The following is a 72,089-nucleotide window of genomic DNA, read 5'->3' as shown; positions in this document are numbered from 1 at the left end:
AAACACACACACATACACACACATATACATTTGAAATACCTGAGGTTACCTTCTGAGGCAGGAAAAACCATTTGTTTAACACATTAAATGGGTTGATTTAGTTCTGCTTCACACACAGAACAGTCTGATCAAAGCATAGCTAACATGTTTCTGTGACACACACTGTGTTTATGGACACACATACAGCACATGCACAGTATTGTGTGCTGTTATTAGAAAGATGCTGTGTTGTCAGCGGGGTTTTGTTTCAGACGGCAGACTGGAAGAATGCATGAAAGAGAATTAAACAAAGTAATGCTGGCTCTTCTGGAATGGATGTTGTGGTTGTGTATTACAGGTGAGGCAGGGATGCTATAGTGCAAACATTAAGAATGCATCAAAGCAGTGGTTCCCAACCACTTGGGACCGCCAGGAGTCTTTGAGGTCCCCAGAAAAATGTGGAATAGTTTATTTTCACTATTTCCTTCAATGCAGAAGTGAGCCCCATGCGAGTAAAAGTCATAAGAGGTTTCACTTCCTCCACAGTCATCTCCTCAACTGTAGTTGACAACTCCAAGATTTTGGTCTTAATCATAAATAACAACCAAAATATTTTCAGATGGAGCTCCCTAAAGTAAAGTCTTATGAAATGGGGGTGCATGACCTATTTTGTTTTAATTTTTTGGGAAAGATTGAGAACCACTGGATTAAAGACCCACAGGTGAAGATGGTGATTTTGGCCAGTGGGTCATTCGGACGCAGAATATTTTGTTTCTGTTATAAAGAAACATCTTGAAAAACACAGTCCCTATTTTTAAAATCGGGAAAAATGTTCACCAGAGACATGCTGCATCTTATCAACAATAGCTAACCATCATTCATATTTGACACGGATGAACATTTATTTATTTATCGAAATCAGTGTTTTATTCAGAAGACTAGTGAAGCCTTAGCAATTCAATCACCTTAAAATATGACTTTCTTTTTAATGTTCATGGGTTTGCCAGCAGGTATCTGCTTCCTTTGAACAAGATATTAATATTATTATATTATTGTATATTTTACCATGGCATTTAAAAGTCTTGGCGGGGAAAAAATAATTGCTTCGGAAACAAGCGTAAAATCTTAAGATCTAAAAAGAAAGAAAGAAATTTCCTGCAAAAATTGTTTTAATAAAAGACATTTTTGTGACTGGATTCAGTGATTTAAAGTCTGTTTTAATCCATTTTCTTCTGTTCATCTTTGATATTTTCCACATGACATCGCAACACATAATTAGTTACAGTTTGTGAAAAATCTTGCCAGAAATAGTCAGTTTTCAATTATGTACAATATTCTTTGCCAATTGAGACACGTCTGCCTCCTTTCAGACTAAAAAACATCTTCACCAAACCCTTAGAAAGCTGTGTACTGTGTATGTTGACATGTATGGGTGTTAGAGAGAGAGAGAGAGAGAGAGAGAGAGGCGCACTAAACACTTGGCAGCCAGACCCAGTTTCCTCTGGGTCACCACAGCTCTGATTTATGGCCCTGCTCCACCTGCTCCCAACCCTTACTGTCACCCCTGGGCAAACGCTTCTTCAATCCAATTTCTTTTTTTATCTTATTATTTCAGAAAAGTATCTCAATTACAAGTCATTGGAACATTTATTTGCTTGGGTAGCAGGGAGCGATGTATCACTGTCGCTCTCCTCCTCAGCCATTACAGTGCATGGTGACCATTTTTGTCCTTCCTTGTAAAGTGTCAGTTCAGCTCCTCTGAGGATGCAAACTGTGCATGAATGGAGTTGTAAGCTGCTCAAATGCTGGATGTCAATGAAGCAGGACAGAACTTTTGGCTGATCTGCAATTACATTGACCTGGGGTCTGCAGTGTACCACTGCAACTCATTGACAGGATCCTCCAAATGTCACTCTTATTATCACCCAAACACACACACATACACACACACACACACACACACACACACTCATTACTCATTTCAGTAAAGGTTAAGCTACCCCATGAGTATGAACAGTCACATCGTTCATCACTCATCTCTGGGTGTGTGTGTGTCTGTGTGTGTGTACGTGTGTGTGTGCACATATTTGTAGCCAATATGCCACATGTGACATGTTCTGGATTGTTGCTAAGAGACAAACATGCCGAAGGGCATGTTGGAGGAGACTGCATGTTGCCACCCGCTTTTAGAACACACAAACATGAACATGCACATGCACATGCACATGCAAAGAAGCCTTTTAAAGTTGGAGTGACACTGATTTAAAGGGATAGTTCGGGTTTTTGGACATGAAGTTGTGTGAAACGCTGACCATCTGTAGCTCTGATGTGACGGTGTCACTACTGTCAACAAGCCTCCTGCTCTGAGAAATGGCCCGTAGCTTACCAGAGAAAAAGTAGTTCTTAAGATATAAGGGAGACACGTAACCAAAAGGTTTTAAGCTACAAAAAAGTATGCATGTGTTTTGTTAGACTATTTCAATAATTTAAAAACATCCCCGCATTACGTCAGACCTTGCTATCAATTGGGACTATTTTCTGGCCAGTATCACTCCACCTACTACTACAGCGCAAACACTGGCTCAGGCTCACGACACACCCTCGTCAGCTGCTGTAGGTAAACAGAGGAATACCAAAATGGTGCGAACTTGTGATTTCCTCAGCTGTGGGAATAAAAACATCGCCGGCTCTCAATTCCATCGGTTTCCTGTTACAGATGTAACCCATAGGCAACTTTGGCTAACCCACCACCAGAACAAAGCAGACTACTAACAGATGGTCCGCATTTCACACAACTTCATGTCCAAAGACCCGAACTATCCCTTTAAGACACTCGGTCAAAATATAAACCCTATTGAATTTTGGATAATTTTAGCGCTGGAGTCACAATTTTGATAATAAATAAGTCATTTAATAAGCAAAAATTCCGAATTCAATACATAAGACAACCAATGTTTTGGGAGATTATAATGCTTTAAATTGAATTGGCATTTTATTGTGATTGGTTGAGGTGGAGCCAATTTAAGTCTTTTACTTTATATACTGGTAGTTAAATCTCTTAAAACCCGGTTTTATGTTTAACTTAAAATAAATATGATCTTAATATGTAAAATCTAAAAGTGGAAACACACAACTTATCGACTTTTCCCACCTAGTGCTTCCAAGTGGTTTTATTGTCGGTGCTGCTGTTTTTATCGCTGTTTATATTCCTCAGAGCCTAGCACCGACCAACAGCACAGGACACGCTACATTTTGTTTTTCACAGCTATTATGGTTGTTCCATCGTCCACCATTTCTACTACTGGGGATAGTAACTGCAAAGAAGTTATGCTGATAGTCTTTGACCAGCAAGGATAGCTACAGAGGAAAACAAAAGCACAATAATCCTCCTGTTTTGGTTGTTCAGTGGTTAACACACGTATGTGTGTACAGGCTGTGGTAACAAATCTCCTCTACAGAGGACTATGAACTATTAAACCATCCATCCATCCATCCATCCATCCATCCATCCAACCATCCAACCTTCCTTCCTTTGTGCTGTAGATCAAGCCTTCATTTTCCAGGGAGATCGTACCTTGTGGCAGACAGAATTGCATAGTGAAAGCAGGGGGTTATAGGGAACCAATCTGAACACAAACAGAGTCATTATATTTACTCCATAATGATAAAGCAAAAAAAGCTGTGTTTATTGTTATGCGGCAACAGAGGAAGTCAACTGACATATTATTAGTATAAAAAGCGAGAAAGTCGGTGAAGGGAGGCTGATCAGAGTGGGAGATAGGTGGAACACAGGACTTTCACCCAGGAGAACATGGTTTGTGTCCTGTGTGAAACCAAAAGGCAATGTTGACTTTGTTTTAAAAATGAGACGCATGTCATGTCATGTCATGTAAGTCACGTGACATGTGAATTATGTCACATGACTTACACTACATAACGTACCTATTTGAAGTCAAATCATGATGTTTTTCTAAACTTAACCACATAGTCTTCGTGACAATGTGGTTAAGTGAAAGTTAAACCTAATGGCACAGGCACTTATGCTGATAACCACAATGTGAGCATGCTAGTCAGTGTAGCAGGACCCTTCTAACTGGTATCTAAGACACTGATAATCACTAACGCCCACTTAATGGAGTGATTACATTCAAAATGGATGCATTTTTTCATCTAAACCTGCTGCCTGTATGAGCAAAAGAGGGTCCGTTTTGGCATAATTCCATTCTCAACAGCAAAAGTCAGATATTGTGACAGATATTTTGTTAAAACTGAAACGAAATGAATTTATCCTAGTACACTTGTTATGGTGCAAAAGCAATAAAAATATGATGCAGTTGTGTTCCCCAAACAGGTTCACGCCAGATGTGACACAAGGTTTTCAATTGTGATGGGAACAGATGTGCACAAAACAGACCACACACACACACACACACACACACACACACACACACAAACACACATTTGCACAACCATGAGCCCAGGGTCCCATATTGCTCCATGCAGCTATTTGTCAAGAGAGCACACAATAAAGGACAGATTCCTAATTGGTAAACATTCTGCTGGGAGTAAATCATCCAAATCATCAACACAGACAGTCAAAAACAAAAACACATCATGTGTCTCTCACACAGATATTTTGTTTGTGTCTGTGTTTTGATACTCTAACGTTTTGTGTGTTCATGCTTATGTTTGTGTGTGTGTGTTTATATGGGAGTTTTCCCGCTTTCTTCATGTCTGTATTGTTATGAGATATAATATTTGTGTGAGAGTGTGAACATTAACAACTCATCTCATTCCTCAGCGACTCAAAGAGGCTCTTTGTCTATTGTACTGCAGGACAATGTGCATTGTGAGAGACAGAATCAGATTTCTGCCCAAGCAGGTGTGTGTGTGTGTGTGTGTGTGTGTGTGTGTGTGTGTGTGTGTGCGCGCCAGGATAGGATAGAGCATGTTGTGACTGAATTTTTTTTTTGTGACAGAGCAGGTGAGTATGAGATGTCTCTGGCTGATACGTGTGTGTGTGCTTGTGTGTGTTAGTGTGCGTGTGTGCACGTGTGCATACGTGAGAGCGTGTGTGTGTGTGTCTGTGTCTATGTGTATGTATGTGTATGCGAGCCTGCGTGCGTGCCTTTAGCTGCCGGCACATTTTGTCTCCCTCCTGTCCTAATCCACTCATTTACCTGAGTTCCTCCCATGAGGCCATGAGGTGCTGGAGTACTGCCAACACACACACACGCCTACATGCATATGAAAGCATTACAGCAGCTGGCAAAGTCCGGCCGTATACCCATTAAGTGAAGCAACATTTCACACATCTGTGTGTGTGGGTGTTTATGTGTGTAAGGTAACAGTATTCACATTTGTGCAAAGATGCGGGTGGGTGTGGTGGAGCCCATAAATCTTCCAGGTCTAAACAACAACAAAAACACCCATAAATAATGCAAGATTTTGTGCAATCATGAGACTAAAAACAGAACCAGAAATGACTTCCACAAATCTTGACTTAATTTATGGACTTATTTATTTATGGAGATATTTTTAAAACTAGAGTTTTCAGAATGATTGCAAAGGCTTGAACTTGTTTGGGTTCATTTATTTGATCTTTTCAGACACTTGAAGTCAGTCAAATGAAGCCTTGCGGCTGGGAAAACTAGATTAATGAAGTACAGTGTCTCCTATGTTTGAGATTATTATCATGTAATATAATACATACCATATTTTGGATACTAGATCTTTATTTGTAGAGCACTCGGAGATGAGCACCAAAAATAAAAACAAATGGAAAATGTAGATACATTTTGCTGGATCAGATTAAAAATGAAAATTAAAAAGCTAAAAAGTCAGATAAGCAAAATAAGGAGAAGTCAAGCAAAATTAGATTTAAAAAGGGAGTATAAGGATATGTACTACTATGTGATGCTGTTCTTCACATAACCAATTACTACCAGCTATCTTGACCTCACTGCACAGGACACACTCCTTGTTAATCTGAGTCAGTTGTACGTTAACACCACCTGCTGTGATTTAGAGTGTGTGAAAACTAGTTAGTGAGTGAGCAGAAAAGTTGAAATCAATAGTTATTAATAAATAAATGGCGGCTGTGGTAGCAACATGAATGCAAACTTCATCAAACCTTCAGTTAAAAATCAGTTGAAATGAACATATTTGGAACAGGACAGGTGGTGCTGATAATCAGGGACTTCATATGTGATGGGGCTGTTGGTTGTAGAACCACAGCTATACCGTGAAGCCCTATAAATTATACTGTATCATATTTTTGCTTCTGTGTTTCTCAGACGATGAGACAGGTGATACATCCAGCGGCCGTAGTCCAGCAACAAAGGACATGGCTCCTCCTCCGCCTCGTCGCCCTGTACCTCCTCATCACCTCTCACCTCCACAGGTAGGTCACGGCCGTTCCTCCCTTCACATCCATCGTCTCCCTCCTTTATTCATAACATGTTGCATCTTATCGCACATTCTCTGTCAGGTTGCCGTTCGAGGCTCGGCCCACGCGTTGTCTGTTGAACCTTTGACACTGGCGGCCCTCCTGCTCCTACTGCTGTCATCATGGGAACACCGCTGATCACCGAGAGACGGGCTGACGGAGACAAAAAGACTGAGAGACAACCACACCTGTTTTGTGGTGTGGTTGAGTATTTGGAGTTTCTGTAAGCACAGGTCAACCACTCTGATTGTTTCTGTTTTGGGTGGGACGAGCTGTCAGTTCATCACTGCTGCAGGTGCACAGTATGCATTTTTATGTTACCTGTACTGACCTCTACATGTGTTTGTTTATGTGTATTTAACTCTGATAGGATAGATTGCACAACACTACTGACCTTTTTTTGAAGAGAGATGTAAATACAAATATATATATATTATATATTTATATAAAGAATTTCTATAGATAACAATGGCTTGATGTGTAAATAGAGATTAACATAGAGCAGAGCACATTGACTTGGACGTGAAGGGATGTTTTGTTTGATTTGACCTTTACATTATGTATCCCCCACGGAGATTACGATCCATTGCAGCTATAGTTCAAGCTGAAAGCATTCACAGTAGCAGCAGGGTGCCCAAAGCGAAGGCATGTTGAAGAGAACTCAGCACTCGATAGGCAAAACAACTAATTATGTGATACTTCAGACTATTACAGATGGCCATGCAGCATAATGAAGAATTTGATGGTTTGGCCTGTTAGTCTGCGCAGACTGAAGCCCATCCGGCACTTTCCTTTTTCACACAAACATGCTCTTTTGTTCATGCAAGCTGGGTGAATTTTTTATTTTTATTTTTTGTTTATTTCTGCAGCGAGTATGCTGACAGTTTAAGTGTGTAACACTTGCTCACATATAATTCCTTCGAAAATGACTCTTTTTTTAAAAGCAGAGATCTCCCAAGAAACTGTGTCCTGTGGTAGCTGTCATTTCCACATATATTATACCTTTTATAGAGTCGTAGCTGTGGGGAAAATGAGTTAAGACTGTTTTTCTTCTCAAGCTGTACAGTGTTCCGAGTTGTAAAAGCACTACAGGGAGGGATGTAACGGCTTCCATTTCAACTTCAATTTTACTTGTAAGCTGCCACAGACATCCTCGACACAAGGCTCAGTTAAAAATAAGAACATCCTAAACAATAAAAAGCACCTTACAAAAGAGAAGACTAAATATGGCCTGCATGTACGAGCAGGAAGACAAAACCGTCTGCCTGAACAATGAATAATCAGACATCCCCTTGTCATATGCAAACACTGAACTGTCACAGTGTTTTCAAATGCTGGCTTGTCCCCAAATGTATTCATTAAAATTACAATAATGATATTATATTGAATACAACAAACAAAATGCTTTATATCAGGGACTTTTCTGATGCATGTGTTATCAGCCTGTCTCTGTATCCAGAGTGATCAGAGTACAGCTGCGCCCAGATCCAAACATGTGAATTAAATTTAATTCATGTTAATTAGGACCATCAAGTCTCTCTCTCAATCCCCCAAACTGCACACAACAGCAGGACAGACAACTGGAATACTCATTAATACATTCAAATGGAGCTAATGATCCAGCTGAAGGACACTGTGTGCATTTGTGTCAGTTTATGACCGACTTTCTTCTCATCATTTTGTCCCATATAGCCTTTTGAAAGTAGCAGAATTCCCATATAATTGTGTCTGCTGGCATCACCTGAGACGTTTATTCATGAAGGACTGTGACTGACAGCTGAGACACCTTAAGAAATACCATTAAGAGCCTACGTATGTGAGTTATCTGGGCAGCGAGCCCAAATACCGTGTTAGCTAGCGGGATGCTTTTACAGCATAATCTGTCAAACAAGTGTTATTATTTGATTAGAGTTTAAACGTTATACCCAAATGAGATAAGATTTTGGATTGGAGCCAACTCCTCCATCTTTCACAGCTCTTGCTAGGCGACCTACATGAACAAAACACCAACACACACCAATGCACATGCAGGTAAGTGGATATATAAAATGGATGGATACACACTGATTGTTTCTCAACACGGAATGAGACCAGGATGGGCTAACATTTTTTGGGGTAATAATTAAAATGATATTGTCTGGAAAATGAAGGTAAGGCATCACTCTGGGGATGCTCACCTTCATGTGAGAGCTACAAACTGCTGTCTTTGGATCGCAACTTTAATGTTGAGAAATCTTTGCAGTGAAGTGTGAATTTTGTTAGTGCATATGTGTATATGAGACCAAGTGACGTTTTTCATATCAAACGTAGAAGCTGTTCTGTTGCTCCTCTAGTGCTGTGTTGTCTCAGCATGTGTGTTGAGACACACTGGTGTGCCATGGAGGGAGCTGTGCTGTGTGTCGTTGTCAAAAAAATCATTAAATGTACTTTATCAAGGTTTAACAGCTCTTTTTTTTTAGAAATTCTAATGTTGTAGCAGTATGCAGGAACACACACAGTAGCCAACATCAACCAGTTAGTGACAGTAGTTTGGTTTCTCTCCCCACTCTTTAAAAACCACTGTGCTAATTTAATGAACTAAACCAGTGACTCTCATGTGAAACTTAAATAAGCCTACTGTAAGACAGTGTGTCCATTGTGTAACCCCCAGCGTAATATCTTCAGTAATAAAGTGTTTTCAAATACATATTGTACGTTGTCTTTTATATATTGTGTAACAGTCCCAATATAAGACGCAGGTAGGAGCCTGAACAGGACTAAAACAAGGTGAAAAAGAAAATGATTTGTAAATAATAATGGTGGTTTGATTGAAAAATATTTATGATAGAAAATAAAATATGACAGTAGTGCTCCTTTTTTTGCACATGGCTTTGCACAAGGCAGGATGACTGCCAAGCTGCAGCCATGAAAACTGGTTGTTATATAGGGAGACATTGGCAGCATTTTCAGACATGATGGTGGCATCAACAGCAGGTGGCTTTTTGGGACACATCTGTGGCATTTCCAGCCGCAACTGTGGCACTAAGACCAGTTGCTTTATAGTGAGACATTGGAGGCATTTCCAGCTGTGATTTTGAACTCAAACTGGATGTTTTAAGCCCAAACAACATCTCTTCCTAATGATGACCATGAATTAAGTTTTTTTATTCTTTTTTTGTGCTAAACATAACCACACCTTAACGACAACATTGTTGAAAAGTGAGGTTTTACCATATCTACTACATAATAACAAATGTTACATATCCACGGTTTGCAGAAACATACAGTGCTAATCTTTATTCTGAGGACTGGGTTGTTGTAATTGTAGCTAAGCACTTCCATTGTTGTGGAATTGCTGCCTTTTAACTATATATACAATAAAGCCTTCATTTAGAAACATATTTGGCTGGTTTAGTGCGTTTTACAGCATTCACCATTTTTGGGTTTTTAAAATGGCTTTTGAACAGATAGCAGTCTGGTGCCATCAGAGCCCTACGTGTACATATATATGGGAACGCAGCTGCAGCTCTTTGGCCTCTGGCCCTTTGAGAGATTACTGTGATTGGATTGGCATGGTCAGGAAGTTGGCACAGATCGCTGGGTTGGCACAGGAAACTGCCAGGGGATGATGGGAAATAAAGACATCATTGAATGCAAATTGCCACAGAGAGGAAGACACAGAGAGAGAGCACGGTGGAGAAAGACTGTGAGAAGGTGGGGTGTTGCCATTACTCATCCTGATGTTGGCACGTTCCTGTCCCACCCATACACTCTGTTTCAGAGCAAGAATTTTGTTTCACGATATCTTTGAATGTCATATTTTGCTCCCTTTTTATTTATCGTTGTCGGTTTATCATTTGCTTTTTATTCATGAGAAAGGTATGTTGTCCTGGACGATGCAGTGTGCTGCTCTGATTAATTGCCTGGAAGCTTCTGATGTACTTCATCCCGAGACGGCACAGGGCCAGTATACTCTGCACATCCCTGAACATGCAGTAAGAACAGAGAGACAGAGAAGTCAGCAGCAGGCAGGATGAGAGGTGAACAAGGTGAAACTGGGATGAATCACAGTTCATGACAGAGAGAAGGAGTGAGAGGGGAGATCTGCAGGATGTTGTTTCAACAAGCTGGTGAGGTCGCTCTGCTGAATAATATCCTTCCTCTGTGCCAGCACTAATGAAATCAGACCTCTGATTATTTTAACCCTGTCCAAGGGTTATAATTGAGGTTTGCGCTATTTAAATCATATTTATGTTCCTTTCCCCGCCAGTGTTTGCAGCCTTGGAGACACACATTATATCAGATTACTCACTGTGTACATGTTGCAGCTCCACATGGTTTTATAACAATTTTAGCTATAAAAACAGGACCAGAGGCTTTCTAGCTATGAGAGGCATGTTGGTGATCACCCAGGAATCACACCTGCCTGTCTAATTGGCACAAAAGTGATGATCTGAATTAATTATTAGGCCGTGACACAACTGTAAAGGTCAAATTAGGACATTTATGACCTGCACAGGCCAACGTTTATTTGTAAATCTGGTCATGTCGATAGGTCTACTTCTGAAGAACTGTAACCCAAGATTGAAGAACAAGCCCTTTTTCCTTTCAGCATCCATCCAGAAAAAGCTGAAGTGACAAACAATGGATCTTTAGCCCCTCTTATCCCTCAGGTGTTCAAATTTTCAGTTACTCTGATTGTGAATGTAACAAGTCTATTGTTTTCTAATGCTTTTGGGTGTAAAAAAGAACCTTGAATATCAATGACTGCAGATGGAATCTGTGTGGCGGTGGTGTGACATTCGTCTAAATTTGGATTGGGTTTTGAGGACTCATTTAACCCTGAAAGCTGATCAACTTCACAGTGGTTGGCAGCCTCGTTATCCACAGTCTGTGCCAACACAGAGAAGCTCTGCTGGAGCAATCAGAGATTAAGTGTCTTGCTGATAGGCACTTTAACATCAGTTAGTTTCTGTGTGAAAGGACAGCTCTGAATCATCGAACTCACTTTAACACACCCATATCATCCCAATCATCCCTTCAAGGCTCTAAACCACTAATTGTGTCTAGTAAATCTGCACCTTGCCCTTTTTTCCCTTTGCCCCATGGGGGCAGCTGAAACAAGCTACATAAACTGTTTTTATTATTGCCTTTTTTTGTAAGTCAGCAAACAGTTTCCTCTTTACACATCCAGCATATACAAAGCAACATTAATTGAAGTCGTGTTTCTGTGTACTTAGTGAGTGGAAGTCCAGCATTTGCTTTCCTTTTAGCTCTGCTTTTGGTCTCCACCAAGTCCTGAGGCAAATATCTGTGTTTGTAGCTGCTAAGTGCTCCACTGTGTTCACAGGCTAGTCTAATCTAGTCTAACTTTGTCTGTTCAGTGTTTCGGTTCTGAGAATTTAGTGTACAGTGGGTTTTCCGATGAAAATAGTTGCCTTATGCAATAAGCAAAAAGAGTGAACTAACACAGTAAAGCCAGAAAATCAAAACTGTGTTCTGAAAGACAAAATAAAACTGGAGAAAACTGGTTCATCACTACAAGTGTCCCCTTTCACATTGTAGTCATTTCAGCCACTTTTAAAAAAAACAACAACTATAAATTATAGCCAGTTTAAGTACAGATGGCGTACCAACAACACTAACAGTTTATAGTCAATGGCACAGAACAGCCCAGCAGTGCTTTGAGCTGTATGCTAACAGCTTGCTAGCATGCTCCCCAGTGACGATGCTACCATGTTGATGTTTAGCAGGTATAATTTTCACCATGTTCACTGTCTTAGTTCAGTGTGTAAGCATGCTAATATTTATTAATTAGCACTAAACTATGGATGTATAGAGAGAACTGGATACAGTGTTGGAGGCAGAGACCCACTCATTGCCATGAAAACTGCTTAGTGATGCACAAAGCCAAAAATGTTGAACTTACGCAGATGATAGACACTGCTTCTGCACTATATGGCCTATAGAGCAGGCACACTCCAGACTTCAACCCACCAAGGTGGCTATTTCCAATTTAGTGTTCCACTAACTTGAAATGAGATAAAATGATGAATTTGCGTGGCTCTTCTAGACTTTCCAAATGTTATCTGACTGAATGGATCAAATTCTTACAGTGAAATGGATCATTTTGTAGGGGTTGTAACACTCAAAAAATGTATCCATTGATTTACAAATGTCTTTTTCTAAATTTAAGTCTATAGGAAAAACAATTTTTGGGCCACATGGCATTACGCATTCTCGGAACCCATTGGCTGTATTCGGCGTCTGACTTCCGGCAGACGGCGATACAGCCTCTGGAGGCAGACCCCAATTTTTTGGCATTCCGGTTTGAGGAGGCGAATTTCCGTTTCCGACTTCCGTTTATATATAAGCAAATATGCTGAACCATTGCGATGGATTCAGAGTTTGCAGTGATGCCAATTATGTTCCGCCTCGTTAGTTCACCGCACGGAGCGTTTAACCTGGCAACAACTGCAGCCGGCTAAAACGTGATTGATCAATGTCACGTGGACTACAAACAGCCTAGCACCGAAAAACCAGGGCTTTTCCACTCTTCTTCCGGAGGCAAGATCTCCGGGGTTTGCCTACAGACTCTATATTCACTGAATGTAGAGTCTGTATATAGAGACTAGGTATTACGTGACAGATGTAACTCCAGTGTTTGGTCTTTATGAAAATTGGCTTCAAAAACCGAAGCACCTCCTGGGAAACTGCACTGAACGCAAAGTACAGCTGAGGATTATGGGAATGTCATTAGTTTTGCAGGCATTTAGTTGTAAAGCAAAGTATTGGACAAAGTCAATCTAGGACTTGATGAAAACGTAATATGGAGAGTCAAGGAATCACCAACTTATCATGATTTATTCTGAGGGTGACAAATGTGCAATCTATAAAAGCACAAAGCATCTGCTTGAAAATAAAAAAACATATCTGCTCTGGTTTTCTGAATTCAAGAGATAATATTGTTAATTCAGAAAAACAGGGCAAAGTTTTTTTTGTCTTTGTCTTTTCTCTCTGAAGTGAATGCATAAGGTTGCACCTCCATTGAAATCCATTCAATAGTTGTAGACATTTCATTTAAAACCACAAATGTCTGTGTCATAGTGGTACGATAGAGAAGAAGTCACTGGACTGCTAAAGTCTGAAGGATTTATCACACAAGTGGAAATGTTAAATCACTTTGCTGATTCGAATAATTTTGCATTTCAAAGAGTTACTGAGTTCAGTTCTATTCTTAGCACAACAGTAAGTGAATGTATTACTGTTATACTTCTGCAATACTGCTGTCTTCAGATCAGTACTATATTTGGTCTGTTGCTGTTTAGTACATTACAAAGCTAGCCTTTACAAGCACTGTTTAAAGGGTTGACAGCTCATCAGCCACATAACGTATTTACAACAGTTATGACATTATGACTGTTTCTATGTTTCTGTTGCTGTTACTGTAAACATATAGATGAGCTGTCAGTCACTTGTAAGTGAAGCTACAATGCGAAAAGCCACTGTTTTCTTTAGTGATGATGGTTATTCAGTATAGTCATTCCAGCTGGAAGATTCTGTGTTAAATATTTGTTACATGCAACTGAGATATTTCAGTTTTGAACTGATCAATGTACAGCCAGGTCACTGGCTTAGCGTAGAGGTCCCACTCTTCTGTTCTCTCACTAACTGACTTTGGCCTTCAGCATTAACTTCACGCTGTTTTCAGGTTGAAGCAGGCTCATATTGACCTGGACGCCAGCCAGTCATTCACTCCCATGCCATTATATCGGTGTTTATTGGCTACGGCTCAGAGATCTTATCTTAAATGACAGATAGTTTGGATCTAGTGTGGCAGGTAAGCTGTTAAAGTTTCATCATCTATGATTTATTGTTTGTAGGTGTGTGTGTACTTTATGTAAGGTGTGTTACTGTGTAGGTATGCTTTGTGATAGATGCATAAAGTGCATGTTGTGTCTCTAACAGTGTTTCTCTGATGTTTATTATCTCATGGTTTAGTCTTGCTACTGTAGATGCTACCAAGAATGACTGACATGTGAGTCAAGAGTGCCAATGGTTTAAAATCTGCTGAGAAGGAAGTATCTGTCATTCTGACTTACAGGCTTGAAGGGAGACAGAACAGAAAGATACTACACTAACGCACTACAGGTTGTAGCAGGCTATAAGCTGCCTTGTCTATTCATTATTTTTCTCCCTGACATCGTCATGCTCTGATGCATCTCAGAAATGCACTTGGAAATCCAGAGCCCTAAGATGTATCTGCATGATAATGAAAGACTAAGTATGTGTGTAGAGAGAAATAGCAAAGGATGGCGACCAGGGAATAGATTGTAAAAAGGTGAGTCTTAAAGTATTACAGCTTTATACTCTACAGTGTGTGGGCTTGGCTGAGGAAATATAAAATAGGGCAGGATGTTCAGATGAAAAGAAAACTGACAAAAAGCAAGACCAACATTAAGTTTAAAGGAATACTTCACCCTCCAAATGGTCAATGGTATATAAATTACTCACCCTGTGTTATGTTGAATTTGTGAAGAAAACTTTGTTTTTCTTGCATACCTCCACAGTGAACAAGAATCCAAAAACTGAGAAATTTTTTAATGCATTGAAGTTATTGGGGTCCATGTTTAAAAACAGCAAAATGTATCCAGCCACCCATTTACAAACTCACACACAATTCATGTAGTATAATCCAAGTCTTATTTATACAGCCGTATGCTCAGTACTTCCCAAACAGACAGCCCTTTCCAACAAGGAATTGGAATTAAAGTGAAACTTATCAATGCTCACTTCAAAGCCAGACTCCATTGATGGAATCAATAATTTTATCTTGCTGGACATAGGAGCTGCTGGTCTACCACTGCCTCGATCAGTTGGGTAGTGTGTATCATTAGCCCCTTTTACACTGCCAGATTTTCAGCGAATGTTGGGCCGTTTTGCCGGCAAGCTGCGAGCGTTTAGACACACAGAGCTGGATTGGCGAGTTGATCCAAGGTGCCCAATTTTTCACAACATAGGGGTAAACACATTGGCAGAACCTTTTTGGTTTAAAAAGAACAAGGTGCCCTTCCGCCACGGGAGGGGCTGGTGATGACTTGTGGGAGGAGCTGTTGATGACGCTGCATGTGCGACCCACTGGCGGAGGACTAACAGGAAACAGCTGATAGCAAGAATGAGCAGCTAGTAGCAAGAGGGAAACGCAAACCTGAAAGACACTGTAAAGATGAGCAACTGGGGAGACAAGGAATTGCATGCCCTCCCTGCCCTCGCAAACGAAGAGGCCATTAACCGTCAAATGACGGGGACGTTGAAGGACGGGCCAACTTATGAGAGAATCGCCGAAGGACTGACCAGTCACGGCTTCCCTCGGAGTATGTCACTGTTAACATCACATGCTGAGCATTTTTTTCCTTGCTCACGCCCCCCATTACCACGATAAAAGCACATTCTGTATAAACAAAAGTAGGCAGGTGGCATTTCGCTGCACTCACTGTCTGTTTGGAAAATATTAAGCATACCACTGGATAAATGAGACTTGGATTTCACTGCATGAGTTGTGTGCGAGTTTGTAAATTGATGTTTTGATATAGCTTTGCTGTTGTTAAGTGTCATTGCCTATGACTTGAATTTACCAAGAATTTTGTCTGTTTTTGGATTCTTTGTTCACAAGCGTGCAAGAAAAAAAAAGTTTTCTTCAAGAATTAAACGTAACATGGGGTGAGTAACTGATGTGGGGGGGTGAAGTATTTATATTTTAAAAGAAATTAAGAACTTGGCTAAACTAATGAAACATATTCAGTTCGGTGGTTATTTTCAGATGTGTGTGTCTGGCCTGGCTTGACTAGCCCCATATTATGTTTTCAGCAAAGATCTCAGAGGTTCAACACATGATAGAGACTTAATTAGGAGGGAATGTTCTTGCTAGGTCTGAGTACAACAGGATTATAGTTTGCTATTTGTGCAAAGAAGACCGGTTACCTAACTGACAACATGTAGACATTGTTGGCTTGGCGGCCTGTGCCGACACTGAAATCCTGCCTAAACGTGGTGCCAGAAAGAAAGTTGAGACAACACTTGTACTCATCCACAGACAGTATCCACATTGTTGCATGAAATAACGACCTGAATATTTGTCTGATATCAGTTCAAACAAGTTCCCACTGGTGATTTAATGTGACACCTTCAATTTTTGTTGATATGGAGCTTATTTACTTTTTCTTCAAATTAATTTCGGATTATATTGGTGTTTTATTTTACATGGTGAACACAGTTTTAACAAAGATCAAAAAATCTGGCTGCTTCAATCAATTTCCAAAAAGGCAGTAATTGATATGTTACTCATCACTTTTCTCTGTGAACTGATATAAAACGTCTCTGCCTGAGGGCTGAAGTGGCTGGTATGTGCCAATCTCTTCTAACACATTAATCCTAATGGCACTAAGCCAGCCAAGGCGATAAATCATTGGCTGGATTAACACTTGCCCTGACATTGCACTATGTAGGTGTGTATGGAGCTGAGAATGTGTGGGATTGTGTGAAAGTGGAGCTCTAATTTCTCTTCTTTGAATGAGCTAGCCCATGAAGGTGTGTCCCTCGGCTGACCTGAAGGTGTGTCTGGACCTGTTGTTCTAAAATTAGACGTTCCAGCCAAAAACAAATGGTGTCTTTGACCTGGAAGGTGTCCTCAAACAGCCAGCAAAGTGCTTGTTAGCTGGGGTAAACTCCATGATAACCAATTTTATTGTATAAGTTGTGGCATTTAATGTAAATTCAAGATATACAACTGTGCAAAAAAAGTGTTAGGGTAGTGTTAAAAAACGAAAGATCTGTGCTTCACGTTCAGGCTGCTGATGAGAACAAACCTGGCTTAATTTCAACACCTTGTAGTGCGGTTTTCCTTTGTTAAGGACACTGATTAATGACCACCAGGTTCATACAGAGTGGTCACATGATAATTCCTGATTTAACGAGCGGATGAAAAACAACTGACTGCACCATAGGCCTTTTTTCACACGTCATAATGGGGGAAGCACAAAAATAATAAAATCAATGATATTTTAATTCTTTGTAGCTACCTCTATTTCAGGATCCTGGTATTTTGCATGCTGGCTTACTGTCACATCCAACAGAGCCATTGCTAATGTTATCAGTAACACCTGTTAACAAAGTCTTATTGACCACTGTGCAGGGAATTTCAGGATTTAAGGACAACATTTGACGCACTGTCCTTTCAAGGACAGGACTGCAGCAATTTCTGTCCATGTTTTTTCCTTCATCACTCTATCATGGTATATGAGAAAACATGTAACAGAAACACTCTTGCTCACGTCACGTCACTCCTGTTCATGTCACAACACCAATTTCTCCTCCTTTTCCCACAGTCTAAGACGCCAGAGACTTGCTAACTAGTGATGTGCGAAACCACTGATTTTCATTCCGAAATACTGAAGTATCGATCTGCACAACACTATTGCTCATGTTCTTGCACCTCCTTGGAGTCCCCTCCATGTTTACTGTCTACTTGGTTTGCTTATTTCCTGTTTGGCGCTGGAGAGAGCGCACCTAGTGGTTGTTGACAATGTTCACGTCGTTGAACTTCACTATTTGCTCGAGCCAAGACTAAAAACTTACGTATGATGATATTAAAACATGTTTAAATTCACTGTAATGTAAAGACCAGAAAAAAACTGCCATAACACAGCTCAGACTGAGTTTCATGACCACCATACGCCAAACAATCGGGAACACAACTCCACAACTGCCACTACTCTAGAAAAACTCTCATGGTTTTATTCTGACATTGGAACTTTTTCTGAATAATGAAATCTGAAATCTACAAAGTGGTTTGGTGTAAGGCCAGCTGTGTCCTGACTATACCACAAGGGTTCTGCAGCTCTTGCCTAATTTATTTGCTTTATTTCATCTAATCAAAGTATGTTGATACCCTAACATTTTGGGGGTGGATTTTTCTAGCTTTATTTTCATGTCAACAGTAGTGAGATGACAAGAAATTAGGGAAGAAATAGATAGGATGCCACAGAGGGCAGGTATCAAAGCGGATCTTAACATTATACCCATTTGTGCTCTTTAAACCAGTGATGTTAATACTCTGCTGTAATGTCCTCCACTCCTCTGGCAAAACTGTAATGATCTGCTCCCCTTCAGCCAAAAGCATTATGTGCAACACTGATTTTGGCTGATAGGGGTTGACATGCATTCCAGTCCCTTCCAAGGTGTTGGATGGGGTTGAGGTCAGGGCTCTGTGCAGACCTGTCTTTCACTCTAAAGTGGAAAAAAACATTTCTTTATGGACCTGGCATTGTGCACGGGGGCAGTGTCATGCTGAAACACAAAAGGAGCTTCCCCAAACTGTTGCCACAAAGTTGGAAGCACACTGTTGTCCATGTGATGCAACCTGTGTGTCAAAGTTTCTGTTGAGAGTATTATGAAAGAATACAGACAGAGGCCCAGAACACCGTGTTCTGTTAATGTACGACATGTATTATTATTAATTAACTCTGAGCCTGACCTGTGCAGCATTAACAGTACTCACACAGTGTTACCTTCACGCTCCTCTGCCACATCCAATTTAAAAGTAATTAGAGCGCATTTAAACCCTTTGTGGATTTAATTTCACCTGCAATTTGATTTAATTTCAGCTGCATTTCTGAGTCACGGCTGCCAGTGACCTTTCCCGGCCATCCTTTGGACCCAGCACTGCTGCCGGGGAGGATGTAGGATGTAGAAAGATTGGAGAGCGTCTGACAGCTCATCGGTCATGTCCACCAACCCTGCCAAACTGAGCCAGAGGAAGGCACTGAATCCCTACCAGCCCGCTGACCTCCCTGCAAGGATACATAGCGTATCTCCGTGTGTGTGTGTGTGTGTGTGTGTGTGTGTGTGTGTGAATCAAGTTTGTTTTCTTTCATTCTAATTACATATATTTACTTGCAGAAGAACATTTACCCTTGAACCTTAAATCCTGACCTCGATATCATTGTTTAAGCGCCTGTGGTGAAAGATTTGACTGATGTTCCACCACTGTGGTGGAGGAATAATGAAGTCAGGTCCCTTTAGCTTTTAAATTCCATCCCTGACGATCTGAGCCTTGCAGAATCAGTAACATCATTTAAATTACTTCTCAGAACACATCTTAAAAACACAACTTTCATTAATGTTACTCCAGCAGCACATTATCTGTTGTGTTTATTTCATGCATTTCATATTTCATTCTATAACATACTCTCAGCTTATATTGATTACTGATGTACCATGTAAAGCACTGCGTAAATGTGTTGTCTTTTTATCATAATTGACCGAAGATGTATTTTGAGTAGCATAATATAAGAGAATAGACACACAACATGCTGTATTTTTTTAAATTTAAATGTGTTTAACGGACACAAGTCATTAAAAAGGAGTTTTTTTTATTTCCTGCTAAAATTACTTGAATTTGCGCATAAAGTTTGGGCTGAATACAAGTTTTTCATGCAAAGAATACCAAAGATATTTAGGAGTCAAAGCATGGACCTCCATATGATTTTAACTTTTCCCTTATTTGTGATTTATTATAATTTTAAGCCTTCATTTTGAGGATTGTGTGTAGGAATAATGAAACCAATGTGTGCACTGTCATTTTCAGTTAATGAGAATAAATATTATACATTTTTAATGGGGAATCCCTGGAATATCACTCTTCTACACTCCCCTCGTAATATGAGGACCTACAGGTGGCGCTGTTTAGCCCACCTGGTCCTTGCAGCAGTAGACACTCACTCTTATCCTCACACACACAAAGAGGGAGAGAAAGAGAGCATCAACACTCTGCTGCACACTCCCTCTAACACTCATTTCATTGTCCCAAAGCCTGGAAAGAGGGATTTACCGGATACTTCTTCTCCTCTCTGAAACCTCATTTAGAATAACGGATTTGCTCTTTTGTTGCCTTTAAACCGGCTGATTATCATAATCATGAACCGGTAGTCTGCGCGTGGATCTGCACCGGCTTTGACTGAGCGACACCTGCTCTCTCTCTCTCTCTCACACACACACATACACACACACTCTCCCCTTTCCTCTGTCTTTTGTCTCTGACATCTCTGCAGCCCACAGCCAGCAGCGCTGAGGAGGAGGAAGAGGAGAAGGAGGAGGAGGAGCGGGGTGTACCTGACACCTACAGCCGCGCGTCGCAGATCCATTCTCCCGCAGAAACACCCAGGACTCGCCCGCCGCGGGTGCCTCCGTCTCTGGCGCGTTACTTCACGGGAGCTCTGTGCAGTTTGACCGGGGGAAACACTGCTTCTGCTGACACGCTGAAAACTCCTGAAAATCAAAAGATAGCAACAAAAAACTGAAGACAGGGATCTTCCAAGAACTCTTGCTTGATTCACTCGGATCAGAAATCTTTAGGATTTTCTGACAGACTGTGAGAGGAAAAAGAGGACTACACTTCAGAAGATGCGTCTCCCGGTGCTTCTCTGTGTGTTGGCGTGTCTCTCTGCAGCACCGGGCCCGGTGGCCGGGGCGGACAGGAGCTGCACCGACCTGCGGCAGTTCTACACCGGCAAAGGGTTCACTCTGGCAGGGGTGCCCCAGACTGAGATCTCCGGTGAGTTTTTAGAGAAATTTTACAGAAAAAAAATGCACTTCACAGCACTTACTGAGTCAGTTTTCTATAGTAGTTATGATTAAAAACATAGAAAGCTGCTTTGCTCAAATATATCCTAACAGGATGGGGTTTTCAATAGTGTGTTTTCTCACCTTATTCTAATATTTTCTTACCTCCTATGGCAACAGGGACTTACAGTGTGTCTGTAGTATTTCTGTTTCAATATTCCTAGAAACTGCATGATGCTTCTAGGTATTAGGCTATTTGTCTCATAAGGATGACATGCTTTGTAAATAAACCTGTTCCTGAAGCTTGTTCAGCCCACTTGTTAACTTGTTTTATTGTTCCAAAAGGCAAGTGTGCTTGCATTAGTCTACATCTCAGTTTAAGGGTGTTATTGTGATATTCTCCAGCCTCTTTGCACACTCTTATTACTGAGCAATGCACCCATCCTGACTGAGGTGTTTCCCAGTCTATAGACTCTTCCTGCACATCTCTATTACAGCCCTTTCTGGGGCATTTTCATTGTCTGCTGAAGGCAGAATTGCAGGTGGGTGTCAGCTATGTGTCTTATGGAGCTATTATTGTCTGTGCGGGGCATTTATGGTTGTTTGCTGATGTTGGTGCTGCAGATGTAAACAGCTTTTAACAAAAACTACAGAGGAGAGAATAGATTTGCTTTCTGCTCGTGGCTGCTGTAACTCCATGTTGCATAGCAGTAGTGTGTTCTGGGGCATTTTTCATTGTCTGCTCTGCTCTGGACTGCAGGTGTGGTGTATGTGTGTATGTGTGTGTGTGTGTGTGTGTGTGTGTGGGTGTGTGTGTGTGTGGGACTCAATAGATGCTGAAATGGCCTGTTTTGCCATTTGCATAAACTAATAATTTAGGCTAGCCCAGGGCAATATCGAATAACAAGTGCAGCTCAGCAGGCTTGCAGCACAACCTGCTGTAACAAAAGTTGGAGAGAGTAAGATTTGGGATATGATTCTGTCCTTTTGTTTTATCCTGGTACCCTCTCTTGTCAGTCAGCCAGCCATCCAACCATTCAAGCAATCATGCATTTAATCAATCAGTCAATTACCCAGCCAGTCAATTAATCAATCAGCTTGACACTCAGTCAGTCAGCCAGTCAGTCAGAACAGACATCCCACATCAAAGTCTGTGTATCTCATCTCTCTGGTCGACCACCCTTCACACATACTGATTAAACTGTCCTGGCCTTGAGGAAAGCGCAATATGGGAATTGTGGAAATTGAGTTGTTTTGGCCTTTAAGGCAATCATCCGACTCTCTGTCTCTTCCAGTATTTCACCTAAAGATGTAGTGGAGGAGGAGATGAGAAGAGAGAGGGGAGATTGAGGTGTGTGTATGTGTTCAGCGTGTATGATGTGAAGGTCATTTCATGTTGTGTCAATGAAAATAGTCTTGTATGGGCGGGTGGGTTATTAATATTGGATGTGTGCGTGGGTGTGTGGGTGAAATAGAGACCAACAAACAACACAGGAGTGAACCAAAGAAAGGTGGAGACAGAAACAGACAGAAAAAAAAGAGAGACAGACAGTGAGGTGGGTTGAAAGAGACAGAGCAAGTGAGTCACTCAAGGTCTCTGTTAGACCCGACACGACTCTCTCCCTCCCTTTCCATTAAAAACTCATCTTTTATTGACAGATGAAAAACACAATGCTTCAGTCACTTGGACCTTGATCTGCTCTAGTTATTTGAGCAAGAGTTCTTCCTTTCCAGACCCCATTAATACTGACAACCAGATAGGAACAGAAAGATGGCGACCGGCAGCAGAATTCCCCAGAACGGGGGCTCTTCAATCTTTCTCATCTCAGAAACACAAGGTTGGTAAATTTAGCTTTTCCGCTCAGGGAGCAGCAGACTCCCCTGCACTCCTGTGTCAGTGTCACTCTGGAGGGTGTTAGTGTTGCCCAGGCTGAGGGTTCCTCATCTAAACTCTATTTTGGTGCAGCTGGCTGAGGTGGTCGTGTTTACACCTGGAAAGACCTAAGTGAAGCTGATTCATTCATTTGGTTGCCTTTTCTGCACCTTTATGGCCATTAGGAGGAATAATAACTGTTATTATTTTTGCAAGCATGTATGCATACAAATAAGTAATCAAAAGTACTACCTTCTGTTTACAACTTTTTAAACATAGATCTTTTCGTTGACAGCCTTATTTCCTTTCTGTCACTGTCTCTAAAGGTTCAAACCGACCTGATTATAAAAACATTGAGGTTTGATGCCTCTGTTGCCTGTCAGAACTTATAAAAGGTCTTATAAAACTGACCGACAGAGCTGGATGAATTTATGAAGATTTTATCATAAGTGCTCTGTCGTAGGCAACTGGACTTGCTTGCAGTAGCCTACGACATAGCATTTATGATAACCATGACCTGGATGACTGAGAATCTTCACTGACATGAAGATTTTAAGGATAAAGGCACTTTCTGTCTCTCTTTTAATAAAACAGCTGTGTTTAATTAAAAAATCATCATTAAACTAATTTGATTTTTTTTTATGTGTATGGCTGTGTGAATTAGTCTCGCCTGTATTGATGCTGATAGACAGCTCTCCTGGGGGGCAGGGGGCTTACCTCATTATAAAGATATTAGAAAGTTGTATATTAAGATTAACGTGTTTTACGACAGGGAAATTAGAGTCAAACCAGCAAAACATCCTCATCAGAAACACAAATAGTTGAGTGAAGGGTCTAGTGTGTAGGAATTAGGCAGCTGGGAGAAATTTCCCTCTAGGGTTTTCTACCAGAAAGAGTTCTCCTGGTTAAGGCTGAGTTGGTGACGTTTGGGAGCTTGGTTTGGGTTAAAATGAATAGATTTCTGTCAGAAAGGGCTTTCTTGGAGAAAGCCCACAAGGAAAACTTCTCCTGTGTGCAGAAATTAATGGCATCTAGCAGTGAGGTTGCAGAACTGAAACTTGTGCCATGTGCCAAGCATTTATGTGAGAACTACAGTGGCTAATGCATAAACACGGAACCGTGAAAGGTCCTATCTGTAGTGTATTATGTAATGATTTAGGACAAGACCCAGCTGCTGCCAGTCATCATTAGTTTTTGCTTAGCCTGATCTTTCAGAGTTTTCTGACACCACTGGTGTACAAATCCCTTAATAATTATAATGATAGTCCTTCTGGTTAGGAATGGCTAGTGTCTGGAATTTTCTGATTCCAGTACCTGTATTTCAGCACCAAAACAAAACCTCTTTCACTGCCGTACTTTGAGAAAAATAATGATGTCTACAAAATCCTTTTATAAATTTAAAAAAGGCAAAAGTCAGTGTGTTAGAAGACAATGTTGAAAGACTAAGCATTCGATCTTTAGTTTTGATTTTCTGCCGCAGACACATTTTGTCAAACAGTATTGAGCTTTCAGACATAGTCATTTACTCTCTATTAGTACTTCTGAGGTCTGATAGACATCTATGACACAGTCTTTCAAACAATCCCATGAATAAGTGATACAGTGTCAGCGCAAAAGTGCATTTAAAATGAGTAAAAACTACAAAATTGTACGCAGGAATGTTGTTGTTGTGAGTACATTTTTTACTCATTTAAACACTCATTTTACCTCTGGCAGCTGTTTCTACTATAGTCGAACATCATTAACATGCAATTAGCTGTTGCATGGAGAAAAGAAAGCAAAATTGTCCATTTGTCTCTCCTGTTTTTCCGAACCAATACAGATGATTGACTTAAAAATGTGCGTGCAAATTCAAAAAGTAAGTGTATGATATGAATATATAGTACAGCAAATATGCAAGGGGAAGAATGGTAACAGAATATGATGCCAGGTGTTTATCAGATTTAGAGGATATGAAATACATGTTGTCGGGTGTAAACGGTGTGAGATCTGTATTTACCAGTGTATATGATAAATATCACAATTCTTAAGTAAACAGTGTGTAATTTGATAAGCATATGCTCTTAATTCCTGCAGAGTTTAAAAAAAGCCCCCATTCTTCTCACACCTATTGTCCTATAGGTTTAAACCCATGTGAATGGAAGTTGTCTTTCCTGCTGTCTGCCTGTCTGTCTTTGTGCCTGCGAGCGTTTTTAACTCACTCACATTGTACCTGGTCAATAGTTAAAGAACTAGCTCGTCCTATAGTGTGTGTGTGTGTGTGTGTGTGTGTGTGTGTGTGTGTGTGAGAGTGAGTGAATGTGTGTTTAAAACTCAGTGAAAGCCAACACCTTCCCCAGGGAAGACACTTAGTTTCATTCACACATGCATTGTCCATGCAGAGCAGCACACACCCATGTGATCGTATGACACACAGAAACAGAGAGGGACTATATATCGTGTACGCTTCATATTCTGTATCGGAAGGTATTGAGTTTTGACACCCGTGTGTGTTATGTAGCCTACATATTGAGTGTTTGTCACGTTGTTGACTGTTTGAAAGAACATGGAGGAGATGCAGGGAGGTTTAACATGATACACTGTGTTTTTAGGTTGGGTTACCTGTAGATTATGATACATGACAGGTTTGGTTACCAGTCAATAACTCCTTAACAATGCTGAGTCAACGACGGAGCCTCCATTCATTTACATTGTTAACTGTCCCTGGGGCTGAAGAATGATTCGATATTATCATTCATTTGTCAAGTTTCCATTCAAATTTCCAGAAAACTTGCAACAGAAAATGTACATTTCCTATGAATGAAGAATGTTGAGTTCAAGTGCTCAGACAGTTTCACACATAGGGAAAACTGTGAGGTCAAAACCAGTCTGTGCTTTAATCAAATGTTGCTTTGTCTAACAGCACCTGTTAAGTTTAAGTTACAGTAATGCAACACTACAAAGCAACAGAAAAATATCCGTGTGACTTTAAACCAGCATCAATATTTTACCTGCTGCAACATCTGGCGATGTCTGCTCATATCTGTCCACAGTGTCCGGGTGTGTGCGAGTGTTGACGTATGCGTGTGTGAGAGAGGAAATTGATACTGTCCGTCATCTGTCACACATCACATGCTCACTCAGGCGCTCACAGCACACGCCACCATGTGGAACGCCGAATACCCAGTCCACACACACATACAAACATACACAATTTTCTTTATACTCTTCTGTAAGTTTTGCACCTGTCCCTCTCCCTTTCCCTTGTTGTCTGTCTATTTCCTGCTTCCATCTCTGCATTGTTTTTCTAGACAGGCTCAGATCCAGGGGTGGAGGGTTGCCTGAGTTTGTGTGAGTAAGATAGTGAGGGGGGGTTTGCAAGATCTGTTAAAAGCAGAGCTGTGAATCTTTCATGATGTCTGATGCAGCGACATGAGAGAGACAGAGTTAGAAGTGAGTAGGAAGAGAGAGGAGAGGATGTGAGGAGAGGAGATCAGAAGGAAGAAGGGAGGAGGCTCTGTCCTGTCATCTCTCCTTCATTGACATGGGCTGGATGTTGCTACCACAGGTTTGGTACTGATCCTAGCTCCTGTAGGCCCTACTCCCTATTTGATCATTTTCAGATGCTATTTATTGAATACTTAAAAATGTAGAGTTGTGCAGGCAACAGGAAACAGTGTGGTAGAATTGACCATTTTCTGATTAACCTCCCTACTTAACAGCAATTTTCCAGTCAAAGCTTAATATGTGTCAAGCTTTAGATTTATAAGCATGCTGAAGTGGCATGCATTGGGCTGGAAAGAGCAACATTGAAAGTGTTTTTAGCCTTTTCTGAACCAAAAACACAAGAGCAAATGCGTAAACAAACTGATTAAGTGTGTTTACCTGTCCTAATGTAAGTTCCAAATATTAGCTTGCCCATCTCTTACAGTGGTAACCAAGCCAAAGATGCTCAATAACAAAAGATGAAGCATTACAAGCTGCGCTAATGGTATGAACACACTTCCTGTCTCCTAAATAGGTGTGGCCTGGGTCCCAGGAATTGCATTTTAAAGTCAGTTTTTGAAGTTTCGAAACAGTGGAAGTACGTATGTAACATGATGCCATGTGGCTTGGATATACTTCTTCCTGTAGACCCTTTTTTGGTGGGCGCGGCTTAGCTGGAGGCAAAACAATTCTCTACAGACATTAGTTAACGCAAGCTAGCAAGTTCTGTTGGCTTGTTTTAGACAATGGAGGAAGATGATACTGGTGTTTTCTGAAATATTCATTCCAATTGCCGGAGTGCACTCTGGCACAAACTGGACCGTTAGTAAATTCGGAGCGCTGTCTTAAAGTGATAGTTCAGGTTTTTGGACATGAAGTTGTGTGAAATGCTGACCATCTGTTGCTCTGATGTGACGGTGTCACTACTCTCAACGAGCCTCCTGCTCTGAGAAATCGCCCGTAGCTTACCGGAGAAAAAGTAGTTCTGAAGATGTACAGGGGACACGTAACCAAAAGGTTTTAAGCTACAAAAAAGTATGCGTGTGTTTTGTTAGACTATTTCAATCATTTTAAAACATCCCCGCATTACGTCAGACCTTGCTATCAATTGGGACTATTTTCTGGCCAGTATCACTCCGCCGTGCAGGCCCGCAAGACAGCACGCCAACAGAAATCAATAAGACAGTTCATCACCACGCCGTGCAGGTCAAAAAATGTCCAAAAACCTGAACTATAACTTTAATGTACCATTCGGTTATCCAGAGCACCACAATCTCAGAGTGGCAAAGTTCACTCTGGGCACTCTGTCTGGGGAGACGGAGCAGCAGAGTACAGAGCGGAGTGAATGTGTGATACCTTAACCATTCTTTAATTCATGTAGAAATATAACACTGACCAATGGGACCAGACCGGCCAACCTGTATGCTCTCACTCAGTGGATAGATGATGTGACAGGATTGCTGAAGGTGGGATGGCCAGCTTTGTGTTTGAGTACTATGCCAATCTTACAAAGGAGGACGACAGTTCAATGGTTTCCTCCGTTTTGTTTTGCTATCGAAGCTAATGTTAGCTTATGTGCTAAAAGTTAGCGTTTTGGAGAAATCCAATATTCCTTTTAACACCTCTCCAAATTCTGATTATTTGGACATGATAACCCTCAGTACACACGATGTTATGGTATGGTATGTGATAAAATGTATGTTTTGAGCCATGACTCCTTCTATTCTGGCTTCCAATAACATAACAAGACTCCTATGTAGCCTACGGCCTTGTGGTGGCTGAGTTGTGTTTTGCCTCCAGCTAACAAACTGACATCATTGTGATATTGGCTCTAAAAGGGTCTATAGACTTACATTGCGCTGTATCTAATTCTCTTTATATATCCATGGCATGGATATATTTAAAGTGTTAAATGGTGTGTGGATGGATGAAAAATTAATTCGAAACAATACAACACTATGAAGAGTACAAATTTGTTTGTTTGGTTTGGTCTTTATTTTGCCACAAAAATATGTCTATAGTTGCTAAATCTTGCAAGAGGACTCAATAGCTGAACACTGGAATACAGGATGCTTTTATTTTTTGCCTGTAGCTTTGGCCTCTAGTCTATTAGTACAATACCATGTATGTTGCCATGAAGGGTGTATTCAAGACCTCTTATAAGGTTCAGCTAACATTAGCTTATTCAGCTTGCTTCCTAGGGCTGTTGAGATGGAAAACAGTTTTCATTTTAGATGTCAAAATCAAATGTTGCTGCCTAGAAATGCTGTTGTTTACCTCCTTCTGAAACCAAGGACCAGTTGTTTAAAAGTGATATTTTCTGACTTTTCTTTGTAAATTGCATATATGGCGTGCAAAAACAGAAAGCTTTACGATGGTAACTAAGGGCGGTTGGCCAATTAGCATAGATACCTTTCATGAAACACCAGTAAACTTGCAAAAGAAAAAAGAACTTTCATAGCAAGAATCCTTTTTTATAGTCATGGGTCTTGTTGATATATGTAATGCAGCCACATTTATAATACACATTTGCATTCCACATATGAACCCATAGCTATTATCCAGACTGACTGTGGGTAAAAGCCTAATACATTAAATTCCTCCATTGCCAATTTATTAACAAGTAAAAGTGATGAATGCAAGGGTCAGAGTTATACAGCCTTCCTGCACACCTATGACGATCACGTACACTAGGAGTGGTAGGTGGGGGAAAAAAGAAGCAAAAGCACAAACCGTTCAATGCCTTAACATCAATCTTTGGACCTAAAATCAATGTGGTACAAACCAGCATCGTTTCTCGATAACCTCTGTCTTTCTTTCCCTCTGCTTGTCTCTCCCCTCGCTCTAGTTCACACCTCTCCTCCTTGTTCTTTCTCCTCCCTTTAATATTTACTTCCTCCTTCTTATCAGCCGCTATTTTTACTTTCTCCTCCTCCTCCTCCTCCTCCTCCTCCTCCTCCTCCTCCTCCTCCTCCTCCTCCTCCTCCTCCCAGCCCTCCTCTTTCTCTCATCATTCTCCCCCTCTCTGGGAATCGAGCGTCCATCTGTTTTCCAAATGAAAAGATGTGCTGTTTGTCTGATGTGGTGGACGCGGTGGTTGCTTGGTTGCTTTATGAGTCAACGCTCTTCATCCATATGCTCCTCGGAGCCCTATACACTGTGTGTGTGTCTGTCTCTATGTGTGTATATGAACTGAAGGGAAGGAGATTTATTGGTTTAACAGGTTTTTACATAGTGAAATGAACTGGTGCAGAACTGGTTAGACTGGTGGTTTCTGAGCTGTTTCTTCAGTTACAGTAAGAGACCCCTGAACAATGTAGTCAAACAGCTCATCTCAATAGGAGCTGAAACAATTAGTTGATTAACTGATTAGTAATTTCAACTTGGTTAAAGTATAAAATATGAATAATTTACTGGTTCCAGCTTCCAAGATATTTGCTGGTTTTCGTCAGCCCTCAAAGGCGAGGTGATTTTTTTTTTTTTGTTTGCAATTTTGGACAAAGCAGTATCTTCAATGATAGTAATAAGAATATTTTGGGCTTTGCAACAAGCTATTTTACTGTCAACTTGGGTTTAGAAAATTGTAATTACTATAGAAAAATTAAGAGGAAAAAAAATCAGCTGAATATTTTATAATGAAAATAGAAAGTCGCATGCAGGCTTACATTCATCTGTTACTGATTAATCACTCAGTAGTTAAAACACATTCTTCCCGTGCATTTTAATTAACACATTCATTGTCTTCATCTGATAAAGAATAATGAACTGAGTTTCATTAAAGAGAAAGTTCAGATTTTTGAAGTGGGGTTGTACGACGTACTCATCCAAAGTCAGATTATTACATACAGTAGATGTCAGTCGGCATGCCCTCAGTTTGGAGAAGCAGGCAGGAGTACCGCCACTTAAGTTAAACACTGTACTGCTGATGAGGGTAGCAGCAAAACATATTTTAGCCGCCTTCAAAAATCTATGTCAGTGTAAGTGCACACTATATTGAGAATATTTTCATCACTTTACTTTGCCATCAGACAGCGACTTCAAACGGGGAACTGAAGCCATTTAAGTGGTCTCTTCAAAAGCAGACTCCATGGAGAAAAACAGTATTTTAGCATAGCAGAACTGCCTTGATTGAAAGTTTGTGTTATTGAGTGACTTTGGCAATTAAAACATTTAAAATGGTTAGTTTGGATTAATCAAAGTCACACAATAACACAAAAAAAAATACATACAGCAGTAGAGGCAGCAGGAGATCAGCACCTTCTGTGTTAAGTGAGCTAAAATGGCTGATTTTGTCAATGGAGTCTGGTGGCTTTGATAAGAGCATAAATGGAGAACTGAAAGGCCCATCAGAAAGGCCATCTGCGCCAAGGTAAAGTGGTGAAAATGTTCTAAAAATAGCACACACTTAAACTGACTTTTAGGTGGGACCTTTTTGGGTGGCTTAAATACATTTTATTGTGCTTGGCATCTGTGCTGGTACACCTGTCAACTTCTCCAAACTGGGGGCATGCTGACCGACATTTCCTGTAGGTAATACACTGACTATGGATAAATACCTCATACAACCCCACTTTAAGTAATCCAGACTATTCCTGTAAGTCATATACTACGACACCACATACATGTATAGTATCTCCCATGCTCTCAGGAGCCTTTACTTGCACTTGAAGTGAAGTTGAAGCATTTTTAATAACTTCTTATGGCAGTGGATAGAGACGACAGGAGTGGATGAGATGTGTCGGCTTAGTGCGTTCACTCTGCGTTTCAGCTCACAGCTCGCGGCTCTGCATATTAACTGTCATGCATTGTGGTTTGTAATTTCAGGGAAGGACACGAGTGCAGTCTCCTCAGCGGGTTATCAACAGACAGACGCATTAGACAATGTACAGTGAAGCTTTACAAGGCCTCTGATTTCTATTAATTGGTTATTACAAGGATTGATGGGATTGTTGTAATTCAAGTATTTTACTGCAAAATAAACACCGACCAGACATAAGCAAGGTCAGTCCAGTTCTGCATGACTTGGATTTATCATTGTGAGTTGAATATAATATACACTGAGTTGCCAGATTATTAGGTACACCCAGCTAAAACTAATGCTATCTAATGCATGTGATAAATCCTACTTTCATGAAGGAGGATTTATTGCAGGACACGGAGAGCCATTTATGTTATTTAGCCTACCCTGATTGATATAAATGGGGTGGACAAAATAATAGAAACACCTGCTAGTGTAATGCAGCACCACCACAAACTGCAGCCACCAGAAACGTTGTTGCGTGCAGATGAATCAACACCTCTCAAAAACAGTTTCAACAAAACAGGATTAATTGCAGGGGTATTAGACTGCATTAGTTTTAGCATGATGTACCTAATAAACTGACAACTAGGTGTATATCTTATATCATGTTGTTGGGTGAAAAATAGGTTTATGAATTAGCTTCCAGATCAGCAGAGCAAAAGTAGTTCATGAAGAATGCAAATTATGTTGATAACTTATGCTGATACATGACATGCATTCTCACACTGATGAGTTAAGCGTCAGTGCTTTGAAGTTCCTCATAGAAACATCAAGCTGCTGCTCACAGTACAGACACTAAGTTGAAAGTAAACCATAAGGACTGAGACTTCTGGTGGGCCACGTGAGAGCAATAAAATAAAATTGCAATTTGTCAAAATCGCCAAAAAACATACAGTACAGTAACGTATTCACCTGAGAATTTGTATTCAGTTTGCAGCCATGAATATTTAACTGCCAAATTAGACTCAGCATGTAGAATGAGTACATTTGTTCAGTGTACTGTGCAGCCACCAGGGGAGATATTACATTATTACAGCTAATCATATAGTTTGTAAGTATTTTCCTCAAACCCCAGCAGGGTTTTTATCCATTTTATAGCTTGAATAGTCTCTGTTGAAAAAAATATGAAGAAACTCAGTAGTGTGTTGTTTTGATAGTGTAAAAGCCACTCTGTGTCCTAACTGAGAGGTCATAACTACACAGGCATGAGCATTGATAGGATCACCGCCCGTTGGAGAGTATTATCAGAGATCTCATTTAAAGTGACTGTGACAGGTGTATCTGTCACAGCTCTACGAGGTAAAACAAACAGACTTGGTACCAGTTTCCAATAGCAACCGAGGGCAATGATCATGTTTGATACATTACATGTTAGTGGAGTGAAACGATGATTGATTTTAATGTCGAGGAGTGTATTTCAAAGGCTAGATTGATTAGGGATCATGCTGTAGCTTTCACCTGAATCCATGTGCGAGCTCTTTTGCTGCTCGTCACCTGCTGTTTGTCCTCTCTACGGGATATAATGAGAGGTGTGGTTAGTTAATGGAGAATGTGCGTCCAAATGCTACATCTGAAGAAGGAATCACAGCGTGTTAGCGTGTTTTCATGTGTGTACATGTGAGGCTCAGATAGAGGCCTATAATTAGACATGTTTCTGTGAAAATCCAAACTCCATGCACGCCTGCTGTGTTTGTGTATCTGTGAGCCTTAGAGTGCTCCGTACAGCCAGTCTCCCTCGTACTTTTTATCATTTTAACCTCCCGAGTGTCAGCTCAGAGGCCATTTCATGTTATTTTTTATTGTTATTTTTATGGCGTTTCGGCTTTATTACATAGTTTGCCATCGGGAGTGACAGAGAAGTTTATTTGATAGAGGTGGTGAACTGCATAAAAACGGCTCCTTAGCTCATAACATTTGAAGACACATTGTGCAACATATCCTGACAATACACCAGGGTGTCCGTATGAGTTTTTGGAAATGCACCACACTTTGTGCAGCAGCTTTAGCACAGTGCTTACAGAGCCTTGCCCAAAGGCACCATGGGAAACATGATAATGAATCCTTCCAAGCAGAAGAAGTGCTCCTTATAAAATATGAATAGTCGATTTTCCTAACTTTTCTCTTGAACCTTGTTAGACATTGTCAGTCATGTAATAGAGCAGTTTAACAAATATTGCTGAACGTATCAGTGGAACATTGTATTGACAAAACCCCATTTTTTGTGATAAATTGGTTTGATTTTTAAAGCAGATTGGTGATGTGTTTGTAGAACAGAGGTTAGTCAGTCTCACTTAAAATGGCTTGATATTCAGAGCTCCTAACCACTAATGAAACAGGATGTTTGTTGTTCATTAGCGTAACAATAGTATAATTTATAAAGTGATGCACTCATTTATTGGTGGTGTTGCTGGCCCTGTGTATCAGAGATCCAGCATAGTATCCCCCCCGTATTGGATGTGTCTTCACCTCATGATTTCCATCAGCACCATAACACAAACACGCGAGCCCCCCTTCACAGATAACTCCAAATGGGCCGCTTTCCTGCAACACAGAGCAGGCAAATATCAGCGACTTTAATGACGAGGATACTTATCATTTCAAATCTACAACCAAATTTAATAGACCACTTTAGAGTACTGGACAGGGATTATGGAGTTTATTTTATTCACTTACTGTTGAAGGTTTTAAACATTACAGACTATAAAGTGTCACGACCGCTGTCAACCACCTGACACTGAAGCTACAGGATTCAAGGTGGTCTTTCTTTCATCTGGTGCTTAAACCACTGTTTAAGCTACCATCTGTAAAGTACTCTTCCTGTCAATCACTGTCTTTACTGTCAGGTGGGCCTGTCTCATCCTCATGGACCTCGCTATTAACCTGAAAATCTTCCTGACTTGCTCTGACATATATCAAACAAAGAAAACTATGGACCAGCAAGAAGGCTTTTAAAAATTTTGTTTTTGTTTTTACTCTAATATTGGCAATGAAAATGCAGACAGCAGCAGGATGTGCACCCTATGTCATAATAGTGTAAAATACAAATATTGGACTGCACTTATATAGCGCCTTTCTGTTTGTCTGACCACTCTAAGCGCCTTTCACATTACGGCCTCTAGTTTCACTGACCGGCCGAGGCGGAGGCGCAGCGCACCTGCGCTTCGCCAACTGGGTGTGGCCAGGCGGATTTGGCACACCGTGCGCGCTGACGCAGCTACTCCTCTTTCCCACCTCAGTCCCTCCTACCTGCGCAGGTCGGAAAGAGGGAGGAGAGAAGGCTTGTGGAGTGGGTTTTACACACATCACACCAATCAAATGAGCCCCTCTCTTCGCCCTTAAATGCGCCGTGCGAAGGCGTAATGAGAGTTTACTCAATTCGCCATGGCAGAAGAGAGCAGCAGCGTCAGACGGCCAAACTTCTCTCAGGAGGAAACTGATGTTTTGGTCCGGGAGGTCCAAGCTCGCAGTCTCCGAATATACGGAACTGCGAGCAGACCTCCACGGGCTGATGATGCAAACTGGGGTGCACATCAGAGGCCATGATGTGTGTCACCACTTGGACCACCTCACGGGATAGATGTAATTTGTTCCTGTGTAATGAAAAAGAGTACGACATGAAATGACAATTACACTGGATACGGCGGTATTCCAGTTATTCGTGTGTCCTTTGACGGTACACCCTCTCTGCGTAAGTCCTCCTCCTCCTCCTCGCAATAATGTACTCCATCTTTGTGAATCACGTTAATCAAGAACATTTTAACATTTGTATAGGCAATCACATGAAGCATGTAAACCCTTAAGACACCGAACATAACTTGCAATTTGTTGACAGCGTTTCTCTCGTGCGCGCGCGCTCTCTCTTTCTCTCTCTCAGTCTCACTCTGTTTCTTTTCTTTTGACTTTTCTAAGNAACTTCGACTTACACCGGCTGCGCTCCGCCTGCGCTGACAGTAGACCTGATTTCAGCTGGCGAGCTTTTAGCACACCTTCGGCGAAGGTACCAAACTGAGCGCGCCTCAGGTTGCGATGCTTGAAACTAGCTCTGCACGGGGTTCACCACCCTGCGCCACCCTACGCCGCGCCGGGAAACTAGAGGCCTACATGTCACATTCACACACATGTTAACACACTCCTGGCTGAGGCTACTGTACAAGGTGCCACCTGCTACTCAATAACCATTCACATGCTCTCTCACACCAATGGAACAACTGTTGGGAGCAATTTGGGGTTCAGTATTTTGCCCAAGGATACTTTGACCTGTGAACCGCCAATCTTCCGATTGGTGGACCATCCTCTGAGCCACAGCCATAGTAGTTGTTGGTAGGCAGGTGTGCTAGGCTGCCAGGGTATGCTTTACAGGCCAGATTTACATCCAGTGCCAACATTACCAATGCATTAAGTCGTGCTCTCAATACATATCAAGGTGGAGATTAAGAGTGTGGAGTTTGGGGTGTTGGATTAGCCCAAGCACATCAGACTTGCATGCAGAAGAAACTAGAGTGTGTGTCCTGTTACAGACCTAATCCACAGCTTTCTAGCCATAAACACTGGCCATAGTTGCTGTTCAAAGATATTGTAGAAAGCAAGAATTTTACAATTGCATTGCATTAATCCAGTTCTTTTGTTTTTGGCAAGAATTGTCTAGTATTGCAGTTCTTGTCCGGTGTCAGGGCTGAAAGATCACATCCAGCAGTATACACTACTTCATTGCTATTTTATTGCCAGGGCAACAGTCTTGGTGTTTGTTTGCTTCCTGTCAGTGGCTGTAATTACAAACAGTCAAAATGGAAATACCCAGGAAAGGAAAGGGACCCATTTAGAATGTTTACAATTTTGAGAAGACTGAAATGGTCTTTACAAACCTGATTCATAACCTGAAAAAAACTTACCGAAGATGCCAAATACCTTCAATATTTCCAGCTTTGCCATCCCACCAAGTGGCAGTCCATATAGGCTTGTTTGAATGTTGCAGTTGTCGCAGTGGAAAATTTGGCAAAGTAGCAAGGAATACTTGTAATTTGTGCTTTAATAACATGTCTAACTTCAAGAAATCCCCATAGACAGTTCTTGTTTTCCATGATACCCCGTCTTTAACAACTGCACGAGAGCTACAGTATAATGATTATGTTTCTTGTGAGCAGAGTTTCATTTTGTAAGTTTCAAACTCGGCGTGTGTGTGTATTACATCATACAACAGTGTTTTGAATGTGTGTGCAGAATGCTGTTTCTTCAGTCAAAAACTCATTTCTGAGATCACATTTCTGTTCAGCTCCCTCAAGAACCACGTGTCTGTTCGCCTAGCAGCTCTAATCAGACGGCTGGTGCCACATTCATTCAGTTCGTCTACTGCTCTGACATTGAGGACTTGACCTGGAAATGGCCGACCTCAGGCTGTGACCTAATGTTCCCCCAACCACGGAGATTCGATGCTCCCTGCTGAGAAAGAGCAGGGACGTCGAATCTCTCCCTGATGTGCCCTGATTACCCCCACTCACACTTGACGCACACACACATTCATAAACTCCCACCTCTCATTGTCCGCTACCTTCCCGTCACCATCACCAGCACTGTGCATTTGGATTAGAGACTGATGTCTAATCTCCTGCTAATCCCGGCCTGTTAATCTAAGTGTTAACAGTCCTTAGCTCACAGCATGACAGCTAATGCACTGACCTTGCCAGTGAGGGAATAACACCCACTCTCACTGAGTTATTCCATATTTGTTTCTGTCTGTCTGACCCTCTCATTCATCATGTTTACATTTGCAGGAACTCTCATTATTTCTCATTTAAGTCTCCCTTTGATTTGTCGCAGGGCAACGCAATCTCCTGTTTACGGTCAACTGTAAATAAGGGCTTATCCCAGCAGGCAAAGATAGCTGACTTGATCTTTGCATTATCTGCATACTTACACAAACGTGAGCCGTCAGACACTGACTCTCCGCAGCGTGGCACACACCAGTTGGCACTTGTGCTTTTTTGCAGACTGAGTGAAGGGGAGTAAAAGTAGTAGTTAGTTTAAGAGCCTTTAACTACTCCCAGAAATGACATAGAATTAAAGTATTATACGGTAAAGTTGGTGCCATGTGAACACACACGTGCACACACCCACACACGCACGCACACACACACTCGCTTGGCAACAGACAGGGCTGGACTGTGGGGTGGTGAGGTATTTTTAGTTCAGTAATAGTATAAAATAAGGACAGGGTCACCCAAAAATACTGTTACACCTTCCTCTCCTTCTCTCTCAGCCTCTTTGCTCTGCTTTTTTTTAACCCACATTCAGTTTTTGACCCTTTCTTTCCCTTTTTATTTCATTTTTACAATTCTGGTCTGAAGACCTTAAAAGTATCAGCAGCAGTTATATTTGTCATTCCTTGGTGTTGCATGATTGTTTTTCTCATGAAACATTTCTATGTTATGAACAATAAATATAGTAATTGATTTGTCATGACCATGTTTGATGAGCTATATAAAGTTATAGCAAAACAGGGGAATGTAAACTGTGGCACTCAAAAAGTACTAGCGTCCCTACCTTGTTTCAGACGGATATATCTCAATCAGCATTTTTATTGGAAGTACGTTAGCATGCTGTTAGCATTTAGCTCAAATACCTCTGTGCCAAAGTACAATCCCACAGAGCTGCTAGCATGGCTGTGGACTCAGATTACGATCATCTTCATCATTTATTAATCTGGTGATTATTTTCTCAATTAACTGATTGATCATTAAGTCTTTAAGAAGTTAAACAAAGGTTGAAAATGGCCATCACTTGAAAACTGAAACTGAAATGCGACTCCCCAAAAAACACAGGGTGGTTTTGCAGGCACATAGCAGTGCATGCTTCAGTGACCTCTGATAGCAGCTGGGAGAAATTTTCCTTGTGGGCTTTCTACCAGAAAGGGATCTCTTGGTTAAGGTTAGGAAAAACTTTATGGTTTGGGTTAAAATGAATAGATTTCTGTTAGAAAGGGCTTTCTGGGAGAAAGCCGACAAGGAAAAAAGTTTGCTCGATGGCTTACTTCCAGAAATGGATTTCTTGGTACTGGAAAAAAGTCGTGGCTGGGGATAAAATGGATAGATTTCTGCCAGAAAGGGCTGTCTGACAGAAAACCATTGAGGCAAACTTTCACATGTGTGCCCTGTGACAGCCTCAGCCCCGCTGAGCCTGTGCTCTGAGCGCACACTCATGAGTTTCCCATGATGGAGGGTGAGTTATGCTAATTATTTTTACAAATAATAAGCTTGTGTGGGCGGGGCATTTATTGATGGACAATACTACGTTGACCTCAGCATACAGATTTCCCCATCTGAGTAGATTTTTGTTGTTGGAATTAATTTAGTCCATCTAAATGTAAACATTTTTTTAGCACCATTCAGTTGTACATATTTTCCAGTATAAGGTTTGACGGTCAGTTTGTGAAGTTAACGGTTAGTCATTTGAATATGTGCAGGGTCAAGTCTCGTCGTGGTTGTAGCCAAGTGTGTAAGGAGCAAAATCTAAGTCTGTCTTTGTAAATTAATGAAGTTAGAGTTAGGCATGAGAATACTGTGAGTTGCTGAGTGTATGAGGTATCGGCCAAATTGATATTTTTTACTGAACTATACTTTCCAATTGCTGCACAGAAGGAAGCGTGCATCTGCTCACTGACGAGAGGCTTGTGCCCGTGACAGCACAAGATCTAAACATTAATGGCGTCCTCCCCTGCTGAGCTTTAACATTAGCTAGCTCAGTGGAGGTAGGTGAGCTAGCAGTAGATGCATGCTTCCTTCTGCGCAGTGATACAGTTTGCGGGCGTAGTTTGGTAAAGAGAAAATAGTTCCTACGTGAAGGTGCTCACAACAGGGTTTATAGATTATCTTTTCTTATCTCAACTGCTGTTGAGTTTTTCAATTTTTTTTTCCTTTGGTGTACTGAGCACCACAAGCCGAGTCCCATCTAGTGCCATTCGACAACACTCAGTAACTCGCACCACAACAATCTAGTATGATAAATAGCACTACAGGTCAGACGAGAAATATTTATTTTTGATTTGGGGGTTAACTGTCCCTCCAAGATAAATCAATCATCAAAACATTGACTTATCATTTCACCTTGACTTCGAGTCCAATTTGCATTGACAAGAGACTTTCGAACCATTCTTTTCAGTAAACATGCAAATATTGATATAAGCTGCAAGACGATATGCCTCATTGATTTGCATGTGGACCAAAGCTTTGACTGGCTTTGCTTGCTGTGGGAAAATTGTGATGAACTGTCACAATTCTGCAGTGTAAGTCATTTTTTGTGATGATGAAGAATCATGTTCAATGAAGTGTCAGTCAATTCCGCAGTCATTTGTGAGAAACTGTGAATATATCAGCAAAAAAAAAGAGCAGTGTGAATTTAAATCAGAAAATCACAGAAAAGATGTAAGCTGGAGATTTATTAGACACTTAGAAGTAGATTACAGCTTTATAATTTACTCCATTTCCCCTTTTTTCTCCTCTCTGCTTCTTCCTCAGTCGCCACCGATGATCATTCACTCCTCTCTCCCGCCTCTCCCTCTTCTTTCATTTCCATTTTATTGCCTTCTCATCCCTCCATCTCTCCCCTTTCATCATTACAGCTCCGTGGCCCCCCTCCTTCCCTCGCTTTTTGGTGGATAGTAAAAAGGTAAAAGTGTACTCTGGGAGGAAGGCCATGTGGAACGTTAAATCACATACAGGTGCCCTTAAGAGAGTGTGAGGTGGAAACACACATACACATGCACACATGCATGAACACAGAGGTACCATCAGCCCCTCATTTAGGTAGCAGTAATTTGCTGCAGTAAGTGACAGGGTTATTGTAAGACGCTCATTAAGAAAGGGAAGCAGCGAATAAACGTCTGACTGAAGGGAATAAATTCAAACCACTGCGCCACTTTTACTGCTCAGCCATAAGCTGCTTTGATGTGGTGTGTGATGGCAGAGCCGGGGCAGACTCAGGGCGTGTGAGTGTGTGTGTGTGTGTGTGTGTCAGAGTGGTACTTATGTCGTCTAACACTGATTTTACATTTTATTTGTAATTTGATCACAGGATAGCGTGTGATTTTTGCTCTGCCTGTATCGTGTGTGTGTGCTGTACTGTGTGTATGTGTCTGTCTTTACATCTTCAAGGGTCAGGGGTCAGATCAGTAACTACGAGATGGACTGTTACCGCGGTAACACAGAGCAAGGTCACTTCCTATGACAAACTTTCATCTCAGCGGGAGAGAGCGAGGAAAAGGAGGGATGGTGGATGAAAGGAATGAGGTAGTGACATTAGAGGAAATAGGGATGGAAGAAGAGGTGATAGAAACTGGTTTAAGGAGAATAATTCAAATAAAGGCAGAATAGATGACAGGGCAAGGAGATATTTGAAGGGAAAAAAGGAACGAGACAAGACTGTATTGAAAAAGGAGAAGACACCTGAAAGAAAGTTCAAAGGTGATATATTCTGCTGGCCATCTTTCTGTGAGTCTGTCTCATTATATTCCATCTTATAGGATGTTGAATGACATTGAACATGGATGACTGTAATGAAAATTTAATGATGACCAACAATGTATTCCAGACTCAAACACTTAATCTATAATACTGCAAGAGTCATCTATACGTTTTTAGTTGTGCTGGCGGCATGGTTCTAGGGTAAGCAATGTAAGTCTGTTGGTTGATCAGCCACTTGATCCAGACTGAAATATCTCAAGAACTGTTTCATGGATTCCAATTAACTTTGTACAAGCATTCATGGTCCCCAGAGGACGAATCTTACTGTCTTTGGTGATCCCCTGACTTTTCCCTAGCACCATCAGGAGGTTGACATTATTGGTTTTGAGTAAAATGTCTTAACTACTGACAGAAACTTGGTGCAGATGTTCCTGTCTTCTTTGACATACCCTTCCTTTTTTATCTAGCACCAGAAAGTTAGCACGTTAATGATGTACTATGTTAGCATGCTAACATGCTAAAGCTGTTTTCTCATTTGAACTCCAGACAGTTTCCTACTGGAAATACTCCATTTGGTGTAAGTAAGGGGTGGTGCCTGGGCAGAACATGCGGGAGGTAGGACAGTTCCTAATTTGGTCATTAACAACAGAGTTTCCTGCCGTTCCTTTAATTTTTTTTTTTGACGAATACAGCCTCAGCCTTTACCAACAGAAGTTCATGAATCTTATCATCTCTTCAGTTAGACATTTTTGTTGCCATCTTCATGTAAATGCCCCTTCTCCTTCACCCTCGAATGATTGTTTTCTTCCGGTTTGATAAAACGTCATCAACACGCCCACTTGCTTGCCGGGAATTGTCTGGACGATTACCTGCTCTATTCACACGTGGGCTCAATCGGACATTACATGGACTTTGTCCTAAGGAGCTGTCTGTCTGTCTGTTTAATGTCCAGCTAATACGGACATTTTCCATCCCACACGCATGAATCCGACACATGAATTTTGACATATACAGGAATATACGCGCTTTATTTACCCAGATAATTCTGGGTTACTACAACTTCGGTCCTGTTTTTGTTGTCCACCATTTCTATCAGTTGTACTCACCAAAGCAATTACTGAGATCTGAGGAAGCAGCAACATTGCTCCATCTTGGTCCAAAAGGACGAGAAACTGGTTGGAGACAAGCTGCAATAACATCATTGTAAAGAAACACTGTAGCCGTACATCTACATTAAATAGCGTAGTTCACAATTGAAGTTCTGTAAACTGTGATGCATGTTTACAACAGAAAGTTACTGGTCACCTGTGTTTTCTATCCCAAATCAATTGGGATAACATGAAGGTTTGTTAAAAATATGTCTGGTCATCTAACTGTTGGTAAACCCTGCTGACTTGAATGCAGACTGACTTAATTTTAGCAATGTTGCCATGTTTCCACATTACTGCAATTAACTTGGTGTTTGCAATGTTAGTATTTCTGGTAGACGTGATTAAAGTCTGACTGATGTTGTAATAAACTGGAATTATCATTTACAGTTTGTTTCATTCTTTTAAATGGACAAGAGTGATGCTCCACCCTACAGGAGAGCTGTTTGTCAGACTCCAATTTTATTCCTTCGTCAGCAGCTGAAACAGGTTGAGCAATGGTCTAACATCTGGAAACTAGTCATTTGAGAGACTTCAGTTATGCTTTACAGTGTGCTGATTCAGCTACAGCGCATACTGTCCGACCTCTGAGAAAGATTAGTCTGCAGCGTTGGTGCAGGTTAGATGTGTGATGGAGCACTTCTACTGTGGCTGAGAGTGTAATTGGATTTACACGTCTCATTTAACCTGCTAGATGCCTCAACAATCCCAGATATTGGAAACATCGCTTGAGTTTCTCAAGTAAAACAAAATTGATCTTGTACTTTTCATGGTGCAGAAATAGTCTTTAATTACTAACAATTAAAGGAAGTGCAACCAAAACAACTTTTAAACAGTTCAGCAAAGTTCAGCCGCTCAGATACTTAAGTATGATGAAAGTTATATTTGCAAAGTCTGGCTGTTTTGGAGATTTTGTCTTGATTCAAAATATCAGGGGATAAGTGAGGATGTTCATTTATTTAGCAGCAGTGTTTCACAGTTTCTGAAACACCAAAAGCTGATGTGTTAATAGCTTTGTGGCACATATTTAAAGCTGTGGTGTGAGTGTGTGTGTGTGTGTGTGTGTGTGTGTGTGTGAAAAGAGATTATCTGGTTTGTACATTCCTTTTAGCGTAACCTACAGCCTCAGGGTATTATGTCTATGTTAGTAACATTAAATGTCTCCCTACCTTTCTGTGTGTGTGTGTGTGTCTGTATGTATATCTGGGTGTGTAGACGGATAAGAGTGTATACATATAATTCTAATAACTGGTGTGCGTGTGTTATGAAATATAGTGACCTGATCTTCTTAATTGTATGTCTGGTGACCCTGATCCATCTAATGATGAAGGCCACAAGGGGAGGTGTTCGTGTGTGTGTGTGTGTGTGTGTGTGTTCTCATAAGCTCCCATACAGTTATGAAAATGGGCCCTTTTGCATTAGTAGCATTAGTCTTACCCTGCACAGATGAATTATGTTGTATATATAGTGGTTTGTGATTGATTTAAGAGATAAACTGACTGAACTCAACCACTCCTAGATGCTGAGGATTCAAACCAAAATCCGCAAAGTCATAAAAGTAATTAAAAAAGGAATGACACAGTGTTTTGATCTCAGGATGATGCAACAAATATGCAATTGTGAAGTCAAGTGAAGCATATAATGTATGGTTACCTGCGATGTTTGAGGTGTCTTGAGCAAGCGGCAACCTCCAGGGCTGAGAAATGAAGCCAACACAGAAGTTTCGAAACTTGCAGTTCTTTGAACGGCTGCTTGAGGCTGGCTCCAGAGGCCAGTCAGTCCCCATAGACCTCCATGTTAAAATGCCTAGCTTTACAATGGAAATAAACATGTTTACACCCTGCTACAGAAAACAGTTTTGGTCTCTAACTGTACGGAGGTTGAATTTTATATGATTCAATTACAGTCTATGGTCTTGAGGTATAGTTTTAACGAATACAGCCATTTCATCAGGAACCAGTCATATTGTTTTAATGTTTTATGTCAATATTTTTCACGAAATGGTTGTTCTTTATTTATCTGAGGTGGGAGTGGCTGGGGTTGGACTTCCTTTCTATTTCTTATTTCTTTTTATTTATTTGTTTATTTATTCATTTTCCGTGACTCTCCCCGAAGCTACAGATATTTTTTACTTGAGCCTCACTGGGTAAGACTCTCCCTCCACCTTAAATTGGTCCTTACCATATATTTTTTAGATTCACAGCAAATATATTGGAGCCAATGCAACAAACAAATAACACGGAAGCTAATTTCGTAAGCAAAATGCAAATCCTACCCTCAAATTGCATCATCACACAAGCTGTGTCTGCACCTATCTTCTGTGTCTGCAGAATATCAGTGCATGACATCCACACATCCTGCCACACATTATACACAGTCCTCCACACATATGGAAACACACACACACACACACACACACACACACACCCATCACAGCTTGCACACAGCCAGCATCAGCAACATGTGCATAATGACCGTTTTCTCAAATAAACTGCACACGACAGTGGCAGCAGTGGCCAGCCACAGTAATATCAGTAATTTAGCACAGAGGATGTTGTTAGATTTTACAAATCTTACCCTTTGATATTTTAAAGTTAAAGGTTAAAAACTGGAAACAAAATCCTGGAGTTGAAGAAAGTCTTGGTTTCTAATTGTTGTCATGCATGCAGGAGCACAGAATTTACTGTTTTGTACAGGATCTGGTCGATGCAAATGGTTTAGTTTTTGCTAAATTTTAATCAGGACATGTAGAATAAAGTGATTTTGAAGAAATATCACTTTTTTAAGCTTAGCTTTGGTTAGGAGTCCTGAATAAAGCGTTTTTCACGCATGATGTGCTTAAGAACTGTTGTAAATTTGATAATCCAGTGATAATTTCTATTTTTTTTTTTTCAGTTTCTGGCTGTGATAAATTGTGATTTCAAGGATTTTTAAAGAAAATATGCCTTTCAAACCCTCCAATGGATTTTGGGATTCAGATGGGATTTACAATAAATACAAAATAGAACCATTCAAAGTTCTATGTTCCTCCCATTAGCCAAAATAAAAACAGAAGTCTCTCCTCAGTGCTTAAAAATTATTCGATCAAACTGTCCCCAAAGAGAAGCATGTTTTGATTCCTCTGATTCTAAAGAAGCAGTTTACCATTTTGAGAAATATTGTTATTTGCCTTCTTTCCCACATTGAGATAAAGATAAGAAAATCAATACCATTCTCATGTCTGCGTATTAAGTATGGAGCCAGGAGGTGATGATCTTAGCTTAGCAAAACTGCTGGAAAAGGGGAAATAGATACCCCGACTTTGTCCAGAGTTCCAAAATCTGCCTTCCAGCACCTCTGAAGCTCATTAATTAACACACGATATATCTCATTTGTTTAATCCTTACAAAAATAGTAATATAAAAGGAACAATTTGTGGCTTTAGAGGGAGCCAAGCTAGCAGTTTCCCCCTGCTTCCAGTCTTTATGCTAAACAAGCTAATTGCTTCCTGGCAAAGATGATGAGTCACTTTTATCTTGTCATCTTAAACATATTTCCCAAAAATATTGAACCATTCCTATTAACGGATGAAAAATTAATGGTGGATTAAAAATACTGTAAAGATGGCACTGCTAACAATTACAGTTACACAATCTTAGTAAACACAGTATAGTTCGAAAAGGACTTTAATTTAAACAGGACAATTCATCACAGTTAAACTAAGGTCAGGTCAGTTAATTCACTCTGAAACAATCCACTTGAGCTCAGCTACAGTAGATCAGACTCACATTATCTCACATTCTCTTGGGAAAATGTGTGATATATTTGTGAAGCAACTCCAGACAGTGATGAATGCTGGATCAGAATCAGAAAAATCATCTTGCCATGTCATGTAGCAAAGATAAACAACTTGTAGAGCAAAGAATCTTCCCATGAACATTAAAAATGCATTTTACCAGAGGGAAAATACCAGTTATCAGTCTGTAGCTGGAAGCCAAACTAATTTCTATGTCTTGCATACAAGCCAGCAGCATGGCACCATAACACTGAAAAAAAGAAAAAAGAAATTAATTAATTTTAAGTGTCAAACAGAGGTAAGCAGACAGCTGCTGTCAAGAGCTTAAATCAATTGCTGTCTCAACAACAACCTGTCTTTAATTAAATCCGGGTGTTGCCACATCTAGAATATTTGGCTTCGTGAAAGTTTGGCTTAATGGGTTTTTTAATTTGAGTTTCTCTTCACTCAAAGGTGACTAAGCATAGTAAAAGATCATAGATGGTTCTTTGCAACAAGAGGCAGAAAGCATGTCACTTGGGAAGTGTCAGCAAACACCACACTTCCTGTTACTTAGTGGTGTTGATTCAGCTCTTTACAGCCTGGCTGGATGGCTTCCTGTCAGCTTGCAGTGTGGTGCAGGGTACCTGTTCACCTGCTTGGCACGCGCTCTGATTGTTGGCTCACTTGTTGAGACGGGCTCAGGTATGTTGGGGCTGCCACAAGGAATGCAGGGAATAAAAAGGGAGGCAGAGCAGGAGGGTGTGACAGAGAGAAGAAAGTGAGAGCCAGATGCTTTTGATGGCAAGAGGAAATGAATGGCTAAGCAATGTTGTCTTGATGTGGTCTCCATGGCGACCTGTGTAAGCTGTTAAACGTCTGGAGGCGAAACCAAAAAACAAGTTTCGAATTAAATGGATTCACTAATGATTAAGTGCAAAAATACCCTGCAGCAGAGCAAGGATCTGCAGTTTCTCTAATGCAGCACTTAGCTCCAGGAGGGCTGTGGGAAACTGTGATCTCTACTTGGCACAACATCCACCATTAAATGAATTTATACCCATAAATATTACATCAGACGTTTCCACATAATCAATACAAAAGAATTTACCTCATCAGGATTCATGCCAGTCTAACGAGGTGAATAAACTATTCCTCTAAGTAGGGTAATCTGAGTTGAAATAGATTTTGCCTTGACTACATCCTTGACTCAGAGTTTATAGAAACCAGATTGAGGCCATAAGGTTGTTGGTTTGAGTCCCTGAGCTGCTGGCAAAATGTAAGATGAGAAAGTGGGTGAGTGGTGGCCAAAAATAGAAGGCTGTGATCGAACTAAGGAGCACTCAGGGGTTGATTGTGATGATGATTATAATAATGTGAAGCAGTATTTTACTGGCTAGAAGCCCAGCTGACCTTTCCTGGATACATAAATGTTTAAAATATGAGTGGGCAATGATTAGACAAGAGTTTTTTGTCTTTTTTTTATAGTTAGAATAGTTCTTTATGTTACTTTTTTTGTTTTATCTTCAACACAGTTTTTCTGCCAAGAGTGTCAGAATCAAATGTGAGAGACTGTCTCCTTAACAGCTGTCCACTCTCAAGTTTCATCACTATTTACAGAGCTGCAGGAAGTTACTTTCCACTGATCAGGTCCCCTCTAGGAGGCAACTGAAGGTAGTCAAAATCTTCACCACATTGCTGCAGATATTAAGACACCGCAGAACAAAAGGGATGTCCTCTTCACTCCGTCTTTTACATCTTTTTGCCAATATTTTGATCATGTGTTTCCATTTGGCTCCAATTGTGTTGGAAAGTCTTGAGTGACATACAGTACCCAAGCCTAAACACTGACCTTGGTGCCTTACTCCAAACTGATGGGTGACATGGACAGGACCTTATGGCAAAGCTGAGAGGAAGAAATTCTCTGGTTTGGGGACCTGAGATTTGCATCCTTGTTCTTTGCAGATGATGTGGTTCTGTTGGCTTCATTACATCGTGACCTCCACCATATGGGTTGGTTTGCAGTTGAGTGCGAAGCAGCTGAGATGTAAGTCAGTACCTCCAAGTCTGAGGCCATGGTTTTCTGCCATAAAATGGTGGTTTGCCCCCTCTGGGCTGGGAGAGAGTCACTGCCCCAAGTGAAGGAGCTCATGTATCTCAGGGTCTTGTTCAAGAGTGAAGGTAAAATGGAGCGTGACATGGACGGGTGGCTTGGTGTGGCTTTAGCAGTGATGTGGGCACTGCGCTGGACTGTTGTGGTGTAGAGGGAGTTGAGCCAGAAGGAAAGGCTTTCGATGTACTGGCCCATCAACATCCCAACCCTCCCCTATGGTCATGAGCTTTGGGTAGTGACCGAAAGAATGAGATCACAGATATAGGCACGGCCGAAATGGTTGTCTCGTGCAGAGTGGCCGGGCTCAGCCTTGGACGTAGGATGAGGAACTCAGACATCCGGAGGGAGCTCTGAGTAGAGCCGCTGATTCTTCATGTCAAAAGGGGTCAGTTGAGGGGGTTTGGGCATCTGATCAGAATGGCTCCTAGGCGCCTCCTGTTAGAGGTTTTCTGAGCATTTTTTGCTGGTAGGAGGTCCCAGGGTAGACCCAGAACATGCTGGGGGGATTCCATATCTCATCTGGCCTGGGAACACCTTGGGATCTCCCAGAAGGAGCTGGAAATCATTGCTTGGGAGAGGGACATTTGGAGTACTTTGCTCAGCCTGCTGCCCCAGCAACACACAAGCAGATGAAAATGGATGGATGAGTGACATGGGGCGAACCATTACTCAACCAATTTTTAACATTGAAAGAGCCCTTTTAAAAAGTAATGACTAGGAAAACAACTGTTCTCCCTCTTGAGGACTGAAACGGAAAATTGGTCATCACGAAGTAAGTGCCTGAAAGAGGAGCCTTGTCTGAGCTGCAGTGTTGCCAACTCTTTTCCATTTTAAGTATCTAGCACTATCTCCAAAATTGAAAAATCTTCAACAAAACATTTGAGATGCCATGAGAGGTATGGGGCATATACCTGTACTATAGTGCACAACTTTCCATTGAATCCAGGGAGTGACAAAAAAACTCTGATGGTCGAAACAGTATGCTAAATTTGTTGCTAGTTGCTTTTTAATGATGAGTTGCTAAGAGGGCTGAAAAGTTGCTAAATCTGGTGAGAAAGTTACCAAGTTGGCAACACTGCTGAGCTGTTCATCGCTGTAAGCATTTGACAAATATAAGCAGGGGCAGCACCAGGATAAAGAGCCATAAAGAGCTCTGCTGCGCTGTTTTCATAAAGTTGTATTGAATTCAGCTGTCAATGTGCCTTTTTTCTCTCCTCTGCACTTCCTTTCATAACTCATCATTTGAAACTGTGTAGATAAAAATAAAAATCCTACTTGGAAAAAAAATAGACCCACACTATCACACTTCTTCTTAATAGCCCAGAGGGAATTTATCTTATCACTGCTGGGCAGAAACTAAAGCTCTGCATATTTATAACTGAGTGTGTTTCTGTGCTCTTATGATTCTACTGTATCTTTGTGATGACCAATTTCCATTTCAGACCTCGAAAGGAAGAACAGTTGTTTCTCTGGTCGTCACTTTCACCGTTAAAAAATGGTTAAGTAAGGGTTTCTCCTATGTCAAGGGCAAGGTTCTGTATGTCACTTTCCCAACTTTCCCATTCAAGTTGAGCCCAGTGGAAAAGAGAAGCTTAAATGCACCTTTACCTAACCTTGTACTTCAAACTGTGGTCAGACATCTGGGATGAGATGAGTGAGGTTGGTCAGTGGGATAAGATCCAAAGATGCTCCACAAAAATTGTTAGGCTTAGATGACCTCGTGGAAATGTTTGCGGTCAGGGCAAACCTTTTGTATGGGGAATAAGACCCAGAGAAGCTCCAGGTTTTAGGGTTACAGTTAGCTGTGAGGGTACAAAAGAACTTACTGTTGGACGTTCAAACTGTCTGTAACATCCTATGACATCTTTTGTAACTTTCCAAAACCAACAACACAACAAGCTCTGTCACTCTAGCAACAGTTGGCCAGGCTAGGTGTGCGAAGGTGACGTTAGTATGCGGGTTTGACATTCTCTGAAGCTCTCTTCATCATAAGCCTGTCACCCTCGATGTTTACCACTAAGTGCAATGCCTTCCAGGTGAAACTGTCCAAAAGTGTGTGTCATTATCCACATTGGGATGATTCATCGAATCTCCCCACCTCTGCATGATGACAAGCTTTTCACACCTCCTTCGAGTGTGCCCATTTTGAACAGCTATGAACACTTATGCCTTCAGACGTGGTTGGAAAAAACTTTTGAACGGACAAGTCTGTTTTAAGTATACTCTGCATGGTTTAAAGAGTAAGGGATGCATTTGAAAAGTTGCTTGTGATATTAAGTGAAATTAGTAGCACAGACTATCTGTCAAACCACAACCAATGGCAACCAATGAGTGACAAAAAAAATCCTGGAAAACCAATTTATATTGAAATGCTCTTAGCATGTTGCTTTTCTCATCTGATTAAGGCCATAGGCACTAAGGAAAGTATTGTCAGTGAGAGTCCTCACAAGTGTGGTACGGACTCATGTATATTTATGTGTTTGCCCTTCGGGATGTGGACTTAACTAAATATATGCTGAAGCTTGAAGTAAAAAACAATGTGAGCAATTCAATCACTTATAGAAACTGATTTTATTTGACGCAAATCTCCTTACAGCTAATCTCTCCTCTCCTCTCCTCTCCTCTCCTCTCCTCTCCTCTCCATATTTACACCACTATTCCTGGCAGGACCTAAAAGCTGTTTTGTCTTTGCCTAGAAGGAGTCTTTTTTTGACACTATGAGCAGATGATTGCCTAAAGGCCCATCACAGAGCCCTTGAGCAAGGCACTTATTCTCAGATGAGATAACCTGCACTGTGTTCTAGTCATTTCAGCTACTGTAATGTATCTGTCTGCAGGTATAGCATGTTTGCAAGCTTGCTTTTTGTACATGTGTTAGTGTCTCACCACTGTGCCCACCAAGTAAATTAAGTTTTTATAGCAGGATACCAGCTGCTTCCATTACCCAGCAACCCAGGAATGCAGTAAAGCATATGTGTCTGTGGTAAACGCCCTGCGTCGTTTAGGTTGGTAAGCAAACCAACAACTAAATGCTAACATTAGCTGCAGCACATGAGTGCACAAAGATGGTGTGTGCTGTCTCCGACCCACATGTGTAACACTGATGGTTTTAAACCCCGCAGAGGAATTATCTGTACTTATTCTGCCTGACTGTAGAGCCCTCTAAGATGTTTTTTAGAAAGGTGACCTGAGTACTGAAAATGACATTGATTGATACCTCAGACCTCGGCTGTGTCTCTCCTCTCCTCTTCTCTCCCCTCTTCTGTAGCTTATAATGCTCAGTTTTTGTAGGGAATGTGTCAATGTGTTGTTGACTGATGTCAAGCTGAAATTTGAAATGTAATCTGATTATGATACTGTGGCTATTGATCAAGATATTTTTAACATATCTGTGGAATTTAGATGTTTTCTATGGTAGTGGCTGACTGACATTTTATGGCTGGTGTTGCAACAAGATGCACCAAGGCTGGATTATCTATTGGGCAACTGCCGAAGGGCCCCAATGTTTGTCAGTTGGACTTTGATCATTTGATTAACAATCCTGTCAATAACCCTGTGTCAAAATGTATGGGTATATAGATTTAGATTTAGATTGTTATATTAGTTTTTGAATTTAGTTCAGTTTGAAGCTGATATTTCAGTCATCTTGAATTATGGTCTTTTTCACAAAACTAGGCTGTCTTCGCAGTGGCATTTATTTTTGCACAAAGGTAGAAAACCCACAATTACCACAATGCACTGTTCCGCAACGTCACAATAAATACTTCCTCTGGTGGGTGACGCAATGCAAGCTTGGCCATTTTTCCACATGAAACAATATGGTGGATGACTGGTAACAAGCTATCTTGAATTACAGATAAACTGTTATTAAAATGACAGTTCCTGAAAACATTTTAAGTAGGCAATGCAGTTACTGAATATGTATTCATATTTTATCAGCACTGCTTAGTCAGTATTTTCAGCCCCTGTGTTTTACAATACAGGACACATTACGGTGCCTGCTTCCTGCTCAGAAATTCTCCTATTACAGCCAAACAGTGCACTAAAATGTGTTTCTTAAGACATTTAGGTAAGGAATGGGCAATACAGTAACTGAATCTTGGTTTATATTTGATCAGCACTGCCTCGAGTTTGAGACAGAGAGAGGGGCAGGTCTCTTTGTGTCCGTGGTGGCGGTGATTCAACATGAGGATGTACAATCTGAAGTTGAAGCAATGGCCCAAGAGTCAGTGAAAATCTGCTGGATGATGCAAAATGCAGCATTTGAGCTGAGAGATGAGCAGGCAGATCTGAACACTGGTAGGATGGAGGGAAGTTTACTGCATTTTATTAACACATCCTACCCACAAACAAAGCTGGTTGAAAATTTGCAAAGTATTACTTAAAGTATTACATCCAAAATATGCCAAAAATGGAGTACTAGATGACTCAGGGGTTTGCACGCTGTGTACCGCTACAGTTGAGTTCTGCCGTTTTTTGATCTGCCAGCAAAAAGTCATTAACAAGGCACAAAACCTATTTTTTATTCTGTGAATCAAACTGGAATCATAGACGACAAAGACTATGATTCTCATGTGAATCAATATTTTCCTCCAGCCCTACAAATCACGATAACGGCACTAAGTTAATTGGTACCCTGGAGAACACTAATGTGGGGTATCAATGCAGAAAGACAAATACAAGTCTTTTTTGACCAGATAAGAACACAAATCAAAATAAATGCCCAGGATACATGGACTGATTATTTGTTTCTTTCTTAAAGTGAATTTAAATTTGAACCTAACACCTGGCTGGGGACAAAATTATTGGCGGTCGTATTTGATTGTGCAGATGCTGCTTTTCATGTCCAATAGCATCTATTTAAAACAAAAGACTTTCCTCAGGTGTTGACACGAGCAGTCAGTGCTGAACACAAAGAGGTGGAGGTGATGCACAAGTTCTCTCTGTAAACTAGATTGACAGGATTGTGGGAGTTGTGTGAAAATTCGCAGCTGAAGTGTGAGGATGCGTTTTCAAAAGCTTTTTCCAACTTTCAACAATCAGACACACACAGCTCAGTAGAGAGAACAGGTGTGATTAGTGGGGAAGTGATTTTGTTTGATGCTGTTTGGGTTCAGAAGAGTGAAGCGTCTCATCTCAGACTGACTGACCTGCACTTGACACTTGAGGATTACTGAAGGAATGGGAATAATAAATGAGTGTCGTGGCTGATCTGTGGAGTGAGTGTTTGCAGCTCCAGCTCCAGACTTGTGCTCCTCTTACACTTTCCTCTTGGATAAAGCAAACAAAACAAAACAAAACAAAAAAATTCTCAAAATACCCAAAAAAGGGAAGTGGGAAAAGACGTAAGGTGGTACATAAACTGCTATTTCCCGTAGTACGGCTGCCAGTCTCTGTTTCTCACCCACACACACACTCACACACACTCACACACACACTCACACACACACACACTTACACACACCAGCCAGTGCCAATGAAAGATTCATGGAGGAGTGATGATTAAGGCGTCTCCTCTTCTGCTCCACTTACCCTGGTGGACAAATTCTGCCCCCAACCCACACATACACCCACACACACATCCACACACACACACACACACACACACACACACACACACACACACACACACACACACACACACCCAAACCCAGGACCTGTTAAGAAGAGCGGGAGCAGTGATGCACACAGCTGTGGGGTACTTACTCACCCTTAACCTTTCCAGGCGTGGGCACAAACACACACACACACACACACACACACACACAGTCTGTCAAGAGACTGATGCGGCAGACTGCTTTCTAGGCTGTCTGGTAGACTCTGTGTGTGTGTGTGTGTGTGTACAAGTATATTTGAATGTGTATGTGCGTGTTTGTGCGTGCGTGTGTGTGTGTGTGTGTAGGTGTTTTGGAAAAAGATCTTTATTTTTATTCTCCCCTGTGGGAGCATCCCCATAAGCATAGACAACAAATGTTGAAGGCGAGCAATTTTCTAGACTCCTATTCTGCATTTTACATTTTCGGTTTCATTATTCTCAGCAATTATCATGCTTTATTGCCATGTCATGTGCCTTTGAGTACCTTTAAAGTGCTATACAAATGATATTATTGTTATCATTATTATTATTATTTATTATCAGTCGTTCATTATTCAGTATTTCAGCTCTGGTCAAACTAACATTTTGTCCTGTAAGCTGAAACATGATACGTTTGAAAAAGGTTAAAGTAGTTTTATTTTCGTTTGTTTTTTAACCTTTCTTTATCTTATCTTATCTATTGATCTAAAATATAAGATTATTTTATAAAATGTGATAGATTGTTATAGAAAAAATATCCAACAGTGTTTTGCTTCCAGTATTTCTGTACTTTTCTACTTTACGACTTCAACTTGTAATGGAGTATTTTAATTACTTGGTGTTGCTACTTTTATTTAAGTAAAACATCTCAGTACTTCTTCCACCACTGAAGAGGGGGCAGGAAATGAGGAATAACATGTAATAAAGGTCCCTGGCCCTCTGGTTCACACCAGTGGCGTCTGCAAAATGCTAACTTAGGTTTATCAATGACATGTATTGGAATACAATGAATTTCAATCAGTTAGTTGTTAGTCTACCAACATACTGGCCTAAGCAAATGTACAATAACACAAACACACAGCTTCAGAACATCCAGTGCATAGAAAAGAGACAAACAGCTGAAAAAAAAACATGGTTGCTATATATAGATCAAGTGTACTGTATTTACTGTACAGAGTGCTTTTCTGGTCGGAAACTACTGTATAAATAAAAGGATTCTAATAAATGATTAATGCAGTGGACTGAGAGGCACTCAAATCCATTACTTTAGTAAAAGTAGCAGAAACACACTGGAAAAACACTCCAGTCCAGATTGTAATTAGGTAAAGGGAAATAACTATTGGCAGAATAATATACACTAATATCTGAAGTAAAAGTGCTCATAATTAATACTGGTTCATTTATAGTGCTGAATAATTGATGGACATTATTGTTACATTGATAATCTGTCATATCATGTACAGACCATCAGATGGAGGCATGAATTTGGTGGAGCACCTGTATGCAGATCCAGTAACCAGTTGTTCATTGTCATATAGTGCATCTTACAGGCACAGCAGTGCTTTGAGCTCAGAAAGTGAGAATGCTAACATGCTAATGTTTAGCAGGCACTATATAATCTTTACCATGTTTACCATTTTACTAATTACCAACACACAAAGTACAGCTTGGAGTGATTGCAATGGCATTGGTTTAGGATTTGGTCATAAACTAAAGTACAGGACACCTTAAATTTTTTTACCTGAAGGTAAGTTGTTAGACTCAGTTACTAGGAAATAAACCAAGTTTTTCAACCTGAGGGCAGTAAGGGGGACATGAATGTCTGAAAAAAGCAAATCACAGCAGTCAATGCAAATATTGTCAAGACATTTCTCGCAGAACCCCAAATGTCAACCTCCTGCTAGACCAAAAGTCAGACGATCAATTAAGTCTGGGAACTATGGATGTCTGTTAAGAATTTCATGGCAATTCATCCAGTAGTTTTTTGCCATAGAGCCATATCACAAGTGTCGTTAATAAAGATTATACACCTGTATTTCCATTTACTTAGTCTGATCTTGAGGCTAATTTGATAGTAAATGGATATGTTAAAGAGCTGACATATGCAGTGATTAAATTAAATAGTTATAAAACAATTAAAGCAATTAACTCTGACTCTGTGTCTTCCCCACCACGCAGGTGAACATCTGAGGATGTGTCCTCAGGGTCCAACCTGTTGTACCAGCGCCATGGAGGAGAACCTGGGCAGTCTGAGCACACAAGAGACCGAGGGACTGATCAGAGAGGCTGGCAGATCGCTGCAGTCTGCCTTCAACGCTCTCCACAGGAGCTTCGACAGTAAGTAGGGTGTGTCTTTGTGTGTATCTGTGTGTGTGTGTGTTTGCAGGATAGATGCTCATTACTGGCTGAGCTCAATACCAAAGCTTCAGCGACGGGCCCAGAGGAGTATGACAATAGTATGTTGTCTATTTGTGAATTTGTGTTTGGTACAAGCTCTGACTGTGCTCAGCGCTCGATAATGCAGCTTCCCAGGGATGGTTGGGTTTTTTTTCTGTGTGTGCGTGTGTGAGGGAGGATGTGTTTGTGTCCTGTGCATCAAGGGGACCCCTGACTGGGTGTTATAATGAGAGCAGAGTCAGCCAGACACAATGAAACGTGATAAGCCGATCCCCTGATCTCGAAGGGGCACACACACACACACACACACACAAACAGAGGGGTGTCCCCCGGGGCAGTGGCTGGTTCAGCTAATGAGCAGTTGACCCACTGAGGAGCTGCGGCTGCAGATCACTGCACATCAGAGAAAGAGAGGGATGGAGGGAGGAGGAAAAGAAGGAAAGACTGAGAAGTGCCACCGCTAACAATAGGGAGACGTGAGAAATGTGTCATTAGGAAGGTAGAAAGTGAGTCAAAATAAAAAATGAGGAAAGAAGAAATAGGGAGCAGGAGGAGGACTACTCAGAGAACAAGGAGGAGGACTAGTCAGAGAAGAAGGAGAAGGAGGAGGAGGAGGAGGAGGAGGTGGAGGAGGAGGAGGACAGTATTATTAGTCTCAAGGCAGCAGGCCACCTCAGTAGCAGTTAATGTGGCCGCCCATCTGGTTGTGGTTAGAACAGGCTGGCACTGGTCCACAGCCTTTGAAGCATGAGGGAAAAGCCCAGACCAATATACTGCAGAGACAGCGAGCTGACTCTCTTATTCTTTCTGTTTGACCTCTGTGTCGCTTTGTATCCATCTGGCTGCAAGCAAATTTCAAAGGAACCTTTAAAAATGTTAAATAAATTGGTAGAAATTTTTACATCCAAGGTCATTGTCCATTGATATGCTTGACCTGAGGAGCCATCACATTCCTTATTTCTTTATTCTTCAAAAGTATTTCAATTGCTATATACTTGGTAATTTTCTTATTAAAATAAAATCAAACTCAAAGCTGCACTTATTAATATTTCTAACTAAACAAGGGATCTAGATGACTGTGTGTGATGTGAAAGGTGACAAACCCACAGAGGATTATCACCTGACTCTGCAGCTCCCCTCAGCTCTACAGAGCGTTTTAGTTTGGGTTTTATGGTCTCTCTGCTTTCATTAGAGACATTCACAGAGGCTTTAGGCAGCTATTTTTTATTTATTTATATTATTTTTGCTTTCCATGTGTATATGGCTTTATTGTACCTGAAGTAAACTGTGGAGAGTTTTGTTTTGTAGCTGTTGTCATGACAGTTATCAGTTAACTGGAGGCCTCCTTTTTGCGTGCACTTCTAAGTTTAAATATATTTTGTGACTAAATGTGATTCTTTGTCAGACCTACAGAGGACACTCACACAGGTTTCGGAGCTCTGACCCTTCAGCTGAAACAGATTGACTCTTTTATATCTCTCATTATTCTGTTCTATCAACTTATTAAATGACACAAAAGACAACATGATTGGTACACTTTATATTTGTTCACGTTCCCATTTTAATTGTTCCGCCTTTTCTCTCCTCTCCTTTTCCCCCTCAGCTTATTTCACTGAGCTGCACAGTCGCTCTGAGCGCTCTCTTCAGGAGGCGCTGTCTCCACTCGGGCCCCTGTACTCCCAGAACACTCGCCTCTACGGAGATCTGTACGTCGACCTGCGACAGTACTACCGGGGCTCCGCTCTCAACCTGGACGAGACCCTGTCTGAGTTCTGGTCCCGCCTCCTGGAGCGCACCTTTAAAATCTCTGCCCCCACAGATGTGAGTGAAGAAGTTCAACTGGAAGACTTTTGAATGGGAGACAATGGTGTACAAAATGATGAAAGGATAGTTATTAAAATAGTAAGACAGAAACCAGGGCACTGATTAAATAACTGAGATTACAGAGGAGATGGTATGTCACATTATTACAGTCTCAGTCACATTTTAAATGTTTAAAAATACCCAGGTTACAATCATATTAATGATACTGAAAGTTATTTGAATGGAAATACTTCACTGTAAAATCTGACGTGATGATCTCACCTTAAAAAAATCTAGGAAAGGGATTGCCTCGAAAAACGTAAGTATGTTCACCTATAAAGTGAACATAACTTAAGACTGTAGTTATGTTCACTTACTTTCCTAGATTTTTCAAAGTAAGTTCCACTTGTCAGATTTTACAGTGTTGGAATGTGAATCGACACGATTGAAGGATTTTGTGAACTAGTTCTCCTGATCCATTCAGCTGTTGGCTGAACTGCCTCTCTTCAGTTCCTGCTTCTGTTCTGGCTCAGAAATAGAATAAACATTTGCAATATTTCTATTTTTAGGTACGTCACCTGCACTGTTTTGATCTATTGTTGCTCTTAAATGCATAACCAGAGCTTATTTGTGTTCTATGAATATGAAGTAGAGGTAGAAGCATGTTTAAATCTGTCATGATAACATACTTCTTAAGAGTGTCCGGGAGGCTGATCATGTTTCCTGGACATGAGTCTGGCCTGAGACCAGTGTTGCACGCCATCTCCTGTCTTTTCCGCTCTTGCCTCACTCACTGCCAGCTCTACACTGCATGCTATTTTAGAAAGGGAAAAATGTCAATAAAATCACTAACAATAACAAAGTTATCCTTCCCATTTCCCCTGTCACCTCTGTCTGGCAGGTCAACCTGTCAGAAGACTACCTTGAATGTGTTGCCAAGCAACAAGAGACGCTGCGGCCATTTGGAGACGTCCCACGGGACATGAAGGTGAAGCTGATCCGGGCTTTTGTCACAGCCAGGTCGTTTGTCCAGGGGCTGATAGTCAGCGCAGATGTGGTCAGGAAGGTCTCACAGGTGAGTGTGCGGTGTGTGTGTGTGTTTGTGTGTGTGTGTGTGTGTGTGTGTGTGTGTGTTTGTGTGTGTATATGAGACATAACAGGAGAGACACAGTGAGTCAGACAGAGAGAGACAGTTGGTGGTGTGAGAAAAACTGAGAGTTCAAGAGTCACTGTTTGTGTCTCAGTGAGAAAATCGTGTGTGTGTGTGTGTGTGTGTGTATGTGTGTGTGTCTGTGTGAAACGGAGGCCTGCTGGGCTGAGTCCCAGGAAAGCAGATATGATGGATGCGTGGTCGTCACACCCTAACTGTCAGAGAAAACGTCTCCACCCAAAAAAAATGAAAAAAACAAAGATCATCAAAAATGAAGCGTCAGACTGCCATCAGAACAAAGCTCCCATTTGGACGGATGACAACAGTCTTGTCAAATTATGGGTGTGATGATTTTTTTTTTTCAAGTCTCGGTGCAGTTTTTTTCCCAACACTCAGAGAGGCAGCGTTGTCTGATGTGACTGTGTGATTGTTTTCTTCTGTGTACTGTTGTTAGGTCTGTTGTTAATGTTTGACGTAGCTCATACGGTCACAACGACACTTTTTACACCCTTCTTTCTTCATTCATCCCCTGTAAGATAGATTTACTGTACAAACTTCATCTCAATTCTGCAATTTAATAGACCACACCAGTGATTTTTTTAATGTTTTAACCTATGTAGCGAATCATTTAGCAAAATATTCTGCTGACATTTGAATGTATTTTTCCATACAGTTCCAGGCATGTATTAGCTTCTTTTCCCTTCCAGTTGATGTCATAATCAGAGATGATCTTGAAACTAACTTGCGTTGTGTAATCTATCACAGCGATCATTGTGTCTGCTTCCATTTTTGTCAAAGCTACATTATCGTTAGGAGTGCAGAGCTTTTCCCATCAGCACTTCAACCACATTACCACACTGCGATAATGTAACATTGACACAAATTAATGCAGACTTGACGTTGACAGTGATGGATTGTATACAACTCAAGCAACTTTTAAAAGGCTGTGGGCTGATTTTCATACTGCACATAAATAAATGCATGATAACCGACTGGAAAATCTAAAACTGTATACCATGCAATTAAAAATAGTCAGCAAAAATGATCTTGGAAATACACTGGTCTGGTCTGTCATCTGTGCAGGGTAGTGGTAAAATAACTCCACTGTGGAACTGGACACCTTTCATGACTTACATACACAAGAGGCTGACAGTGTAACAGAAACCATGTACTGTATAAAGACAGAGGAGGAGGGCCATCGTGGCTTTCTTGTTCAGGCTCGGTCTCTTATAATGTTGTAACACCGCCCTCTACTGTTTATTCCCTCCTCGAGCTTTTTGTACTGCACGGCAGTCATAGAGTAAATGACCTATTAAAAAGAGCTAAGCAGCCAATACACAAAGCACATTTAAATTATGAACAATTACTTTTCCCACAACAGTTCAATTAGGTGAGAGGAAGAAACTGGACTAATATAAATATACCCTTGCACTATTAAATGTCTTCTTTCAGAGCTGGCCCTGAGGATTGTGATGCTAACTGTGCTGTCAAACCTCCACAGGTTCATCTGAGTCCAGAGTGTACCAAAGCCCTGATGAAGCTGGTTTACTGCCCCCACTGTCGCGGCATAGCCTCTGTCAAACCCTGCTCCAACTACTGTTCCAACGTGATGAAGGGCTGCCTGGCTAACCAAGCTGACCTGGACCCCGAGTGGCAGAACCTTATAGGTGAGATTCAGTCATTAAAGTAAGACACTGTGGAGTAAAGCTAGGGATAATCCAGATTTTCTTAGAAGGCTGAGTTGATGCCTGGGACTCATTTGTCCTTATGTGGCACACACAAATGATTTACGAGAATTTGTGGCATGTACCAACACTACCCATACTAGGTTTCCTTTTACAGTCTACCTTTCTCCACAGGGGACACACACATATATTAGATCCTAAAAACATTAACAGCTTAATCTGAATGAATTTATAGTTAGAATATGATACAGACATGAACTGAAATAAAATATACACAGTAATTAAGGCAAACTTAGTTCAAAATATATTTTCTGGCACTCCAGCAGCTGCCCTATGCAGGTCACTGTCGTTGAATGTTGCTCCAGCAGTGTAACATCACCTAGGCTATAATATCACCCCATCCAAACCACTCCCTCTTTATGTCTGTGTGACGGCCTCCTGCTTCAGTGGGGCCTGCTGTGTGTGTTTTCCCCTGTCTGTCTGTCTGTTGCTGTGTTTTGCAGGTCCTGGTGGGCGGGGCTGAGTAGCTGCAACTGGGAGCACCTGGCCAGTCTCCTAGCGGCAGCTTACTTAAGCTGGCTGTTCAATCAGTTCGCTCTCTTCCCCTCATTCGGCACCATAGTTTTGTTTCGTTGGCTTCGGCCTGGTTTTCAATTTGTGTTCAACACCATATGACACCCTGCATACATTACTCAATCACCCATTCACCCTGCCAACAAACTGAAACACATATTCACACATTTCATAACTTAATTATGCTTTTGCAATTACCTTTTGTTAAACAATACCTGTGTGCACTTCTCAGTTGATACCGTGTGTGTCTCCCATATTTGTCATGGCCTATGAGCTCTGTCCTGACACTCTGTCACAGTGCAACGCTGCTCTGATGGCATGTTGTCGACAGATACTGTTTACTGTTAATATTTTCTAATATGTTTGGCTCCTCTAATCTACACTGACACTGTTAAATTTCTGACTGAAGCTCGGCAGTGTCAAAATGCTTCCTTTTACTCTTTGGTAACATTTTTATGAATGAAACTTGTCCATAAATTGAGTGGGAAAAGAACAGCTAGTCTTATTATAGGGTGTTTTCATTAGGTTGAACAGGTACCATTCATCAGGCTGAAACAAGAGCTTTATGACAAGTTTTGTGAATCCAAGCCACAATACTCAGAAAAAGGTAAGAGAGATTTAGGCTGAGAATACACAGTTGTTATTGCATGAGGTCCACTGAGTTTGACAATGCAACTGCCGATAAAAAGACTGATATAAGCATATGGGCAAGATTAATCCAACATGCATTTAATTGCTGTGCATATAAATGTATCTGATATGTGCAGTATCAGGGATCAACTAGTTACATGTGATGAAATTACAGAAATAAATGTAATTGTACTGAGTTACAGATACTGGGAAAATTATGTAATTAAATAACAGTTAATAATCAAAATGTTGGTGAATACAAAGGGGTTGGATCCAAATATATTATTTTCAGTATGTGGAATATAGCATTCATTCTGTTGCTTTGCATATTTTTACCCTGCAGAAAGCCTTTTTTGGCAAAGCCCATTTCCAGTCATTATTTTAGCTTTATTGACCAGTTCATAGGCGTTTCTAGCCCATTTTTAGCACCCCTAAATTGAATCCCAGCACCCCTAATATTTGAGAGATTTTTATTTATTTATTTTACTGTATGTCCTTTTTTAACAAGCTAGAAAAGTGTCAAAACCATACAGTACTTGGTTGAAACGTAATATTTTAACAACATTTTAACCCCTTGCCTCAAAAATGGTTTGATCCACCCCATCCCTCCCCATCCCTCCCACCTTTCCCCGACCCCGGTCTCTGAGCGGTCAATCTGCACTGCAAGCGCTGCCTTCTAGAGTGGGGGATATACAGTACCTGGCTGAAACCAGGATATGTGACACATTTCTAAACTTCTACCACTCAATACCAACACGTTATTATCATTACCAGTCCTCCTGACGTTTTTTCTAGCTAGGAAACGTTACAGGTGGTCAGTACCACTGTCCTCTGTTTGAATTGGAATGAGAGAAGCTAGCTGTCGTGTCAGGCCAAAACACACCGGCGGCGTCATATGACGGCGGCGTCATTGACGCGAGTCAAGTGCCGCCTCCAACACACACAAAAAGCGTCGCGCTGCGGGGCGTCAACCAGATTTCCAGTCCGCTAGGCTGGGAAGTAACCGGCGGCGTACGACGCGCGTCAAAACAGCCGCCCCCATTATTTTCTGTTTACAAACCCACACCGGCGCCGTGGCACTTTACGCTATTGTCCTATTTTGCCAGCGTCGCCGCCCTTGAAAAAGCGCTATTTTGTACTTCCAAGCTCGTGTGTACAGACAGACAGACAGCCTCATCATGGATATAACATTGTTTTTTCAAAAAAAAAAAAAAAAAAAAAAAAAAAAAAAAGAGCCAGGTTCAGGTAAGAGTGTGTGGTCTGTCTATCTAGAATGATGTTGTAAATTGGATCAATGTATCAGTTTATCTCTTATTAGATTTAAAATGCATTGTTTGGTTATTTGCCTTTTGGTTGACAGTACAAAGAGAGAGAGAGGAGCAGAGAGAGGACTTTATTTATTAATGTTCTTACTAGTATTTTTGGTATTTTTGGTACTCACTATAGGGGGCTGGTTTACTCCAGAAACATACATACTGTTTATGTGTATGTTGAGGAGCTGCTGTATCAAAATGAGTCGTCTTCCCCCAGAAATTAGGGTTACGATATGTTTCTTTTATGATTCCAATCCATTCCTCTTTTGCTGTGGCTCAGCATTTAAATAACCTTTATCAGATTTGATGGTTTAGTCACAGACTTTCCCAAAAAGTGTTGTGCTTTTCTTTCACAAATGTGGGAATGAAATTGTGTTAAAATGTACAAAACAGTGAAATTTATCTTGCCTGGCCGGGCAGCTCTCTGGGTGCTCAGCACCCCTAAACCTCTGATCCTAGAATCGCCCCTGGACCAGTTTAAAACGTTTGATAGAAAAATAATAAAAATGTAATTAAATAGAATAACTTTGATGAAGTAATTAAATAGTTACATTACTTACGACATTTTAAACAGGGTTACTTGTAATCTGTAACCTGTTACATTTCACAAGTAACATTCCCAACACTGGATATATGCTGGTAAATTATGATTTAGTGGCTTGGTAGCAAATCAGGTTTTGTCAAATTTATCCAAATTTTTTTCTCTTCTCTTTTTGCTTCTTTCTTCATTCAGACACCATGATCCAGGTGGCCTCTAGTTTCAGCACGGAGCCCAGTCTCGATGTGGTCCTCTCTTCCATCCCTGCTCGGATCTACGAGGCTGTTCACTACCTGCAGGAAAACATGGACACTTTCACAGCAAAAGTAAGAGGTCTCACCTCATCTTGTCACTTTAAAATATCCCTTGGAGCATTTTATTTCCAGTCAGATGCCAGCTAACATCTGCAGTCCTGCACTGTTAGAACGTGTCCACTCTTTATCAGTGTTCTCAGGTCAAATATCATTAAGGAGTGTGCAGAAGCAAAGTTATTATCCTCACAGAGTGCTTACCTTGAGGATACTTGATGTAAAGCTCAACAATGTGCTCCAGCAGCAATGTTCCGAACCTCTCACCCCTACCTTTTATTGGTTTTATAGATGTATCCTTCAAATAAGGTTTGGCAGCATTATTAAATTGCTTGCCTCCAATAATTTACCTGATGTATATATCAATGTTCATTTATTGGACAAGCAGAGAGTGCAGCTATGAATAGTTTTGGCCTTGTTTACAATGCCAAGCTGCTTCACTCTTTCACTTTGTTAAGTGCAATTTATTTTCAAGCTCTTGCATATAAATCGCTAATATAAAATGCAGTTTAATGTATCTATTTCTATCTGACTCTTAAACACTTGTCACTGCAGACAATATCACTGCTATGGTCTTGAACACATAGGCCATGGGCTTAAAAAACAAATGTGGTCAATACACCCATTTGTGGCAACTAGCGGCCGAGCATCCTCACAGTTTGAAACACGTGTCTGCAGCGACATCTAGTGGTATTTTTTAGTTCTCACAAAATGTTGCGATACAGACTGAACAGTGGTTTCTATAGCTGTGTGATCTCACATGTAAAACTTGTAAATGCAGGTGTACCAGACATGTGGAACTCCAGGTGAACCAGGAACAGGAAGTCCGACCCTTAATGAGCAGAGGAAGAAGAGCGGCTCCCTGACTGCATCAGAGTACAAACCCTCTCCAACCGCTGGGCTCAGACTGGAGATGCAGGTATGTGCATGTGCATGTATATCTATACTGCATGTTTACTCTATGAATGGACAGAGTTCATTTAAAGGCGCAGGAAAAAAGAAGAGTGGACATGTGGATGTGAGAAAGTATCTATCCACCTGGAACAGTCAGCACTTGTTTTAATGAGATTTCACATGAATGACATTTGCAGCAGGATTTCTCTTTGATGGTCAAGGTAAACATGTAGGAAATGGTTATGAAAAGGAAATGGTTATTTTAGTTGTAGCATTCATTTTTTTGTTTATGAAAAGATGCATTCTTTTATCGAGAGCATGAAATTACTGGCTTTGCTTGTGCCACTTATTTTCTTATGTGCAGGCTACATCCCAGGTTGTTTTTGTATATGTTTGATTTGAGTGCCTTTGTCAAATCCACCCATGTATTACAGTGGATTTCAATGGAAGTCACGATGTACATTTATTTTAAGCAGCACAGATTGTGATGTGATTTAAAACCTATTATGACTTGTTTTGGATTCTATACCCATACCATAGGACTTGGACTTGTGAAACTAAAATGTTGTCTCTGTCCTCAGGTGTCAGATCTGTCCAGTAAGCTGAGGGAGATGCGGCAGTACTGGGTCCAGCTCCCTGTGGCACTTTGCAGCAAATTGGCAGCAGGAGGCGCCGGTCAGGATAAATGCTGGAACGGCATGACTAAAGCCAGGTGAGGAAGCAACCTGGGCTGCGTCCAGCTCTGACAAAACATATCAAACTGTTTATAAACAGAAACAGTGATGTGTTGAACGTCCTGTTGTGTTACACAGCACACTGTTTTTAATATGGTGGATTTTAATTCAATAGATTTTAAATGAACTTAATTTGCATGGGAACCATATGTTCGCTGCTGATTGCGTAACATCTCTCTCTCATCTCTCCCCACCAAACTAGAGGAAATGTATCTTAATGCCAGTTGCACACCTTTTTACACCAAGTAAGCATGTCTTTTAACCTAGAAACATGGTGCACACCCTTTTCAGACTGAGGATGCCCCAGCTCCAGGAAAATGTCACCTGTCACCGACCAATCAAAAGCTTGTTTGTTTAAATATGACTTCAAGCATGACTACACCCAGCTCGCCTGTGGCTCCCAAATGTCCTTCAAATCCAGACTATGTCTAGATACAGTTCAATTAATTGTCTTTGACCTCAACATGAAGATATTTCTTCCGAGGTTTTTTCCATTATTTTAGTGTCTGATTATTTTTTCAGTTATATTTCTGTTCACCTCAGATGACTTTTGTGAGATGTGATCCCTGATGCATGATGTGTGCATTCATTCTTTCATAGACATTGACTGTTTTTCTGCAACTAAGTTTTTAAACCAACAACACCCCCATCATCCAAGAGAAAACTGTATTGCAGAGTGTTGAATAAAACGCTTTCAAGGTCTGAAATCTGTTCAGCACAAGTTTAACTCATGCAGCTGCACAAACAAGATGCGTTACGGACTGTTGTGTGTTCTTCAGTGCTTAAAAGCTTAAAGAGACTTCTTGGGTCAGGATTATAAAGCAAGGAGAGGAGGCGACAAGCTTCTGATAAAGTTGCTACAGTATGACACAGGCCTGTTCTCTTCTCATTGAAGGCCATTTGTGTCCTTTTTGTCATAATAAAAGAGGCAACAAGCTGTTTCTTCTCATACTGACTGTAAACAGTGGTTAATGGTAATTCATTTGAAGATGTTATAAACTGACATCTCTTCCACATACAGCCAGAGCCTGCAGAGATTCACATTGTGCACCACATGCAATCATGACCACCCTCCAGCCTCCCTTAATCCATGTGTAAATGGATTATAGAACAATTTGATGCCATGTTGATATGTATGCCCCCCCGCTTCCACACATACAAACACACTCATACACACACATACACACACCTTGCATCCTTTAAAGTGGTTGGATTGCAGCCAACTGATGAGATTTGTGCTGAGCAGAACACTAAGAAATATATGACAGTAAAAAGGCATGAATTATATATAGATATGTGTGTGTGTGTGTGTGTGTGTGAGAGAGAGAGAGAGAGAGAGAGAGAGAGAGAGAGAGAGAGAGAGAGAGAAGTGAGAAAGGCCATGAAATATAGATGAACCACTGACTGCGTGTGACAGATTAAGGAAATATGAAATGGATGTTTGTCGGTGTGGCACAGAGGGTGAATTATAACAGTTTGAAACTCCACAGCGACATCTTGTGGATTTCTGGAGACCTCACAAAATGTCACAAAAAATGATAACTCCAATAAATTCTCAGATTGGGAGATGAGATATAGTGTTGAAGTATAGAACTCAAATAGGGTTATTTGAATTTTGAAGCAGCTGCAAGAGCATAAATTAAATCCCACCACTAAGCACATGGTGTGTGTGTGTGTTTGTGTACCTCTATCTTTGTGAGAACAAAGCGTTTTCAAATCTGAGGTCATTTTGGCTCCTCACACCTCACTTCTCTCCTCCTTCACTTTTCACTTTTTAAAAGGGACATTTGGGAGTTAACACATTCCCTGGGAATTGTCACATGGTCATATGACAGGTCTTGCTTGTTGTAATCATTCCACCTGTTCATATTTACCATAAGGAGATCCTTTTCTGATGCATTTTCAAACATTCATACTAAAAAGACAGACACTTTGGAAGATACCCACCTGATCTGACTACCTCAGACTGCTGAGGTCGAATGTTAAATTCCGCTAAAGATATTGTTGCACTTCAAGTACCGTGCGTTTTGTTTCCCATCTCTTCCACTGGAAGCATGCTAGGAAGGGATTTCTACTTACCAGTATAACAGAAGGAATTATTACAGCAAGCAACAATACTTTCAAAGTTCATGTCGGCACCATATTATGGAAAAAACTTCCACTTGTCCTTTTAGACCTGGTTTTAGGATTGACGTTGGAATTAAATGAGGGTGGTCAAGGTTAGAGGAAGAATAGGGCTGAGCAATAATTAAAAGATATTGTATTTTTTACTCTCAGTGAAACTGTATCATTCTGATATGATGACATAGTACTGACAAAGTGACAAAGTTTTTTGTGTAAATAGTTTTGTGAGACAGAATTGGTGTTGGTGGCTGTAGCTCAGGAGATAGAGTGGGTCATCCAGTTATCAGATACTGAACCCCAGATTGCTCCCAGTGTGTGAGTGCATTTAAATGATTTACTGAAAAGCAGGTGGCACCTTGTATGGTATCCTCAGCCACCAGTGTGTACAGTAAATGGGTGACTGAAGCAGTGTAAAAGCACTTTGAGTAATACTAGTGAGGTGGTAGTATTTCAACCATTCAAAGTTTCAGGCAGTAAAAAGCCGACAGCCCGATCCTCGCCTGTGCTTGAGGTTAGCAGCTCGAGGCTGCTACAGCTGTCACTAGCATAAGACACCTGACTCTCTAATGGAACTGTTGGTTTGACAAGAGAGAAGAAAGCATGAAATGAACAAAGCATACCTTTTCTTTTTGCTTTCAATAGGTACTGCAGCTGCCCTTATAAAGTATTTGTTGCATGGAGTATGCATATAATTGAGATATACTACTTTGTCATAACATTGCACCTTGAACTTTGACCCTTGAACTACAATAGTATAGGTAGTGGAACTCACCAAATAGGTCTGCTTCTGCTGCATCAGCGTTGATCCTTGTTTTGTTTTTTTAAAGTGTCCATCATAACTCCAACCATGCTATGGGAAAGAAAAAGTAGGCAGAGTACTGTTGTCACTGAGGGTCCTCACAAGAGCGGAAGCACAAGCACGTGGGTGTTTGTTTGCTTGTGTGAGTTGTGTTTGTGTACTCATCTGCTGACCAGGCGCTGTCAGCACAAAATGCCACATCTAATTTACAAAATTGAGCACAGCTGTGCAGATTCACTGAGAGAGTGCCGCTTGCATGTGTTTTCAAGTAAACAAAATATTCCCAAAATTACCCTTTCATTAACCAGATCGTCTCCCTTATACCCATAACGATTTTTTTTTTTCAAACCAAAACTACCATGATGATGTTGCCACACATTCTTCCTCTCCTGTCTCCAATCAGGTACCTTCCAGAGGTGATGGGTGACGGCTTGGCCAATCAGATTAACAACCCTGAGGTGGAGCTTGACATCACAAAGCCAGACATGACTATCCGGCAGCAGATCATGCAACTCAAAATCATGAGCAACAGGCTGAAAAACGCACTGGATGGCAATGATGTGGACTTCCAGGATGCAAGTAGGTACCTCTCTAAGATTTGTAGTGTACAAAGTACTTTCCAGTGTTAATATTGTATACATGGTCAGTGTCTGCCTCTAAAAAACTGTTCAGCCTCACACATACAGTAATGTAATGGTCTGATTCCCCATGTTAAACCAGACCCCATACTCCCACCTAATGACTAATAAACTTAATTAAAGCATTGATTTTATTCATGAAGGTCAGATGTTCTCCACTCAGTAATTACTGCTTACAAACTGAAAAGTGGTTGCTTATCAGAAGCAATTGAAGTTGACAACTTTCTTGACAATGAAAGAGAAAGGCATCTCTTTCTCATGTTTTTAAAAACATAAAGTAATTAACCATTTCCCAATAAAAATGTTTTTATCTCCCTAGGCGATGACATCAGCGGCTCAGGAAGCGGGATGTGCGTGAGTGGTCATTGTTCTCGGAACAGACCAGGATTGTATGCCTACTCGCCAGACAACAACCGAGTCAGAGGCGCAGCCGCGTCTCGAACCCGCCTCTGTGGCTTCCTACTCCTGTTCCCACCGGTCATCCTGCTGCTTCAGCGATGATGGACCGCCATCGACTCAAATCAGACTCTGAGGTCTAGAGGAGGGCTGAACCATGGGATGGACAAAAAGGGGTTTGCTTGGGGGAGAAAGATTGGAACGTAATCTTGCCAAAAAATGAAAAAGACATTTGGGGAAATGAATGGACGACGTTTTTCTTTAACTGAGAAGAGCAAAAATTGACAGTGACAATATTCTTTATTTAGTTTTGCTCAATTATAATGTCTTAGTTTGGGTGTGATTCAGTTTGTTGAGCTGGTTTCAATGGATTGTTGGAAGAAGACCGAGATGTGAAAGGTGAAGATGACAAAGAGAGTGATGGCTGTTGATGATGAAGATGATGGGGATATTGATAATGGTTTACTGACACTCCATCAGGTCTATTTAGCTCCAGTTTCCAGTCAGCAGGCGGCAGATCAGCGAAAAAAATGTTTAGTGCCCTGATATGTGGTGCGTTCAACAAGGCTTTTTTTAATTTGATTTTTTTTTTTTTAACTCAAGGTTGTCTACCTTAACAAACATTGTGTAAGTTGTAAATGTTTGTGTACATTAGCTAAAAGTCTGGCACCATATTGAGCCATGAATGTACAGTATAATACTATAATGGCAATGAATTCCCCCATAATCTGTGATGTAGTCGTCCAGACGTTTTGGCGTGTGTTGGCATAAATGGATACATTCAGTAGGATTTGTTTGACATGTTGCAGATAAATTATCACACTCCTGAAATGTATGAGATGTGATTGCAAGATTTTACCTCACTTTTAGTGTTTTCCCAACCATTTTCAGGAAAAAAGGGATGCAATACTTTAACAACTCATCACCCTTGAATTGAAAACAAGCACCGACAAGCCGTTTCCTTAGGTCCTGTTAGTTTTCTCCTGCAATGAAGATGGAAATCTGCACATTATTCTGACACGTCTGGTTACAATAACCACAAAAATCCCCACAAAGAACATTTCATGATGCAGTAATGCAAGAGAGGACTCCTTGTTGAATGCACACGTGCGTTATGTAACTTAAAATGAAGTCTTAGAAGCAACGCAGTGGCAGATATAAAGTAGGTAAAAACCAAAGCACTTATGAAACTTAACACTTTTTTACATTTTTTGACAGCAGATGTTGCCCCAACTATGTTGGACATTTGTGACAACCCTCTCACCAGGTTTTGTAACTGCATTATGTTAAAGAAAAAAAAAAGCATCACTAAGAAAACAAAAGGTTTTTGTACATACAGTTCAGGATGTGTGCAGAATATTGACAACATGTATACGTTTGCCTGGTGATGCATAATTTACTCGGCATGCCTTTCCTTCAGTCTACACTACTACTCTGGTACATATGGGATTCCTGATTCACACAAGTCTCTTGCACATACACACATTTTACACACACTGGGGTTGTGTATTAAGCTGATTTTTGTCCATAAGTGTATTTAATGACACGTTTCATTCATTAAACTCTGTCTGATTGTAGCATTTGATTTTGCCATGTACATTTTGATTATGCACACAAAGGTCAAAATTGTGTACTTTTTTTTGTAGCTCTGAATGCAACCCACTCAACAGGAAAAAAATGCTGCCATTGTGCAATTCTGCAAACCACAGATATGTTACATTTACATGTTATTATGTAGTAGATAGCTGATATTTTCTGTGGTTAACAAGTGGTAGATTTCAGCACAAAAACCACTTGGTTATGGTTAGGAAAGATCACGTTTTGGCTTGAAATACCCAGTTTGGGGGCACAGTCCTGGCAGAACAAGCAGTAATGTCTTGGTAAAAAACAAACGCTGGAAAGACAACGATGGGTTGCCTAAAATGCCACTGGAAGCACAGCAATGCCTCACTAAATCACAACCGTTTTTTGTTGTTTGTTGGTCTTAAACAGTTGTCTGCAGCTTATCATGCTGTCCCCCATTGCCTATCCAACATGCCCTCCACCTCCTGATGACAAAGTCAGCTCATATACTGTGTCACTTAAGTAATGTTACATATGCAAATGCAATATATTTGTGCTATGCAGAAACAAACAATGCCAACATTTTCTTCTGGTGGCTGGGCTGCTGGGTGGAGTTTTCTGAAGTTCAAGAAAACAAGCCAGAAGATGTCATAGGGAAGTCATGAGCTTGGGATTGGAGGCAAAACATTTAGAGCAGAAAGTGTAGGTTACAAACTGGGGGTATCAAGTTTGAAACATGTTGGTTTTTACCTGAAAAGGAAGGTCAAACAAATTTATTCTATTAAGTTGCATAACAGCAAATGTAGGTTCAAGAGTTTATGGAGCTCAACCCATACTAGGGATTAAAAGTTGGCGCATCTCTGCCTCTGCAACTTCAATTTTGATCATTTTAGCTACACTAGGGAAGTGTCTGTCGGTTGGTTCACAACTTTGATCCAGACTGAAACATCTCAACAACTGCTGGACTGAATTTGGTACAGACATTCATGTTCCCCAGAGGATGAATCCCAATGACTTATGTGATGTCCCCGTTGTTTTTCCAGAAACGCTCAACTTGCCAGCTGCACTACAGCTATAAATAGAGTTATATGTCTTTGTAACAGGCGCTGCAAAGCCTCATGTTGCCCTGCTGGAGAAAAAGGGGGCCACGTGCTGTGTGTGGGGATGACAATCCTGCACCAGTCAGGGGGTTTGGAGTTAATGAATGATTTATTTTCCTGATGCATATGAAGCAGAGCAGCCGGCACATATACAAAGAGTTCACTTCAAGTTTCTGTCTTTAAATGATGGAGAAGTCTTGAATGTTTCAGTACAGGGTTCACATTTCATTTCTCAGCA

At 40.9% G+C, this 72,089-nt stretch overlaps 2 protein-coding genes across 3 annotated transcripts in view; both read left to right on the top strand.

Moving 5' to 3' along the window:
* The window catches only part of LOC126397152 (glypican-5-like), a 69,243-nt gene extending 60,130 nt beyond the window's left edge, over nucleotides 1–9,113 (top strand). For both annotated transcript variants that reach the window (XM_050055702.1, XM_050055701.1), the window contains exons 10-11: nucleotides 6,276–6,382; nucleotides 6,470–9,113. In XM_050055702.1, coding sequence (XP_049911659.1) covers nucleotides 6,276–6,382; nucleotides 6,470–6,565 — 203 coding nt within the window. In that variant the 3' untranslated portion in view covers nucleotides 6,566–9,113. The remainder of the gene's footprint in view (nucleotides 1–6,275; nucleotides 6,383–6,469) is intronic.
* Nucleotides 9,114–20,201: 11,088 nt separating this feature from the next.
* On the top strand, nucleotides 20,202–70,759 carry LOC126397154 (glypican-1-like). The gene is made up of 10 exons (XM_050055707.1): nucleotides 20,202–21,017; nucleotides 55,385–55,543; nucleotides 57,207–57,424; nucleotides 58,308–58,481; nucleotides 60,058–60,223; nucleotides 63,491–63,621; nucleotides 64,385–64,522; nucleotides 65,079–65,209; nucleotides 68,558–68,733; nucleotides 69,112–70,759. Exons 1-10 carry the CDS (start codon nucleotides 20,867–20,869, stop codon nucleotides 69,291–69,293), a joined length of 1,626 nt encoding a protein of 541 aa, XP_049911664.1. The 5' UTR covers nucleotides 20,202–20,866; the 3' UTR covers nucleotides 69,294–70,759.
* The last annotated feature ends 1,330 nt before the right edge of the window (nucleotides 70,760–72,089 follow it).

The sequence above is a fragment of the Epinephelus moara genome, chromosome 10 (assembly GCF_006386435.1).
Source record: "Epinephelus moara isolate mb chromosome 10, YSFRI_EMoa_1.0, whole genome shotgun sequence".
NCBI classification, from domain to species: domain Eukaryota; kingdom Metazoa; phylum Chordata; class Actinopteri; order Perciformes; family Serranidae; genus Epinephelus; species Epinephelus moara.
The sequence above is the reverse complement of the archived record's forward strand: the minus strand, read 5'-3'. Positions and strand labels throughout refer to the sequence as shown.

Bases quoted from the DNA above. Each gene is read 5' to 3' on its own strand.
- LOC126397154 (XM_050055707.1), top strand. From the start codon at position 20,867: ATGCGTCTCCCGGTGCTTCTCTGTGTGTTGGCGTGTCTCTCTGCAGCA. The intron at 57,425-58,307 runs GTGAGTGAAGAA...TCTGTCTGGCAG, and splicing joins AAATCTCTGCCCCCACAGAT to GTCAACCTGTCAGAAGACTA. The intron at 60,224-63,490 runs GTGAGATTCAGT...TTCTTCATTCAG, and splicing joins CGAGTGGCAGAACCTTATAG to ACACCATGATCCAGGTGGCC.